The sequence below is a fragment of the Odontomachus brunneus genome, unplaced genomic scaffold (genome assembly GCF_010583005.1).
Source record: "Odontomachus brunneus isolate Ranch 3 - 2012 unplaced genomic scaffold, Obru_v1 Obru_scaffold_013, whole genome shotgun sequence".
Taxonomy (NCBI): Eukaryota; Metazoa; Arthropoda; class Insecta; order Hymenoptera; family Formicidae; genus Odontomachus; species Odontomachus brunneus.
The window spans coordinates 1,985,866-2,037,938 of NW_022639463.1; the positions used below are offsets into that span (position 1 = coordinate 1,985,866).

Sequence of the window (52,073 nt, forward strand, 5' to 3'; positions counted from 1 at the left end):
GGGGGGGGGGGGGGGGGGGGGCTGATAAGGGACGTGGCCAGGACCACACGTGCGCGCGCGCACGCAAGTACGAGAGTGAATGTGCGTGCACACTTACGATCTCCTTCGCGACGAGAGCACGCGTGTATCTGTCTCAAGCATTACGGGGTGTAAATTGCGTCAAGTATACGAAGCTGTAGGAGAAACGAAGAAAGGCAGAAATATAACGTGTATGTCGTGTGGAAAAGATATGTGAGGAATAAAAAGAGATGCTCTGGTCCCGCTGATGCATAGGACACGTTAATCCATCAGAAACCTTCCGAACACACTGAGCCTTTCGGGCAACTCACTCGAGAGGGACGAAAGGGAGTAAAGGTCGGTTGCAAAAGGAAGAAAGAATGATGCGATGATCGGTGGATGCTGGTTCCCAAACTCACTCAGGGAGACGCCCTAACGATTGGAGAAGAGACACCCTGTGCGCCATCTTCGGGATGATAAAAGTAATTCGCAATCCTTGATGCATATACCGATATCCTTCGCACATTCGGAAAACAATGGAGTTAGTTAACAATTTTAGGGATTAATGTTCTACAAACTAGTTAAGTTGGCACGATGTCAATATGACATTAATTAAGTTAATATATAGTCAGAAAATAGTTAAATTTATATTGAGAGTAAATTTGTATACGAGAAATAAATAATAATTCGCCTAAATAATTTATGTACACGTAGTTAGTGATGTGCGCGGGAAAGATGTTATGCAATGATAATTTACAGATAAAAAATTGTTCAGTTGAATTAATTATTATTGTATGCAACTTAAATTTATCATCTTTAACAAATACTTAAACTTTTTAAAGTAAAGGCAGAACTACAGTTCTCTTTATATCTTTATATTACGTATCTAGTGTAAACTTATTTGCTATATAGTGCATTTTCGATAAGTACTGTCAATATAACTATAATTATTCTCCTAGAAATTTATCATATATATTATACAAACAAAATATATATATCAAAATAATAATGCCATGTAAGCATTTAAATAAATTTTAAAGCAAATCAATATACATAGACGTATGTAACTATAATCCTGTGTAGATAGAATACAAATAATGACTGAACAATAATAAATAAAATTTGATAATAATAATTTGTATATATCTTATATTTCATCATAAAATATAACAAAATATATAACCGTCAAGGCCAAGGCGCATATTCGCTTACCTGTCTTATCGACTGAGCTTACCTGAAGAAATTATCTAGCGAGAGATTTGCAAGCTTAGTAGGTACAATTTATCTACAAAAATATGTATGAGATTATAACATTACAAATATTAAGCAATATGCAATTACGCAGAATTATATCTATGAAATATTTTGTTATTTCTTTCAATGCAATACATTCATAATAATGATAATATCAGTGTACACAGAAGTTCTCCCTGTTTCTTTATAAAATTACAGATTTTTATTATAAACGCAGGTTAAATGCAAGTTTAGTCATGTTGCACTGTTCGATGCAAGGTACAATCCTACATACGACAAGTATTTTGTCAACTGAATCGCGTGAGAACAAGCCAATGAACTTGTCCAAACAATTTGGCGTGAGCAAGGGATAAACCACAAAGTATGGAAAGGCAGCGATCCTTCTGACATTTCGCACTGCAAGCACACTTCATATCTACGAAATGCTAATCACGAGGCGGCGCACACGATGCCGAAGAATCGACTGCGAAGCACGTGACAGTCGACCGATCGTCTGACAGACGCGACGTTAGTGACGTAATGACGTGGCGGAAGGTCCGGAACGTGCGGGACAAGCGAGTGAACAGGCGTGTGACAGTCCCACGAACGGGGTGGGCCTCTTAACGACATCAGCTGAGAAGGCACGAGGAAGTGAGAGGGAATGAGAGACAGCCAGGGAGGGGGAAAAAGAGAGGAAGAGAAGTGAAGAGAAGAGAGCGAGGCGAAACGGTCGGACTTGTGACTCGATGCGTTTTACTGCTGCTTTACGGCGGTTTATTGCACCATCAAAACATAAAATGCCCGGCCGGGAAGCGTGCATACGCGTGGGTACACCCCCACTTCACTTTTACCGCCAACTGCCGGTTAAACCGGGCAACATTCCCCCGATTTCTTGCTCCAGAGAACGTTCTCATCCGGCCATCTCGAATTCTCTCTTTCTCTCTCTCTCTCTCTTTCTGTTTTTCTCTCTCTTGCTTCTTCCAAACGCGGTCACCGGCTCCCTCCTATCGCTTCTTTTTCATCTACCCGCTAGGCTCACGCCTTTCTTGATATCACGAATTTTATTCGCCGTGTCGCGGCCAGTCTCGTCTCGAAAAGTTCACTCTCTGCTCTTACAGTCAGACTGCCGACACACGCGTTTCAGTAGCTTTCTTTCGGCGATTACGGCAACTTCGCGAATCGGCATTCCTGTGAATGCTAAATTTAGTAGTCTAAAAACGCGAAAGTTAAAACTCCGCGGTACTCCATGGAGACAAAATATTTCATCACATTGAATGTTAGGATATTGTATAATTATGCGGAAAAGAATAAATTAGTTTACTCCGCAATCCTCTATAGATTGACAGACAAATTGATAAATAAAATTTGATAATAATCAAATATTTGAGTAGCAAGAAAATGGCGCTTATGTAAAATATCACAACATCATCACAAGTTTCCGTCCAGCGAAATAAACTTGCTTGTCATATATATTTTATCTTAGACAAGCTTTAGATTTTCATTTCGATTCACGTGATAAGAGACACTGACATCAAAATGCAATAGCGTACTTTCGGCGGCTGAGAGAGTTGCGTTGTGGAAAATTTATTAGGCTGGGGAGTTCATAAACTGGCCGAGCTTGTGCTGCAAATTTTATTAAACACACCATCTTTAAATGAATTCGATATTATTTTAGAGCTTTATCCTGCGTAATTTGATGTTTATATCTATTTAATATTGTGTATATGTATATTGTATACAATATGTATATTGTATATACATATTGTGTACCAACAATATATTTATTATTGCGATGTGTTACCGTATTACAGTACAATTATAAACAATGAACACTTTCATATCCACAAAAAATTATTTGAACATACAAGACATTTTTTAAATCCGAAAATATATTCAGATACAAACTGAAGCTTTTAATTTATATAGTTTAGTCTTAAATAAAACGGAACCCACCTAAATTACTTTGTTCGCGATAGAGGATTGCGTAGAGATGTAGGTTGAAGCTGAGCTTTTGTGTGAAAATCAATAACCCTTCGGCAATGGTCTGCTTTACTACTTGCAATATATATTATTTGTTATACGAGACTGTTCTCCCCCATAATGTAAAAGGAACAATTTTCGGTTATAACTTTAGAAATCAATTTTAACGAAAACATCCTTTATGTAACTCCCATTTACAAATATCCTCTTTTGTAATGTAATATAAGAAACAATATAGATAAAAAATATAAACGCGCTATTTTGCATTTATAATTAAGGTAAAAGTTAATTGAAAAAGGATATTGGAACATCATTCCTCCCTCGTTTATCTTTGTTCCAACAATTAATGATAGTTGAATAACAAGAATTCGGGACGATATCGTGTAACAGTAGCGTCATCTGACGGGGGGTGCAGAAACTATTATCCTTGCGATACGCACCCTTCTCCGTTACGTTTTCAAGTTCCCTCGTGGAAGCGGTCGATCAAACAGAATCCGATTCTGCAAAAACCTCCCTTGCTCCCGTACCCCATAGTTTTCGTGAAAATCTACGGTATACCCTCAGAGATAAATAGTTCTCTCCAGTGTCGCCAGGGTGGCGTTAGAAAAGAGAGAGCAGCGACATACACACATACACGCGCGCGCGCGCATACACACATACACACACATGATTATAAAAAGACAAATTTGTCTGAAATTACATGTATATCTTTAAAAGCACGTTGTCATCTCGAATGTCTAGCTTTTATCCTAGTCAATATCGCTTGAATACATTCCGAAGATAAAATGCTTTGCATTCCTTGATATTTTAAATCGACTTAGTATCGCGACGAATGAAAATAAATTTGCACATAGTTTTAACGTAGTGAAACATTTATGATCTTAAATCTTAAGTCTTATAAATTTTAATGTATTTGTTGGAAACTAAAAGTCCTACCTACTTATTATATACAATATATATTATATTTACATAATTTGACATTTATTAAGGAGTTATTTCTCGGATAAAAATAGTTGCCCGTTATACGTTTACATATAATATAAATATATTATGTTGATCATAACTGCCAAAATTCCGACAATATTTAATATATCATTTCGTGTTGTTAAAAAATTGCCGTTATATGTCTAGATTCATGTGTGTCGCGTCATAAAATATTATAATATATTAAATTACTGATGGATATTGTCATTTAATTGTTAATATAGTTCCTATTATAGAATAAAATTGTATACTATTTTTCTACAATAATATTGTCCTCACAAATATTAATTAATATTAATCACGATTTAATTGGCTTTTCGCTCTTTGCTAGAGATGAAATTAGAAAAAAGCAGTGAAAAGCATAAAGTTTAAATGTTAACCAATTACAATTAATATACTATGTGTACAGGCTTCTTATTACTTTAATGAAATGTGCCTGTTATTGATCTTTGTTTTCATTTATGAAATATGTTTTTATTATGAAATATGCGATTAATGTGAGGATTTCGATTTGAGGATGTCAGCTTGTGACATCTCTCGCTGCATCACCGAAACATGTGGCGGTAGTTTCCCCCAGACATCCAACGGCGCAAACCGCCCCGCGGTAGCTATCCGCCGACTGACACAATCATAAAACTTTAACTGCTTAATAAAAGCGTTATACGAGCCACTGTCTCGCGCAAAAAATCAACACCAAAAACCGAAGCGCTGTTCATAGCGCATCGAGGCGCTGGCGTGCAAAGTGACCGAGTGATTTCTTTGTTTTGAGCGGAACAACGCGAAACAAAAGAGAGCTATTCGGATGTTGATTTAAATATCGAGCTGACTAACAATGGATACCTAGTAAATTAAAGTATTAAAATACACTTTCATATCGTGTGGATGAATGTTATTTAACAATACTTACTTTAACTAATAACATACTCTATAAAGAGTTTCGATATAAATTAAAGATCCGAAAAAGATATCATTCGACACGACGTTGCTGTATATACATTGCTAATATTCCTAAAAATTTTTTTCTTTCGCTTCTAGCATTCATACTGTTAGAAAGTTTGTCGATATACAGAAAGTAAATATAAATGTGCACACATATTTTTACTATCTGTATAAGAATTAGAAAATATTTCCTTGGTGTTGTTAGGAAAGCAAGAACTTGGATACTAGTTGAGCGGTCTTTCAGCGTAACATAAAGTAAAGTGCATAGTCGTTGCTCCAATCCATAGAAGGGTTGCGTGGTTGGCCTTGGAGGGTCGTTTGCACCGTTCTTGACCGCACCGCACGGAGTGGCCACCTCAGAGCATGGTCCTTTGAGGAAAGCATGAATCTCAGTAGGAGTATTATGCTCATTGCAAACATAGCACAAATGAGCTCGAATTATTCGTGCAGTAATTTCATATCTATTCAGTATCATATAATTATTGAAATAGCAATCACGTCTTTCTAAAAAGTGTATACATCTCAATTAATCTGAAAATTTCTAAACGTTAATTTTGTCTGAATATAAATTTTACTAGCCGAAATTAATTGTACATAAATACCCCCAACGCAGCAAATACCTTTAAGAGATTCTCTGTATGAATGCTACATAGTAACTAGTCGTCTTGTCGCGGTTACATCCTGCCCGGTCCTACGTGTCAGTTCCAACTCGAATACAAACTGCTGTTATTGCGACGTGATAAGAATCCTTACAGAAATCCTAGGTATCACGGTGTCCATAATTGAAAGAATGTGAAAAAGGGACATGGCTGAGGACTGAGGATATCCAACACAAAATGAATGTAGACCCAGATAGCATAGAGAATTCAAAAAGAATTCAGTCGTATGTCACCAATTCTGAGTTTATTTTTAGATGCAAAAATAATTCTTTTCACTGAACTGAACTCTGAAGAATTCTTTTGGCATCTAAAAATGAATTCAAAATTGGTGATATACAACTGAATTATTTTCGAATTCTTTTTGAATTCTCTGTGTTATCTGGGAAGGCACTTGCATGTGACGTAGTACAATACATTTAGGATGTCTGAAATTCCTATAGTTGTAGGATTATTAAAAATGTTCAGTCGAATATATCGTAACTGAATATGATGCGTTTGATCTTTTAGCAATCCTGGAGCTAGGAGATGAGGAAGCATTAACACACCGCCCTGACTATGCACGAAATTATCCAGAGAGAAAACAGATTCTCATTCCCTCAGCGTTTCGGAGGAGACGTGAGATGTAATTAAAATTACGCGAACTATTGTGTCAGCATAATATATTTTGAAGCACGGTATAAAACGGTCTGTCTTCGCGTAAAGAATGCGTTGCGCGCGCGTTTAGCAACGTAGACCATACATTCGGTGGAACTTAACGCGGCAGAGTTATGGTCGGTCGATAAGGTTGAGAACCCCCATTGGATTTACGATGTCGGTCGGCAGATGATCGCTCGCGATTGCACGGCCTTGTGTCGTAAAGCGACGATGACGCAGGCTTACTACGTGCGTGCACGCATATGGAAGCCCCACGGCTTTTCTGACATCGAACAGAGCACGTATAAGAATGTATAGAAATGCATTAATAATTTCGGGAAGATGTGCACGATTATTAATTAAAAAATAACGCTGCCGCCGAAATAATCGATTTATTCAAGCTCTTTGAATTCTTAATTTACGTTTTATATCTCATAACTCGCCATGGTCAGAATCCTGATTTAAAATTTACTCAACTTATTAACGAAATTTCACTCACATACATTGAAATAAATCAAACATCATAAAAAAAGTTACTGATTTATTAATTGGATTTATTAACATCGCATTAATTTAATCAAGGTTACGGATTGAATAGCAATTGCAACACTGCATTTTTCTAATGCTCAAGTTTACTTTTTTAAAGGCGTGTAAGTTGTTAGTATTGTTAGTATAATCGAGCAATATAAATTACGTGAAAATTATGTCAATAGTGCTAATTTACTAGCAAAACTTAAACTTTATCAGCCCAACAATTCCCTTATGTTCATAAACGCGAGATCGTAGTGAAATTTAGCTACGACTATAGTAAAGTCGATAACAAACAACAACACAGGAAAATAAGTTCTCCGCCAAAGTACGTGGGATAGAGTCCCGTACGGATAACGCGGACAGCGTACACAAGCCAGAAGTATTTAGTACGAGCTTATAATATCGTGAAAACGAAAACCGAAGGCAGGCAGCCTTGCAGCATTCGAATGATAATTGCGCCTGGATTTCTTATCTGCCTTCTTTACTTTTCGGCTCCCGACTTAAGTGTACCAAAAAGAGAAAGAGAAATTATTTAATCAGTACGTGGTATACAAATTAAGATAACAGTAAAATTACACAAATATTATCGCTGACTAAATTTGTTACGTACTTCTTTCTTATAACTAGGAAACTAATTTGTCGTTTGGCTTCATTATAGACAGATATTAAAATTAATTCATACTATGATTTTAATTACAGTGCTGAATATTCGATATGTCACGAGACCATTTTTATTAAAAAATGAAATTATTATCATGTTATAATGTAAGGCGAGTTCCACGATTTTATAACTGCCATTGTGATATGTTCATTGACCACTAGGCTATTAGTCATGACGTCTCGCTATAAACGTCGAGTATAACAAAGATAAAAATATTCCACACCTGTTAAGTCACTCATAACACGAGTGTATATCGTGTATATGTCGTGCATTTTGTGCGCGCGCATATATGTGTTGTGTTATATCAGAAGTTACGTGGTACATCCTATTGGATTACAGAAAGTGAGTCTCAATTCTATTATAAGAGAAGGGAGAAAGTGTCGCATCTGTATATCCGGCTGTAATAAAACCCGACACAAAACGAATAAAAAGTTATTTACTTACTGCTACTCTGACTCAAGAGAATTAAAAACGTGTGCGTAATTCAAAGTGTCATATCTTTTGTGCGTGTTTAGATACAAAACAAGCTGCATCTAGGAGAAAAGAGAAAAAGCAGCAGCAGTTTTCAAAACACTAATGTATAGAGACTGGAGTCAAACGACACAGAACAACTGCCATCTCAGTCTAGCGGAGCCTTGAAAAAATCTTCCGACGAAAACCATACCAAACTCCTTAATCTCTGTTCCTCGATAAAGTGGCCGAGAGGCGAAGCGCAGTTTCCTGCGCGAACCGAACAGTGAAAAACAAGAAGTGCGGTCGACGGCGGGCAAGAGCAAGACGCGGAGGGGTGGGAGTCGGAAAAAAGGACGGCGATAAGTAAGAGTGCAGTTTGGAAAAGGATATAGAAGGAAAATATATGATAATACGCTTTAGGGTGGCTGGCTGCCTGTCTCTGCGGGGGTTGGGAGAGAAAGATAGGGGTTCGAGATCGCTCGCTGGGGGTTGGGCGTGGTGCCTAACGCTACCTAACCCCCCTAACCCTCCCACCTCCTGTTCCTCGTTCTTCTATCGCCCTCTCCGGCTCCCTCGCCACTCGATCTCCACCGACCAACCGCTCGCACCCACGGTGGTCGATACCTCGGAGCCGCGTGCCCGACAAGCGTCGCGACGCCGGAATTCCGCGCCTGTCATGGCCGCCGCTGCGTACGTACGTGTGTGCTCGCGCGCCCTCAGCTCATCCCGGGATTCCCAATTTGGATCACTATGACGTCGGTGAGTAGCAATCTCTGCTAATTTTTGTCGCGACGGAACTGCAGTTTCGTTGGATACGCTATTTCCAACACCCCTCACGAACGTACTGCTTGAACCCCGATAGACATTATACGCCCTGCGAAAAAAGGAATTAGCCAGGTCTTATATCGCGACAAGACATACTTGGGGAACGTTAATGCTCCTGTTGGCGTTTGAGGACTATCTCATTTGGAAGCGTCTCTATTAAAGGAGACGTTTCCTATTGCTCCTGCTACGATGAATTTCGTGACCCTTGTCTTTAAATCCGGCGTCGATTCGATAACATCGAGCTCCATTCATCCATTTGGGGAATATCGACGATAACAAATGAGTTAGCATCAGTTAGCATCAGCTACAACGGTTAGGACACATTCACCGATATACGCTTTTGGGTTAATGAAAAAGGACAGTTTCTTATTGGGGAGAGATGCTTGAGCAACGCGCTTCAGCACAAGCGAGACACTATCCTCGTGAAACCGAAGAGCCTAACCGATTTACAAGTGCCATCGAGTCGTCGCTTCAACAGTCCCCGGAAGATCCTGAAGAGGGATAGGTTGAGCAGGGCCTGTCGAAGCATACAGAGAAGTAGAGAAGCAAAGCAGAAGGAGGAGTCAAGTTGTTTATTTGATGGCGCCATAAAAGGCCTCTTTATGTTTATCTCCCATTTAAAACGCTCGCATAAAACCAGTGACTGCACACACAAACCATCAGCCAAACATAAATCATTCCGTGAAACGGACGGATATCACCAAGTTCAAGAACCACCTTGTGTGATTCTGATACTTATGTGAGGATTAATTCGCTATGTCACCAGGCAACGAGGGCAGTTAGCGATTGAACGATATCGGCTTTCGTGCAAAGTATGCAGAGGAATTTTGTAAGCTACAAGAAGCACCGACACTGCGTACAACATAATCGACGGAGAAATCGTCATTGAGAGAGAAATTTGTAAATGCCTCGACGACAGCGCATCACGCCGCGATACTTCCAACGACACTTAAAATTTTATACATATTAATGGCCTTTTTTTTTTTTTTGATCGTTTCGAATATAAAATACGCCGAGTTAATGAAGCGCACGGATGAGAAATATGAGACGGCTGGTTTGCACAAGATGCGAGTTCCAAAAATCTCACGGATATCGAAACTATGCTAACCGGTCTTCCTCGATTCTTCCTCTATCTCTTCACTGCCGAAAAGATCTGTTTCTAATCTCCTCTCGTCTCGGCTAGGTAAAAAGAAGCCGAAAATCACGAGAAATACTGGCAGTCTAAGAATAGGCTATGTCCTTGTAATATCGATACCTCTTTCACTGAGAGAATAAGACCTTCCAGCGACAAGGAATCGTAAACAATCACGATCGCTCGTTGCTTTACGTCTTATTGCGAAATATCAATACAAACAGCACCCAGAATGTGGTGGAAAGTCGCGCGAGAAATCTACGCAACGTGTGACGCGTGCTTTCCACGAGAGAAGTACCGGATTGGAGGACTGAAACGAATATCGATATTGTTGCTGGTTAGCTGGAACAAGTTCCGACGTTTAGTCGCTGAGTATAGCTGCGCGTTTACGCTACCCCAACTGTAGAATGCTACCAATGCATATGATAATTTATGCACGCAGACAATAGTTTAACATTTGTATCATTAAGATTATTAAAATTTTCAACTGTACGTATATGTACGTGTGTTTGTACAAACATACATGTGTGTATATATACCAAAATCATAGTACGTGTTAAGGCTATTTTACGTTGGTCTCTCTATGAGAGAGAAGTTAACAAATTACTCTGCTATACGCGCTATTTGCGCACGCGCACGCGTCTCACTTTATCTCCAATATGCTACAACGAGTTACCGTAGCTTCGATATGCGAATGCAATCTTTTGAAAGTATCATACGTAGTTGCACGTAAATCTATCGCTTCCATATTGTTGTCTAGACTTATATTTTGCATTTGACAAGATCGTTGTTCTCTGTCTATTGATAAGATTAAGTTTGATTAAGTTTACGTAAAGTATTGCAATGCATATTTAGCGTAAATATCGGAAAAATTATTATTCACAAGTGATCATAGTAGTCACTTTCCTAAGATTTATGACTGGTACAAATATTACTGATAGTGTGTTTTATTTCATTTTTAATGACTCTTTATTCACGTTTTGACAAAATAGTGGCCTCCTTTATAATTTATGTACACTTACATAGATAAATATACATGCGCAGTTCTCTCATTGTAATTGACTGAATAGAAAAGCACCTGAGAAAATCTTGGTCTGTTGTGAACAACGTTGTAACATGAAAAATTTGCAGAATTTTCTGCGAGTTCTGCGAACAACGGGTATAACCGGAAAACTTCTAAACAGGTCTCATGCTAAAAAAAAGTCTCGCAACGCTATAAATTGCATCATAGGTCGAACCGAGGTCACATACCATCAAAAAGCCGGGAAGTAAAAAAGGGTTGTTTTGTGCGCTTTTGACGTCAAGGCCAAGACACCACCGTGGCAAATCTGACAATCCTCTCTTCCGCATACGCAATTCAAAGAAAACCTGCGACTTCCATCCTACAAAGGGTTAATCACCATCTATCGTTTGACATTCAAGATTACACGATGCTCTATTCTCACCCAGGTATACCGGCGACGTAAAAAAAGGTTGGTTTTTTTATGGCGAGGGTGCGAAGGGTGCGACGTGCACCTTAGCCGCTAGAATGACAAAATCTCCGCTTAGAACTGAACTAGTGTAGGCGACGGGACCTTGACGCGTTTTAAAGGGGTAATCAGCCCTCCTCTGGCCGAACCTTGACTGTAATGCCTCTCTAGCATGTCTCATCTTGTGCTGTGAGCGTGTATGGGTTGTGCGTGCGTCAATCGGTGTAGCAGTGTTTGCGTAGGTATGTGTGTCGTGTCGCTGCGCTTCTGTCATTCTACCGTTGAAGTTTGTCTACGGAGCATGGATCATCCGGTGCCTCGTGACAGTGTCGTGCTGCGCACATTGTAATCTGTTTGAGCAGTTTGCTGAGATTGTGCGGTGTACATGTATATACAAAATACATGTCGACTGTTGATCGGAAGTATGATGCTCAGTGCTTTGTGTTTTGTTAAGTGCAGTGCTCTGATTTTGTTGAGCGCATTGCTTGATAACCTGTCAAATCTGGCGCAGCAACGACGATATTGCTGCTGTTTTGCGATCAGCATATAAATATCAGGAGATAACACGTGGAAGGTAACTTGATTGTCGCACGTGATCGTTTTTGTATCTTACTCAACGACGTAACCTAAGACAAACCAAGTATCTCGTTACTAGAACGAGTTTGTTTCAGTTAAAATAAAATCAAAATACACATTTGATGGCGAATGATGTTCAATAAATATATAAGAAATGATAAAGGAGGCCACTATTTTGTCAAAACGTGAGTAAATACATGCGCTTGATTTGGTGTTGCTATTGACATGCTACATAACAAGTTTTTTGTAAAAAATACTTAGGCATCGATGTAAACTTCGGCAGTCTTCAACACATTGAAATTAGAAAAAAACTAGAGAGAGAATTTAAATTATGAAGACTTTATGCGACAAGCGTCGCGTAAAGTTTCTTATATCCGACGGCATCAATATATTGAACCTAAAGGTATGCGAATGTCTTAGTGACTAACTTTTACGATCTTAATTGTCGATGTCAATGATAACTAATTAAGGAACTCGACATTAGATTTTAATTAAGAGAAGGTACACCGTGTAAAGAATATCTATGACGATCACAAAACTCGTATAAGAACCGCATCGCATTCCACATTTATCTTGTCACAAACGAAAATTATGTGCAAGCACACTTACTTATAACGTTGTTTTCGATTAATCAACTCAGTTCTTCTAATCGGCTGTTCAGTTTAATAATATAAGGATAATATTCTGAAAAATTACTCATTGATACAAATAAACATACGCTTTATGATGCGCTTAATTTCTCTTGTGCTGATCGAATTTTGCTCTACTTATGCATGAAATAACAAATAAAATCTTAACGTAAAAAGAAAATAATCCGTTATATTGTCGATGGTTATCATGTCAACTTTCTATCATAATCCGGCTCAAAATTTGTTTTTTAATAGTAAACAAAGTGAAAATTGCGCTTTCAACAAAAGTTGTGCGTAACTTTTACCTTCAATTCGTGAAGAACCCAAATGCTTTATTTTCTGGGTAACTTCTATAGATGTTAAAAACTTTGGAGTAATATATATGTATTTTCTCAGCAATGTCTTAAGTTGCAAGTTATGGATTTTTGATAATATTCTTCAATTGCTCGTTAATGGATTCTGAATGTTCACGCGGTTTTCGGGGTTATTATTAACCGAATGGAGGTTTCGAATTAATGTCTTATTTATACGCTTGATTGCTGTTAGTCCGCTTGCCGATAATCTTTTTTTTCGAATACTGAATTAATCGTTTCAATTAATTATTTAAATAAAAGTTTCTTCTAGACTTTAGTAGACGAAAGTAGAGACATACGAAGACGTATATCAACAATAATACATCGAAAAGTAGAATATATGATTTCATTTTGTGTATAAGTGATACTTGCGTGTCACACAACGATTCCAAAAGCTATTCGGCACGGAAAACTACTAGCGACGTCTGATGAGATGCGACATTTATAGCTCACATACCGCTGTTGCGTCAAAAGAGATTTAATATGACTTAATAGTTGTTAAATATCGCCTCATATCTATAACTTTTATCATACACAAGAATGTTATTCAAATTCGAATTACTTCTATCGAACATGTACGAAACTACTGTAAAAGTCTTCTTCACGCTATATTTCTGGCAGATCCTTATGAGAAGTAAGGTAAAAGTACTAATTCTCGGACACGTAACTACTTCTGAACATTCTTATTGTTTTAGTTTTCAAGTATGAATATTTAAACTTTTAACACAGAGTGTATGCGCATACTCTATACTTATATATATATTTTATATTGAAAGTTTAAATATTTATATTTAAAAACTGAAACAATAAGAATCTCCAGCATTAGATACATGTCTGGGCATTGACACTTTTACCTTATTTTTCTTTCGACAAATTTGTTGGAATTGCTATCGATAAGTGATAATATCGTCAACTATTTCGAGTGAATTGTTGGCAAGTTGTGTGTGGTTCGCTATTCGCGCGGTTCAATTATGCAAACGGACGCTCGTGCATAGATATTACCAGCAGATACTTCATTGCATTAGCAAGAGTTTTGTGAACTGTCGGTTGCGTTGTACGCCATTCTACGTACGAGCTGACTCTAAGAACGTCTCGGCATCATTGGCATTCTCACACAGACGCACAAATACACCCGCGAGTCTTGCGTGCAGCCATCTTAGCGCACATTCACATGCGCGCAGCTTCACACATTCACCGTTCAGCATACGGTCCCCACAGTTTTGGTCTGTAGCTCCCCTCGCTACCGGTTAGGAAGGGAAGGCAGCCATTCGTGTAGCTTGAACCCAATCCAAAGGGCCCGATGCTACCGACGTCGATATTATGGCTCTTGGTTCATCGACGCACTTCTCAGCGCGATTTTTCAACACCAAAACTCTTCTACCAGAACGTTCAGATATCGTTGATATGTTGTATCAAACGTTTCCTCGATGACATTATAAGTCACGGCCGCCATCAGAGATTACGCTAGATCTTTTGCAGAAATGATCTAATCTCGAAAATCTTAACGACGAAATCGTTTCAATGAAGAACTTACGCGAGATACAAATCTCAATATCAATTGTGATCTTTATAAGATTCATGTCATGAACTTCCCAAAGGAGAATATTCAATGGGATACTTCGCATCACGCATCATAAGGTATTCTCGAGAGATCTGCTTGATCTTCTGAATTGGAATTAATACTTTTGTTTTATATTGATTTATTTGTAATAACAATATGCCGCTTGTCGTTTTCACGTTGAGTTTATGAAAGAAGCTGCATTCTCTTCAGAGATCTTCTCTTCAATAAACTTGTTCGCGCAAACATAGTACTTAATTGGCAAATTTTGTAGAAGAGATGTTAAAAGAGATCATAAGAAGTTATATACAAGTGCACGAATGTCGAGCATTCTGAGTCCTGCAGTCACATATCGGTTGAACGAAGGAAATTGTTGATACAGAGTTCAAATCCAAGACATACAGGCTGAAGCACTACGAATATCATGGAGGCAGATACTTTTTGGTCAGCGGCAGCAATTTCGCCAAAACCGTTTGGAGTCCTTTTCGGGTAAACGGTAAAGAGGGATCAAAATAGCCAGAGAAGGATAGAACGGGGGAAAGGGGGTGAGCGCAGAGGGTGGAGGGAAGAAGAGATTCGACAATCGTAACATCCGGGATCCGGCAAAATTAGGTGGGCGTGTTTCATCGTAGTTGGAAAAAAGATGCGGCGCGATTTACTCGATTCGTTACTTTGTTGAAAAATATTTTTTTTACATAAGTGTAACCGTTCTATATAAAATGATGTTTATGGGGGAACTTTCACGCACAGTGTTAAGTAATTTATTTATACGTATTAATTATTTTTGGCCCTAATTATATTTTGTGAAGTAAAATTATAGCAATAACATACATATAAGATTATTATCACCAACCATATTAACTGTACTAACTTATAATAGAAGAACTACACTAGGTTATAATATAAATATACTATAACAATAATAATATAAATATACTAACTTAACAATAATATAAACTTAATAATAATATAAATATACTAATTTAACAATAATAATATAAATATATTATAAATAGAAGAACCATATTTTGACTGATAACAGAACTTATAATAAAAGGTAGTTTTCTTACCATAATTTATAGCAATTATTTCTCTCTCTTTTTCTCTCTTTCTCTCTCTCTCTCTCTCTCTCTCTCTCTCTATGTAATTATAATTACAAATATAAAATATTTTTCCCTCAGTGTAAATATACATACAGTAAAGTATAAAATGTGGTTATTACATTTATCTTGATATATGAAAATATATAATTTTAATAGCTTCCGCCTGATACATTTTATACAATTTAAAAACCAGCATCTGCGATTACAATGACTTCAACGTCGGGCCACAATGTACAATGATTATGTGATGTGAAATGTTTATATCGTCGGCGGGTCTCCCTCGTGCTGTTCAGTTCTCTCGGTAAAGCACGGATAAATACAGTGGGAAACATATTATGATAAGAATCTTAAGAGACCGTATGTTTTATTAATGGCTCTCTCGCATGCGATCCGTGGCGAACATAGACGTGTATACCTTTTTTCTCCTCGTGCCTTCATGCAGTTTTAATTATTCCACGGAGTATGCGGATCGCGAGGTCGCGAGTACAAAAATGCAGAACTGAGATATTAAATAAGCGGGAAATTCAGTGAAATGCGTGCATTATTGTGGGAAAGATGAGCGTAGTACGGATGCATATCGACGCAATCGCCACATCTAATCATTTTCCGAGCGCTCATGTAACCATGACCATACGCGTGCCATCACGTATATCATTTGAGTTTCCATCTACTTAACAATAAGTATATGCCGCACTAAAGAAATAAAGAGAACGGCGCTCGTTATTGCTCCCGTTACGCTGACGTTCACATAACATTTGCTTAAACAGTGGATTGTTATGAAGTAATAACACTTCAAACATACAAAAGAGGGCTCGCTTTGACGTTTCAGGGACTATTTCGTTTTATACGCGGACTATTTCGTATATACGCGGACTTAGATTTTGTGCGATTGTATCGGACATGACTCGCTTTTAATCGCCTCATCATCGTTATTAGCGGAACCGCGTCACTTCTGCATTCCCCGCACGTTGCTTTATCACAAACGACACTAGCGCGAAATTATATCATAAAGATTATTGAAATGAGGAATTTGTTGCACGCCAAGCTGTGTGTCTACTGCTACCGAGGGCGATTCATCGAATTGACTCGCGCGATTGCAAGTGGAAAGGCCATAAAGCGTGTCCGACGTCAAAGTATTGGTTAACCGCATTCCCATTCCAGAAACGTGCGCGCCAGCCGAGCGTCGCGACGGCTGCAATCGTAAATAACATTTCAGCAATTAGCACATGCGACAGAGGGGCGTGTTCCGACCGTAAGGGGTGGCTGTGCTCCACGAATCATGCTTCGAATATAGGATTCACGTAATAAGGATTACGCCAGGGTATTACCGAGACCCCCAGCGGAATCTCACGAGCGTAACCTAGCCTGATCTACCCTCTCTGGCGATCTTGGTCGGACTTGACTCAATCATTTAGGAAGGTACGGGCGACAAGAAGCATAAAGGGATTAGCGTGCTCGGCTGAACTTTTCAAAAAAGTCATCTACACGAATGACATGTCTAAAGTTTTCGATAAATCTGCTCTCTTAAGATAAATCAGTAAATATATTTTTTTATTGAAAGGACTATTTTTTATTGAAAGGATATCTCATCGATGATTAGTGAATATTCATTGGGATTTTTCAGCTTAACTTTTCAAAAAAGTCATCTACACGAATGACATGTTTGAAGTTTTCGATAAATCTGCTCTCTTAAGATAAATCAGTAAATATATTTTTTATTGAAAGGATATCGATGATTAGTGAATATTTATTGGGATTTTTCAGTGAAAACAATATCATTTTACTACTCCGCTCTATTTTTCACTAATTTTGACAAGTATAAGTACAAGTCTCACTGCAAAATCTGCAAAATATTACACGAATTTTTTATACGTTATATCAAATCCAACTTTCTACATTCGTGATGATAGAATTAACAGTTTCCATATCCCTTGCATGCAATAACTGTCTATGTTTGCAAAAATAATGCATCAATAATGAAAATAGTCGTTACTATTAAGTAATCCTTTCAGCGAGATTTTATTGATTACATAATGCTAAATTAATAACTGGATTAGTTATAAATACAGTACTTTAGTGAAAAATACGCTGTACTTTAGAGAGTGGATTAATCAGTGAGATAGAAAAGAAGAAATTTTGAAATTACATTACTGAAAAGACATAATTATGAAGTACGTACATTTCTCTCGAGACAAGACGATTAAACGCCCATGGGAATCTTTGTCGGCACATTTATTCCGACTGTTTGCTGCACGATGGCGAAGGCAAACGAGAAGTCGGAGTGGAAAAATTCAAGGTGAAGAACCAGCGGGCGAATTAACTGTAATATACAAGCGGCATTTTCCAGTCTTTATTTACTCTCTTAATAAATATAAATCCTTGGCGATGCAAATATGAATCAAGAGCATGAATCCCGTCGAATAGAACCATCTTCTCAATGCTCCAATATAATGTCAAAAGCAGCAAAGTAGATCTTATTTATATACATGACGTCACATATTGTCATTATCGCGTAATTATGTTAAAATAACGTGTATCTTTTGATTATCTCTTCTTAAAATAACAGCATTTAGTTGTTAAATTACATCATCCAACAAACAGCCTTAATACAGCTATACCGGTATAATATTTAAAGTAGTTCGTAAAGTACCTGGAAACCAAATCGATATAAATATAAAAACCAGTTTCTCCGTGATTTAATTTACTGTAAACAACTTTAGAGGACCTTTTAAAATAACATTAGTATACATTATTGATACTTATCTCATATATTAAATGATATTCTATTCTAATTCAATGAGAAGTGAACAAACGCGTCGATAACAAGCATCATCGCGAGCAATAAACTTCATATCGTCATGTTCGTGTTAAATGCAGACGTCTGAAAATTTCACCTTCAACAACCTAACAAATTTGCTACGAGCTCACCGACGATCCTCGACTTCATATCAATTAACAATGCGGCAAGGTGCATTCATGAATTATTGAACGTACAACTTATCGGGTGCACAACCCCTTAACCTATAAATTCGACGCGTAACGACGCCACGGATTTTGCCCCACAGACGAAGTTGGACGCTGCGCGACAGGAAAGAGGGGCAGACACGACATAAAAGAAGGATCGAAAAGGCGCAACGTGGAATCATGAAAGTTCGCAAACTCGTGCGAACGACCGCTCGAACGCATGAAAAAGAAGTAAAAAGAAAGAAAAGAGAAAGGGAAAGAGGGAATGAGAGAAAGAAAGCGAGAAAGAGCGGGAGGAGAAAACGAGATGTTCTAAGATGGGCCACGAAGTGACGGAGAGAGAGGTGGCATTGGAAAGGTGGGAGCAGCGCAGAGGGTAAGGGAGGAAGGAACATGGCTCTAGAAAAGAGGGAAGGAGGCAAAAGTTTCGCTCGTAAAGCGAATGGAGGCAAAAAAGGAAAATTACATTAAGAAACTCGAGCGTAGTCGGTGTGATGGTACTCGGCTGCTGGTATGCAACATGGTGGGCTCTGAAGAACTGTATCTGTTTTCCTTGCTCTCTCTCTTTCTCTCTCGTTTCTGTTAGAACTCCTTCCCCAAGTTATTACAGCGACAATAAAAGAATAAACAGCAATGTAAGAGACAAGTATGTAATTAACTTAATATTGAACAAATCGTTTAATCACTGTTGCAAATAGCAATTATTCCTAAATTATACCTGCAAACTTTTCTGTTAAAATATTCGTAATACTTTACGTAATATTCGAATAGACATGAGAAATGAATCAATAGACCAAAATTTCGGTGGCCCGTGATGGAAACTAGAATAAACAAACATGTGACATGTCTTATCTTGTTTACGACTTGTCGTAGGTTAGGAGAATATGCAAATGATATGAGGAGAAGCCAATAGAGAAGAAAGAAATTATCTACATGCAAACTCAAGATATGTATTAGATCTGTGTAGGACGTAACAACAAGAAAAACCGACACGATGTGTAATATGTACACACACTACAAGAGCAATTGAAACACATTTGAAATGCCTGTAAGTTGCGGTCGTGGCTGCAATGGTCGAACAAAGAGGAAGTGCCGAAAAGAAGCTTATAACGTTCTTGCGGAGGTTCAAGCGCGAGATTAAACAAAGGAAGGAGAGTTCCGTAGCAGGGGGCAATGAATAGGGGAGGGAAGATGGCGCTAGCTCACCTCGCACGATAGTTAGTTTCGAGTACACGGGAATACACATAGACAGAGTAGAAGAAGAAGAAAGGGAAGGAATGAGAGAGAAAGACAGAAAGGAGAGAACACACACACACAGAGAGAGAGAGAGAGAGAGAGAGAGAGGGAGGATCGTCTGCATATAAAGTGGACGGGAAATGAACCGGGTTACGTTGAGTCGGTAGGTAAAAGCGTGTGTCGGTGCCTCTCTGCGAAGTTTGCCCGCCTTTTTACTTGGCGTACATTTCGTTTACATAGAGTACACGCTCGCGCTCACGCGCAAATGCGGTGTACACTACGTGTCGCGTACGTGTATACGCGCATATACGTATATACGAACGGGTGAGAGTAGGTAGAAGGTCGAAGCCTGGTTAAAAGCGCACAGGGTGCTCGCAATGGCAGGCGATTTTCAACTTTTGCTATCGCGTAGCCGAGAATGGAAAATGGAGAATCCCGTTGGCGAAATATACGCCTGAACTGAGCTCGTTTAGTTTAAAAGTTTTTCGAGGATCCCTCTTCGTAATCCTCTCTCTCTTTCTCTTCCTCTATTTCTCTCTCTCTCTCTCTCTCTCTCTCTTTCTCTCTCTTCCTTTCTCTTTCGTTTACTCTTTCCTCACGTCCCTTTCTCGTTCTCCGTTGTCGTTATTTCTATCAAGATCTCGGATAGCGACGAACGACATTGAACATGTTGCTACGTAGCTCAGTCGACAGATAAACGCCAGGATATACTCAATACGTTTTCCTGAAACAATCCTGAATATTCCTGCATCACTTTGCGCCGGTGGATGTAATAACGCGTCCGCGCGAACATAATTATCTCTTTGTTTCCGAGCGAGTGTTAGATGTTTTAATTTGCAAGTGAAATGCCATACGGATGTGACCGCCGCGGAGTTCAATTAGAGAGATTCGAGACACGGATGTTCCACATTCCTGCAGCGCCTGCCGTGCAGTTTTCCCAATGGAACTTAACAGTTGCACGTCCCGCGCGCAGCTCCGCAAATGGAAAACTTTTGTTCGCAGCTGTGACCAAACGTTCTTACGATCACCTAGGTGTAGATATATCGAGTATCTTTCTTGAAATGAATCTCATAACCGCCGAAATTTTTGATCAAGCTGACTCATAGCTGACCCGAATTTGCGTAATGAATAAAACTGATCGTTCTTCGTGTGCGAAGCAAGTTGCATTTAAATGAAATATTCAGCGTCATTTGAACGACGGGCGATTAATTATATTTGGGCCGCATGTAATTTCAATTGGCCCATATCGACGCCGCCGAATTCTCTGATCCGTAAAAGTCATCGTAAAAAATATAATTCCGTTAACGACAGGCGCAATACACGGGGCTGGTATGTCGAGAGGCAGAACTTCACGATCATCAAAAGTCAGGAAGCCCGATCGTAAATTTCTCTATGACGTTTATAGTCGGACACCTCGTGGCTGAAATTCTCGCTAGATGAGAATCTGAAACGTGCGATGATCGTTAATCTAATCGCTTGCGACGAATACGAATTGCGCCTTTAGCGTGATTTAGATCCTGTCAAGATAGGCTGCATTTGTTTTAATAATTTATGTCACGGAAAAGTGGCGCTACCGATGATTTTGAGTTTTTGGAACTTTGTAACTCGTTCCCAAATTGCAATAGGATTGTTGTGTTAAATAACGTTCAATCTTATCCTTGCAAAGTTATCTGTAAATTTAACCTATTCTGAATTCTGAAGTTAATCTTCTTAGTATAATTTTTTGCTCGCAGAAAAGATATCTTCATTGGAGACATAAAGTCTTCTTATCCTACATTAATCTATGAAATTAGTCATTATAAAGGGGAGAAAGAAGAATATATGTTTATATTTTATATAGTACTGTATTATTACTAAATGTTATCCAGATGCAATATTTGCCAATCATTGCACTATTGTTGCTGAATGTTATCCAAATGCAATATTAGCCAATTGATAGTTTCGATTAGATGTTATCCGAAGCGATATCAAATTCTTCAACAGTAAACTTCGAGGATTTTACACAATTAGCTTTATCTGAAGTTGGATGGTATTTGTGAACGACTATTTTTGGAATGTCATTGGAACTTGTCCATTCATTTAATCCTTTTCACGAGATCTTCACTGACAGAATACCAATAAAGATGCAATACAAACTGCAGAAACGACAATTCGTGGGGGATACAACAAATTGGCCGTAAAAATCCTTATGGCATTGATAATAACGATGGAACTCTTTGTAAGCGAGAACGACAAGTCGTGACAAGATTGAATCTCGTAAAAACTCGTAAAACTTTCGCGACGTAAGCACGATTGTGGAAATCGTGGATCTCTCTCTCTCTTTCTCTTCTCCCTCCTCCTCCTTCTCTTTTTCTTCCCTTCTTTTTCTGTTTTACTCTGTGTTAGTCATCGTTAGTTAAGATAATCTTCTGAATGTAGTCTTTGTATGTCCAACGTTTTGTCATCACTTCAAAGGACCCTCAAATAGTTAAAATTTATTAATGCGTACATATATGTATAGTTCTCGATTTAAGAACTCTTTCAATATGATATACAGCTGATCATAACAGTCTTTATTAAACCTACAATACAACACATACAATACATACGAGCACTTAGCTATACGGATCTCTTTACCATGAGATTGTCACGAATTCATTTAGCGTCTACCCAATCTCACTGGTCATGCATTCCGGGTCGTTTTTAGATTTAACCTACCCAAATATGCAAATTACCGTGGTACGTAGTCGAGCTACTTCGGAGATTCTTGGAGGAGAATGGGCGATTTGGTTCGCTTGTACTGGAAGGAGGAATATAATCCTCGCCTATGGGAGATTGTGGGCGGCCAAAATAAACGAGCAAAAAGGACACCAGGAATCCAGCCAAGCGTGTGCGCGCATACATATATGTAGCGATCCTTTATCGGCACCGATCAATATCCGCGGATATTAATAGAAGAATAAGTTGAAGCGAGAAATGATAGTAATCAATTATTGGCGGTGTCGATAGTATAAAATTGCATTCTCACATACTTTTCTAGTAAAATTATATGATAATACATATAATTTTACATATAATACATATAATACATATAATTTTACATATATTTTACATTACATATAACGATTATTATATAGTTAGCTATTACATCTTTATAGTAATGACATACTTTCTTTATAAACTTTCTTTCTTTCTTTACTAACATTCGTTTAAATTTCATGATTATTATGAAATACATTTATTCATATATAATATATTCATATCATGAATACATTTTCAAATATGCATATATAATGATAAACGAATTTTGATGTTTGTAAATTGAGCTAAAACGTACTAAATTAAAACATACAAACATTCTGCGAATAATTTAATCCTATAACCTATATGTCTACGTTGTACGTGCTATGAAAGTTTTTGGCTCGTGTCCCGACATTAATTCAATTGCATCGAGAATTCGAATCTTAACAAGCAAAATAGAGTCCAAAACAAATTGTCACTTCGTACAGATAAGCCATGTCGTCTCGGAGTTGCTTGCAAATTGAGAACAATTTACTATAAGGACTCGTAGTGCGTCCCGAAAAAAGGCCGACGTCACTTCAGAAAATACGCATTATAGTGCCTAATAATCGCGCGCGGGTTGAAAGCATGATGGCGGCACAAGGCGGGGCTCTCCGCGAATATTTCTGTCCGCGTAGGTAACTTCAGAGTAGGAGAGAAAGAGAGGTAGGAGAGAGAAGAGAGTAGTGAGTGGAGAGAAGGGAAGAGGCAAAGCGGACAGGAGGAGAACGGGAGGCCGACTGTAATCGTTCCTCGATTCAACCAGAAAGGGAATCCGACGTTCCAATTCCAGTCGTTCTCTCCTTCCTACTTTAATTAAAATCAGGAGTTGACGACCGGCCGGCGAGTCCTACCTTTTTAACAAAAACATGAAATGTCGTATCTTAATGTGACAGAATTGTTTTCGTTACCTCTATCGTGCGGGTACAGCGACGACGATTCCAGCTGATTTCGGAAAGTACAAAGATGTATCGCTTCAAGATGTTACTTTCAGTAACATTGCCACTTGTAATCACTTCGGAATGCGCAGTGTCGTGTACAAGTAGATAACGATCAACTCGCGAGTACCAACGTTCCATAAACTTTACGTTCATTTTACTTCTGCCTAATTTAGATTGTATTCGAAGTAACAATTAATGAAGCATTTACCTAAAAGTTCTCGTAATTAAGCAATTAAATGTTTAATGATTTATTGTTGGAAATGTAAAATATTATATACACAAGATTGTCAGAAACGAATAAACAATACATATATAGTGTGTGATTTCTAATAATTCTAAAGTGTTTAAAGATTGGAATAAGACTTACATCGGCAAGTTACATACGAACCCTTAAAAACAGCGATAATTCGCAATGCAATGCTATATGATAGCTAATTATCGGGATAGAAATTAAATAACAGATTAAGAGGTCTGGCGGCAAGTCGAGATATTCAGGATTATTAGTGGTTGATTCGGCACTGCTAAATAAAATCGAGTGGGTAAGGACAGGTCCACTTTTTGTATTCTGCAAAGTAACCTGTTCCTTTCTGGATTATCCGGCATCGCCCTGTAATTAAGTAACGGATAAAAATCGAAATTAACATCGGCTGTCTAATACCGGTTCCATCTGCGATTATATCGCGCCTATTAGTATTTAAAGGACTTTATCCTGGCAACTTCGGCGACTCTGCAATTTGATCTACTTGCGCACAATTCGAGGCAAAATTTTAGCCCTACTTTGGACCTGAACTTTCTAATATCTATATATTCTAAAGGGTCAGTGCACGTATAATACGCATAGAAAGTGAAATCTTATTTAGCTCCACGAAATAGCAGAAAGCGCACAAAATGTGACTTGTAGATTTCAAAGAAGACTTCTTGGCAAAGCTATTAGATTAAATAGGGTCAAAAGACGTTGATATAGGTTTCAGAATATCAAAATAAGTATTAAATATTAAGGTCGATAATAGAATCAAAATTTTGACTCAAAAACTTTTTTGTGTCTCTACACTTTCCCCCGTCTTTGCTTATGTTATCCTGATCTTTCGATTCTCTCGATCACGCGTTATTGCTTACATCAGTCGATTGGACGATCCCCAACTCTACGTCTCCGACGTTTGTCGGCGTCGTTAATTCTTATCTATATCCCTCTTCTAATTTTGGCTTACATAGTAAATCATTCGCTACGTTCGTCGTAAGAAAAAACAAATACCTAGATAATAAAAGCGCACGAACAAAATGAGGTGTATTAGCAGAACTCAAACTTTCTTCTAACCTGATATTGCAAAGTAATCGCGATCATAAACACATGTTCTAGAATATACATTACTATCTGTATATCTGTCGGGTGGGAGGTCAGTCAAAGAGAAAGAGAGAAGAGAGAGAGAGAAAAAGAGAGAGAACAGACTCCTAGAGACTCGGCAGAAATAAAGACGCGAGTATAGGTGTCGGGGGATGGACCATTCGCCGTGACCATCCTATGAAACCGAGTGCAGTCGAGGGTATAGTAGATACGTCCCTACCACTTTCAACAAGGGAGAAGTTTTATTGGGATAGAGGTTATAAGTGGAAGAGAGTGTGAAGAGGAACGTATGTGCTCCTTTAGTCGCGGTATAGGGAAAAATAATACGAAGGTGAGTACGCAGACAGCCAAATAGGTTCAGATATTAAAGGTTGCCATGAAACTAGCTGAAATGGGAAAGCTATATGACATCCGATCACCTGAGCTGATCGCAAATAATCACATTTCTAAGAATTCCAATAGCATCTCTCGTATCATTCGTTCTTTATTGTTTCGCTAATTACCTGCGTCTACCCATCTGTATTAATTTATTCGTGAAATATTTTCAGCTGTAAACATACCTTCCACGTATGTCATCATTTTCTTAAATTCTTTCAGATTAGTTACTCGCGCTCGACATTATTTTACTGTTGAACCGCCCGCGTGACTAGATTTATGTTGGCGCGACTACCCGCTGAGTGACGCGAGTGGTAACATTGGCGTATGTATTCGTCGGACGAATACATTTGTACCAAACTTTGAAAACTCTGAAAGATACTATTCGATAGCCATACTCCTTCGCCAGCCTTCTGAGAGAGCTTCATCCCGACGGCAACAATTTCCTGCATATTCGTTTTCTACTCATCACAACGTTTTAACAATTACTGTATGTCGTGCCAAATTACATAGCTATGAGTTGAGTAAAGGCTGGCTACAAAGATTTATAAACAAATATTCAAGCGTTGCATTATATATCATAATTTCTACATGTCTATGATTCGTGCAAACTGTAAATAACAATCTAATCCAAGATCATCATTCTTAAGCTCGGTATTTATAGTAAAGTTTTAGGTATAAACCGGGGATTATCCAGAATCAAAAATTGAAAAAGAATCTAAGTACTCATCTCTTATTGATTTTTATAAAACTGATTTTACTTTTCGTTTTGAACGAATAATCAGAGATTTGTAAATCTCGAATTGACAGACTATGAATATCGGCCTGAGATTCTGGTATGCAAGTATCTAAGTTTGCGAGCGAATGACGACCCTAGATCGTTTCGCGCGATTCTCAAATATCCTGTCTTAACTCCCCACAAAATATCTCTCCCTCATCGCTCTTCCTTTACTCCCGCTGCTACGAATCCCCCTTTCAAATTCGATGATACTAACGGATTATCTCGGCGAAGTAAGATAATAAGGAAGATAGCAATAATACGTTAAATTAATACGTCCCACAAATGAGCATCATGCTCGTTCAACAATTCCTTTGAAGCGTTGCACACGTGCTTACGAATGCGACCCGGCGGACAGAATAATCGCGCATAGTTTGAAAATGCCTTGCGCTCTGGCCCACGCATGCACTCTAGGAAAACCGGATACGTGTCCGGGGCGTAGCGCAGAAATAAGATATTATAATCCCGCACAGGCAACCGTAAATATCGTTGCGGCGACGCCAGCATTACGAAGCTGTAAAATCATAGAACATGTTACACCGAGGCGGCCTCGCGCACGTCGGTACGTCGCTTGGTACGTCGCCCGACGGATATTTTTATTTTTCTACATATTTTTTGCCACCCGGTGCTTTCTCGTCTTCTCTTTCTCTCCCCTCCCGTCTTGCTCCCACCTTCTCAAAATTCACGCATGAGTGCATCGTCTTCTCTCGAAAAAGTCTCTCCCTCATCGTTTAAATCAGAAAAAAATGTTTGCTACAGGTGGCGTCATACGATCACGGCACACTCGCGTGCACTTATGTGTGTGTGGCGATACACACTACTCTCGGTTTCTTTTGAGTAAGCTTTCTCTTGGTAAGAGAAGTATCGATCATAGTGAGATACAGGACATGTGATTGGATATAATAATATCTTCAACTTCATATAGTGAGGAAGACATATAAACTGTTGTATCTACTGCTACTAGTTCAGAATTCGAAATTTATCAGAATATTTCATTTGATCGCGATTGATCTCGGGCAAGTAACTTTGGATTCACAGTGTATACGTAATATCATAAAAATATCCAATTAGCATAATAGAGGGGATCACCAACGGCGTTATGTACTTTTTACTAACATCAAGCGATGTCAAGTTGTACCGCGAGTCAGCAGTGCCATGCATTTCCCAGCAATAAGTGCAGCCATACTTTCGCCGTAGACGTACGCGTGTACTGCGATATGAGGGAACATTATAATGCGCCCGGTCATCTCTATTCCACATAGCGTATCCTCGATACCTCCTCGCCTTTTTTGCCTCTATTCCGCCGTGAAATGAAAACGCGATGCATCCACACTGGTCGCTCGTCCCTTTCTCTCTTTTTCACGCTCTCCTTCTCTTTCTTTGCTCGCTCACCTTGTACTTCTCCCTCTTTCGACACCCTTCTCCTTCCTTCCGTTCATCCAAAGCTGGATACGTTCGCTGTTCCACCCCACCACCCTCCCACCCCAACTCTCTTTTCCGACGGTTTTTCTTCCCCTCTCCTATCCCAAACGCTTGAACCTCTCCTCGCCTCGCCCTACCAGCTCTTTCTCATCTGCTACACTGCCATCCCTTCCCCTTCTGTTCTTTTACCAACCGGGCCGCACGAGAATACATATTTTACAGGCATTCATGATGGCCGCCGCGCATCTGTACGAACTTGCCTGCCAGGCTACCTCTAGCCTGCCTCAGGCAGGCTCGCCCCTTTCGAGCCGGAGCAATACCGGCTCTGTCCAGCTAACCCTGCATTGTCTTCCTCTCTTCGGTTACGACCCGACGGCGTTCAGATGAGTTATAGGAGTGATTGATTCGTTCGGTTCTTATGTTCCATAGAACTATCAGATCGCTATCCTATTCGATAGCGCTATTGATATTCTGAAAGGGACCAATTGCGTAACAAGGGACATTATTCTCTACAAGATTTGAATCAAGTCAAGAATACCGAGTGTCCTAACTCTCAAAAGAAATGTGATTTGTGATGATACTCTTCCTGTGAATCAACGATATCCCAGTAGAAATTAGGTATTTCTACTGGAATTCTTTTTCTTGAAACTTTAGGAATACGTTCTACCTCATCTTGAGGATGAAAGAAGTCACATAAACATGAGTCCAGGGACTCTTCTTTTTTAATATTCATTATTTATGGTCTACACCTGCGTTTTGTGTTTATACCTGAACGCAAATAAAATAACCTTATAACGCCATGCGGCGCCTTTATTAGCGGCTTCGTCGTTGCCGTATGGAAAAGAGGACAGATCTGTATCCGCGCGAAACATGGCAAAAATTGCACCGTAATTACATAATAATGCCTCTTGCGCAGCCTTACGCGCGGCTGAAAGGAAAGCTACGGATAATAAGTAAACGTGTATGCTTTGTGGGCTAACTGCTCTTTTCCACTGAACGTTCTTTCGACCGGTTTGCTTACGAGCACCGCATGGTGGTCATTATTATAATTATCAAACCCGTTGGTATACATCCCATTGTCCATTATCCTAGCACAGCCTTTATCCCGTCCTGCTCGCGCCTCGGTGTCTTCGAATAACCTCTCGCTCGCTCTTCGACTTTACGACGGTTCACCGAGAGATGCGTGCGAAGTTATTGCCAGCGATTTTAGTGTACCCACGTTGCTTATGACTACATCGACTCCCGTAGGCATAAGTCGGCTCTTCGTTGAAACCTCGACGGAGGATCGAGTTTTCTGCCGGTGGCCTCGCTCTCGTTTCTTTTTTCACGAGATCCGAACGATTAAGTTCGGATTTTCATGGTGGCGTCCTACAACCGCGCTTCTTTATGCGGTATCGCTTAACTAGATACCACGGAATTCCTTTGCATATATTAGGATCTCAGTCGCGAGGTATGCATTGGCGTAGGCATCAGGCAAAAGCACGAACTCGGTAAAATGGTGAAATTAGAAAAGGTTAATATACTCGGAATGATTTTCTTGTTTTAAATAAATCATTATGTTTTAAATGCCTTTATATGATATCCTAAACTTGACAGATTCTCGATTCATAAAACATGATAGAAGACACCGTTCCTAAAATAATTGATCTCGGTCTTAGACAGAGTAAAATAATACAAAATATTTTCGATTGTTTCAGTATATCAAGTTTTGATTGCTCTTACTACTTTTTTTACGTGATAAGATCATTTATGGTGCATATTCGTATTCCATGTTTAATGATTCTTCTTGTTGTTGTCTGCATCATTGAAATAAATAATTTGTTACATTGTAATACTGGGTGATACTGGACGACATGAACGAAATATCATAATATACGATTTCAAATATTTTAAATAGAATTAAGATTTTCAATTACACAAATACGCCACTTAATGAAGATGTCAATGACCTGTTCTACGTCTCCACATATGTAAAATTTGTCTTTTTAATAAATAATGATTGAATCTATCATTAATCAATCTGAAATCAAAAAGATATATAACAAGTAATAAATTAGTGTCTCATGAATGGAAATCCAAGTCTCAAGATTATATATGATTTCTTCTAAAGAATATTAGAGATTCATGAAATTATAATTATTCGTCAAATAATTATTGAATATAAATATCAACTTTAGTTTCTTTGAATGAAGGTTGAATTTTTTCTCACTAATTTGCTTACTACTGATTCAGTATATGTCAAGGTAAACGCATGTATGTGTACGGTATCCAAGATCTGTAAATAAATATTTTGGACTCTGTCGTAGAGATGGCAGCACCTAGCAAGATGTTGTATATGAAATTCAATACTTGGAATTGCTAAAATCCATATAAATTTTCTTAGGACAAAATTTAATAGATTTTGAAGCTAATTTTATAAATAAAATTCAATAGTTGCATAGAAATTTCGAATTTGTATTATATTTTTATATTTTCGATCAACTTAACTTATAACAGAATTATCATTTTCTGCAAATTTTAACAATAAATCTTTAGCTATAAAACGTTAAAGCTAAAAATACATCGTGAGCAAAGTATTAGCAATATATTGATAGAGAGTTTAGTATCAGATCCGCTCAAAACTGTAGCAAATCCGACATTAATTGTATTTTCACATTAACCTTATGTTCAACATGGTCTGACAACAGACTAGTGATAGTAAACCAACAGAGCTTGCATGTTACTAATAAAATTTGTAGCAGACACTTTGTAAACTCTAATTTTACAGATTCTTTTGCTCTAACTTTTGTTCTACATTTTCGATAATTTACTGCTAGCTACAATGCCTGTCACTTGTTATTTCTATATACATATATATCTCTTTATTATTGTACTTCTTACAGGTTAAGCAGTTATAGCAGCAGTGTTGCCGTCGCCTCTCGTCTCTTGTCTCCTATACTATGTGGTGTTCAATACATAATACGTATTTTTCTTTATATTGTATACTAGTATAATAAAACTATTATTATCGTTATTATTATCATTATGTTCTTAAATGGGCCTGCTTAGTGACCTCATTATTATTGTTCTTACTGCTATTCTTGTTGTTTAGTTATAGAAGTACATTTTATTTTTAAAAAACATATTTTCTTTTGTCTTTGTATTTGTATTTATCTTTCCTTTTCGTTACTGTCAAGCTTTATGTCAAGCTAATGTACGATTACGCATTATAACGGTTACATTATATTTTTTAAATTTAATTTGAGAGACATACACATATTTATTATTAATAATAGCTGCTCTCTCTACCACAAAAATCTTGACTTACTGCGCTTTATATGTCTGCAGATTCTGTTCGGCGTAAGCAGTCCATTCTCAGGAATTTACAATACTGGGCAAAATTACTCGTCGAAATAATAATTCTCGCCACCACCATGTTTTATAGGAAACTCATAAGGTCATAACCTTACTTGCACAGTGAACAAAGAGTAGGCCCAAATGGTACCCACGAGGGAACAAGGAAAAAACGCAAAAACACAGAAGATGAGACTAAAGTACAGGAAGAAGATCGCACTACGTTTATCGCCTCTCTGTTTCTTTCTTTTACGAAACAGAACGTTGCCCAATAAAAACGTCACGATTCAGGGGCGAAGAGTTTCTATATGTACACCGCCTGGTGGCGCCAGGCTACACCATGCTTGACCCAGGAGGGTAGCATGAAGCTCACGCTCATACTCACACACGCTCATCGAGTAGTGGGGAGACCATGGAGCAAGACGATATATCGCACACAGAGACGCGGCGAAATCAAATCGACGCTGGCTCACAACGAAGGAAGGGCGACAGCAGCAGAACTAAGCTTCACGAAAAACAGAGAGGACGCTATATGGTGAGATCGAAAGACAGAAAGAGAGAGAATAGGCGAATAGGGGCAGAGAGAGAGAAAGAGAGAGTGAGTGAGGGGAAGGGAAAAAGAGGGGGATGGAGAGAGAAGGAAAGAGACAGCGAGAGAGGGAGAGAGAAAGGGGTAGGGAACTTGCGAGAGAAAGATAGGTATACTCAGTAGGATAGATGAAGAGAACGCGAGAGGTAGACAGAATAGGTGAACAAGAGACAGAGAAAGGTCGACCCTGATAAGAATGAAGAAGATAGAACTATCGAGAGAGGAAACAGTGGAGGAACAAAGACAATAAATATGAGAGGAAGAGAGAAAGAAGAAGAACGAGATATACAGAAAGAGAGAAACAGACAGACCAAACATGGAGGGAGAAAGAGGAGTTCTCGGGTGCAACGAGAAAGACAAAGAGGGGAAATTTAACGGAGAGAGAGAGAGAGAGAGACAGGCTGAGTCAGAAAAGGGAAGAGAGACAGATTGAGAGGGGTTGGTCGACCCTGCGCGTTATCAAGAGCCGCCCCTCCCGGTTGCCCCTATAACCACCCCGACTTTATATACCCCCCATGCATCCAAAGAGTACATGCATTCGTGTGTGCGGTGGTGAAAACCCACACAACGTTGACGTGGCTCGTACCTAGACGCAGCTAGGCGCAGAGCGACGCCGCATGGCGTCGGCGTCGCGGGGTCGGCCCGGCATCGTCGGCCAACCGCCGCCAGAAGAAGCCGTTTCTCCGTGGCTCGTAGCGCGATCTTGGGACTACAGGAGCACGGTTCAACTACCGGCCACGAAGAGACGAAGAGATCGGATTCTCGCGAGTGACGTGCAATATCGGAGCGCCGCGACGTCCACAGTCGTCCGCAAGACGCTCCGCGATCATCTGCAGACTAAAGACGCCTCTCTCTTCAGCTGCACCTTGGCTCTTCTGATCATCTGAGGCACAAGCGGCTCACGTCTAATAGTCTCTTTTTGCTTCTTCCCTTTCTTAATTTTTCTTCCCCGACCATGTACTCTCGCCTATCCTATTCGTCTCTTGCTCTCTTCCTCCTCCGTTTTTGTCTCGTACGGTCCACTCGTCTCCCTTTCTCTTCGATGTATCGAGCGCTCTCTCGTTTGCGCTAAGCCACTACTCGGCGAATCAGCGAACGAAACAAACTGAACACATCCACCGTGAACGTCACTCGCAGCATGTAGACCGGACAGAGCTGTCATTCGTACGTTGGGGACGGGATCGGAGTGCCTTTTGTGATTGACAACCCGGCCTGCATTATCCCCCAAAACCTTTAGTGTGCGGTGCTCTATACATATATCAGAGAGATCCTACGTCAGGTTTCACATATCGGTTGATTTCAGTTGGCTATCACAATAATGGGAAACATTCGCGATGATGATGCCTTAAAGAGTGATCTGGCTGGAGAGACATTAAGGAGGAATGGTGTCCAGCAATAAATCATATCAGGTCAGTATACTTTGCCCAATATTTGTTTCAGTTTAAAAATACTTGTAGATTGTTGTCGCGAAGTTCGCGCGTAAGCATATATACAGCAACTGGGACTGCGAGTGCACAGATATTGATCGATTGTCACACGGGATACTTACATTTCAATGGGAGATTCTTGCGGTGGCCCAAATAGCAGGCAACCAGTCTGACATCACAGCACGTTGGGCTTCGAAGTTTCATGGACTTTCGGTGACCGTGGTTTTATCGTGTAAACGATGAAGTTTTATGGCCGATTAATCACCGTCCTCCCCTCTTCTTTCGCGTGAAATTCTTTTAGAAACGCATTAAATAAATCTCCGATCTATCGTCCCCAAACCGCTGAGGTGAAACCTTTGAGTTACCCACATTCTTTAACAGTCAACTTCCAATATTCGTTACTAACTCATATGTTATTTATGTGTGTCCGCAGGCAAAGCTGAAATATAGGCATGGAAAGCAGAACTCGCACGGACCGCTGATGCTTAGGACGCATTTCAAGGAGTATTTTCAATTGAATTTAACCACCGGGTCTCTCGTGTTCCGTCCTGATTATGAGCCAATGACACATATTAAGGAGTATATCGTCTCAGTCTACACTTAACATTCAGCTAGACCTTACTTTAAATTATCCGTGGTAAGAATAATGTAACTATGGACTATTTTGTGATATCTTCTTACGTAATTTGATCAGATATTAACTGAAGTTTTACCTGAATTATAGAAAAATATTAACGATCGAGGTTGTCAGCAGCATCGTGCCAGCAGTTCCGGACAATGAAACATTAGACTACTAACACGCAATGCAAGACAGCCGTCGATCTCTCATCAACCTTGGGCATCCTTCGCAGAAGCAACCACTGGTGAGACGACGTGTATCCGATGAGGAATGTGAAACCCCCTGTACGTATACTGAATGTATCCTGAGTGTATTCCTGTCCGGTATACCTTCAGTATACGTAACAGGAGGCTACACCGAACAACGTTGGACCTCTTCATCGACGCAATTTCCCAAATATCAATAATCTTCGTGTTGTAGAGTGTAAAATTAAAAGAAAACACAGACAAGGCTATAAATAGGCGTGATTAGAATAATAAAGCAGCATGTTTACCTATAACCAGAGAGAGACGGAGAGAAAAAGAAGGTGTACCTGGAATATAATTACACAGTAACATGATAACACGTTAATATAATGTATGATTATATGTTAAAGACAGATAATCGGTAAAATAAATGTCGACAATATCATACGTAACATATATATGTTAATTTATTAACTACACAAAATTCGTAAATAAAATAAACATATGTATACAATAAAATAACTTTTATTCTCATATATTTAAGGTATAGTAAATAATGCCGATACATTTAAGATATGATAACTAATGTAGTACGTATTCAATGTATGCTTATATTGTCCGTATTAGATTAAATTGTGTGTCTATAATCGAACAGTTGCGATATATGGAACATGGTGTAAGCAAATGTCCAACTATGTCATAGTAATAAATTTTACGTTTTCTAAAATGATTCTGCACTATACGGGTAACGCCAATTTGTTGGCATTAAACAGTTTGCAATCTAGAGTACAGTCTTACAGCGCGTATGTAAAAGTTAATTTTTCTTTCATATAATAACGAGTTAGCATTATTGTTGAACCTACCCAGAAAAAAATAGTTTAGTATAAATACACGTGACTTATACACTGCAGATTCCGATCGTGACTAAGAAATGAACTGCATAACATTTCAAATAAAATAAGAATAAATTTATCATTATTCTTTCTCTTCAATTAACTCTTACTCATAAATTAAAAATATTGGTTTGTGTATACAATAATTAATATATCTTTAGAACTCGTAACGCAATAATAATAGTCTTTTTTCACACTTTAGATGATATATGACAAGTCGGATAAAATGGAAATATAATTACAGTTTATAATAAATACAATTTATAGTAAAAATACATGAGAAACCCCAATGAAGATTTAATTTCTTATATTAGCTGTTTTCTTATACGCATAAAATATATATTTTTAAGTACTTGTAGTATACGTTACAAAGTTTAAAGTAAGTTCTAAAATACATTATTCATAATTTCAAAAGTCATACTAATAAGTAATGCTAATTAATGATAATGATACAATTCATTAATATAAAAAATACATTTAATAATTAAATACGCTGACAGTAAGATTAATTTTTCTTTCAATATTAATGGGAATTAGAAATTCCAACATATCAACATTACAATATTTCAACATAGAAAATTAAAATTTTTAATGGATAAAAAATATGTATTCTTCTAAGAGTTTTGAATTATATTTAATCTATTTAATATATACTGTTCAAGCTTATATATATATGATACCAATGACATAATAAAATTTTAAATAATTAATTTTTAATTATTTTTTTATTTGTCATAATAATAAAAGGCTGTCAAGTACCGAATGGGATATTTTAGATGCAAAGAAAATGAAACATTATTTATTTTTTCTAAAGATACGAAAGAATTAAAAGATGTATAAAATTACTTATATCTTATCATTGTATCGTTGACTATGTATTACAATTAAGCTACGTGGTTGATATAAATTTTATCCTTAAATCCCGATAAAGTTAAACAAAAAATGAGTCAATTCAATAAAAAAATCAAATTTTCTAGTCTTGTTGCGTAAAAATAAATTTGGCGAACTTTCACTTCTAAGATATTTATTGGAAGGGGTTGAAACGAAGAAAGAACAGGTAAAAAAGGGATAAAGGGTCCGACTAGCGACTCTAGTGTCAGCAGGTGACAAAAGGATTGGAGAAAGCGGCTGAAGCGACAATAAAAATAGCAGGGATTAGAAAGCCAAGAAAGGGTTGGCATATTTGACGCTAGGGTCAAAATTTCACTTCTTTACCGGGACAAGCGAAAAGTTACGCAGTCTTTATCAACCAACGAACGAGTACGAATCTAAGATCTTCAAAATGTTCCAAGGTACTATCAGAAATTAACAGAAACAGGTGAGTTAATTATTTTTATAGGGATTTATAGAAAGATTCATATTATATCATACATTTTCTACATCACGTAGTGCTTGTGTCATACGGCTATCTTTCGATTAAAACTCAAAAGTTAATCATTTCACGACTTAAGAGTCAAGTTTTATCCTTTTATATATATATATATGTGTGTGCGTGTGTGTGTGTGTGTATGTGTGTGTGTGTGTGTAGATCCTTTTTACTATAATTTACTTTTTACTATAATCTTTGTATTAGAATGTTTTATAATATCAGTGAGCGTAAACAATAATTATAAAAGATATGAGGAATTTTGTAACACGTATTATATCGCAGATGATTTCTTAAATTTCAATGTACCATGTGAATGCAAAATGTTAAATAGAACCACAAAGATATTTTCCCGTTTAAAAAATAAATTGTGCCACCATCCGCGGATGCGTTTCCGTCATGTAGCGATATCTACAATATTGAACTTACGAAATAAATTTCATGTTACCTCCTGACAGAGATGCAGAGTCACATAGTTGGAAGATGACTCTGAACATGTCCGGCAGACATGAGGAATAATGAAAAAATAAACCTAACTTTGCCGCGGGAGAGAGATCGGCGGCGCGATGGAGAGATGAAACTCGCTGGATGCAGAGGAAGAAGAGCAGAAGGTAAGGATAGAAATGGAATTCTGAATGAGAGAAACGGAGACGAGGAAAGAGTGAGTTCGGAGTGAGAAAAACTAAGAGAAGGATAGAAATATGCGCCACAGAGAATATCGGATAAAGAGAACGTCACCGAAAGGGAAGATGAAATGAGAGACACAGGGAGACAGAATAAGACAGAAATAGAGGGAGCTTTCTCTTCTCTCGGCCAATGAGTCGCCGTCGTTTTGGTGGCCCAACCCTCTGAGCAACATGGCTGCCAAGTGCAAAAGGGAGCTTAAGTAAGGGTTAGGTTAGGATAGGCTCGTCCTTCTGGACCCGTCGCTTTTGTGAGAGAACCGCGCGTAGATGGAGTGGAGTGAGAAACGTCGTCGTTGTCAGCCATCATGGGACGCGGGATAGGAAATGCAACGCTCCGTATCTCCATGGTACTGGCAGCTTTCTTACCCTCTTGCTCGAAATAATGGAAACGTAATCCACGACTTTTGCGTCTAAATAGTCGAGGTAGTTGCCGTTTCGTCGGTATTCGGGACGAATGCTGTCTTAATTGGATCGGAAACCTTTCAATAACCGATAATATGTGAATTGAGCTACGTTGTTCAGTTATCGTGTTACAAATGCATCTAATTGGAAATAACAGAAATACATGCCAGTACCGGAATTCAATAGAATACTTGCTGGCACGATAGTGTTGTGCGTAAAAAACCAAACAAACTTTTCAGATTTTGCTTCGACAGCCGACGTTCACGTGCGTTTAACAATCTTTGAAAAGGAGTTAGCTTTAATTATTTTGTGATATAAAAGTAGAACTATAATAGCCAGTGTTGTCAATATAAACCGAGTATTTTTTATCGGAGTACCAAAATATTTAGTCAACTCCTATTCTACTCAAATTCACAGGTACCATTCAGGTAACCGGCTATTTTTCAGAATAATCGGTGCTCAGGTATCCGGAGACAAAAATTGCGAGTAATAGGCAGGTAATGTCTATCTGCCAATTTATTGATTTTCGTAGCAACTGATTTTGTTTTCCTCTTACTTCTCTAACGTACCTTCAAAACGGCTTTAACATTTTTCTTCTCCAAACGTTTTAGGACGTAGCCAATTATCCATTGAGAGAACTTGTTTTTGATTAAGAAGCCTATTCTATAACTTTTAAAGATAGTGTCATTCCCGTTCCGTTGTCGTAGCACAGGTATAATATATGATAGGAAAGCTATGCAATGAAAAAATAACGAAAACAACATTGTTGTTAAAAATTATCGAATAGACTTCTAATTTCGGAATTGTTATATTCTTTAGAAATCAGACTAGTTTAAAAACTTAACTGACTAACTGATTGAATAACTTTAACACGCAATGTGTAGTGTTAGGCTACTATATTATATATTTTCTATCCAAAAAACAACTCCGTTAGTGTAACTGAGTTTTCTATTACTTGGGTATCAGATGAAAGACTCGGTTGTGGGAACAGAAAGATTCTCGTAAGAGCTTACTACTCAACTAATTGCTTTCAGTTATCTCAATCGAGTTTTAATGCAGCTGAATATTCAGACGAATATTTTCGATCAGTGTAGCGGAAATATAATTTCTCTTTAGCGAGTGTTTCATTTAGTCCCCGTCCAAAATTAAAATTTACCTGAATAAACATTTTTTTGTCGTGTATACATTCGTTTATGGATGTTAACGTAAAGCTACTACAATGATATATTACTACTACTTTGAAACGTCGTTTCCGTTTCTTCGAATAATTAATAAATGATGAATTAATAACGCATACACAACTAAAGAATCCCAATAATCTAGTTGCACCAAATTCAGCTGCAATTCTGCCAGCTTGTTTACACTAATCATAGTACTCAGTATTCAAAAAATACCCGAAAAATTTAGGTAGTATTCGAGTATCCAAATTCTGCCACCTTTGTGTATAAATTTCCATGAAAAGGGACTTCGCCGACATTAGTTTCTTATAAATCGTTTCTTATAAATTGTCAGTATTTTAAAATCGACAATGAGCTTCTCCAACTCTCAAGTTTTTACTGCAGTCGTAAGAAGAAGGCCAACATACGTGGTAATGAAGAGGATAAGAGTAAAAACTTTAATAAAAGAACACATGTTACATAAGAACGTCTTCGTAAATTGTATTAACGGTCCAGTTAAAAACTCTTGTCGCGCGAACCCTCCTTATATAGGTGGAGTCTGCTCGGAGTTTTTCCAAATACGGTTTGCGTGCTATTCGCAAAGCTATCGGCAATTAATCGTTCTTCGATTGGCTGACTCCCATAATGCATCCAAAGTGCGATCGTTGCAACAAAAAATCCATTGAAACTCCTCGCGAACGATCCCTCGAATTATACTGAGTCTTTAGTCTGAGTTCTTCTTAGAAGTTGTGAAGAATAGATCACTTTCAATATCACGAGCTTCTAACTAGCTTCTAACTGTTGCGATATTGATTTATAATACTACATATTGTTACACGTAGTATGAATCGCGATACGTGGAAATGTAAATCGCAAATTAATAGGCCAAGAATCGATCAGTCGCATGCTTATCTCTCGACTCAATCAGAAGACATGATGCGGGTATGCGTTATCGTGCCACTTAAACCGTAAAATGAAAAACGAAGTACGCTTGACAGTTCTCCAAAACGAGATACGCGTCGACATACGACGTACCGAGAGGCCTTAAAAGCGTCTTAAAATGTTTTAAAACGTCGCGTCTCACGCGGTGGAATTGTAAAAGTTCAGAATGGAGAAGCGCGAAGGCTGTAGCATAAGGGTGTTAATTAATTCGATATAAAACGGAGTCGCAATTGCCTCACTCGTCTTACGATATGAAGCCTGAAATTCATAGCAAATGTTAGCCGCGCTTAATTAATTCCCGCCAGTCTCACGGTTGATTCGGGCACACACGTATATTATTAATTCTCACAAATGCATACTTTTATGCACGCACATTCGCGAGTGTACACCTTTATGCGTGCATACATCCAAAAGCTCAAAGTCGTTAATTTCGTCGTACTTTTGTAGAAAACTGAAAATAACTGCACAGAGGTGTTGAATCGTTGCAAATAATATGGCCAGTCTTTTAGTGTGGACATTAACGTTTTTGTTAATGTAATTAATGCAGTTTAGTAATGCAGTTGTAGTCATTTGCAGTTCTGCAAAATAGTACTCGTCAAAGTAATTATCTACAATACTTGAAGGCATCTAAAACAAGAAAATTCACTTCAGTTGAATAAAAAAGATTAGTTGAATAAAAATGGGATTTTCGGAAGACGATGAATTCTCCGTAAGCGTTCTCCATTTCTTGATGATCATGGAAATTTTTCTCCTTCGAAAAGTTAACCAGATATTTGAAAAAGTGATAATCAGTGAAGGATAAGGTTTAATATATGTAAGAGAACTTTGTATTCCAAGTCCTTCAATTTTTGCAGCATATGACTGAGCGTTATCGTGAAGCAATAAAACATCGTGTCGATTGGTTGTCGCGTTGCTGATTATCTTTTACACAACATTAATTTCCTAACTAAGTATCCGTATTATTATTATTACGTAAATTTCTTGCAATGTCTCGATCTGTAGGCCTTAAACATGGCTCGACTGCATTCTTCTATTATTCATTATCAATAATATATTCCGAATATCCGTGCAGTGTATTTTAAGTTATAGCGTCGTTTATATAAGCACGATCTTAGGAAGTGACATCTAATTGTGTGTTTATTCGTTATTATTAGATGCATTACGCTTTTATAATCGATGTTAAAACCGTACAAGAAAATTGTAGGTGTTACTTTGTTAATTATTACTGTCTTTAAACTCTAGCGAAAATTAACTTCAGCTGTACATTAATATATATATAAGTTACATCGCAAATCTCGCCTGATATCGGCGTCTAAAAAGAATTGTAATCAAGCGTGGTCGGGGACACGCTTGCGAAAGAGGCATCTTAACGGGACGTACTTCGAAATTCAGCAGAATCGCCTGGAATGTTCGCAGACTCGCATTACGCGGTTACCGACTTTTGAACGTTAATGTATGCGCGTACATGATCCTATCGGCGTCGCGTCAGATCGGCGCAATGGGGATTTCTTTTTCGTCTGAAAAGCAAAAGAGAATTCGTAGAAAGGACACGGGCAGCGTAAGGGAGACGGAGAGAGGGGAGAGAGGGGGAGGGTAGAGGGAGATAAGGAGAGTGGCGGCTCGTTTTCGAATACGAATGGTCATCGACGGTGTCGGTTACTATAAATTGCGGAGAAAATCGTGTCTACCCGCTGTAAAGGGTGAAGTAAAGTAACGAATTAACGGCGCAGGGTGTGTCGCGAAGTGCAAAGTGCCGCGTTCTTGGTGTGCGTTTTCGAACTGCGTCGTCGCGGTTGCCACCACCGACGAGCCCCGGCCGGTCGACGTAAACGTGAATTTATAATGGCGTTGCACTTCGCAAACTACCTTTTAAGGAAGTTATAAGTTACGTTTGCCGCGAGTAACAAAGTAATGCCGATTGAAAAAATGTCAGAGTTAGCAGCGCGCAAAAAGGGGCAGGTTTCACGAAGATGAGTACGCAAGGGGCATAATTTTCGCTTCTTTCAAGATCCTTCCACATTGACGCGCGATCAAGAGAAGAAAACAGAATAGAATTACGCAAAGAATAAAGAGTGGGTGGGAATTCAGCCATTCGCGATAAAATTGGCTCAGACGCCGATCAAAAAATCAGGCACGCTTTTAGATCGAACAATGAGACATTTCGTATTATTTTTATACGTACCACGATATTGGAGAGAAAAAGGTCAGAAAGAACGACAGATAAATCAAAGTATAATATCTCGCGATATTAAAGTTTGACATGGATTATCTATACCTGTGAATAAACTTCGTTGGCCTTTCTTTTCGAGCAGTGGAAGTAAGCCGCATAATGTTATTTTCCATCGATACATGCTCTGGCACACTGAGTAAAAACAACTCTTTAAAGGCATTGCATAATCTCGCAACGTCTATATTTTACATTCTCTCTCCGGCCACGGTTACGGCGTAAGGTACAGTTAAGAGGATACTTGCAATTAAAGTTGCAATAAAACACGTGCGGTCTCGCTTCAGTAGCTCCTCATCTTCGTTTTAGAAAGCCGGCAGCAGCCGGGGAAAATGGCCGGGATACTTCACCGTTGCGAATTTCTTACGGATGTAACCCATTTCTTTGATACATTGACATTTTTCTTTCGACGTAATTGTCCCTATAAATCTCTCGGTGCGCGGCACGATTTACATGCTCACCGGCACACAAATTGCCCGGTCGTAAAGGCTGCCTTTTCAAATTCGAATTGCGTCCGTGTCGAATAAAACAAGCATAAGATCTCTTTAATAGCCGCCACCTCTCGAATCGTGATGGATATCCCGTCATTATGACCGATGTCTTTACCGCGCCAGCATTTTTGTAATGGCGTTGCTGGAAAATTTACAATTACCTAATGCATATTGTGTATCGGCAACGTGTGCAAGACTTACCGCTGTTCCGTAGCTTCGACGGCTTAGCGTATCGGTAATCTGTAATTAGAAACAGAAAAAACGTCATTGTTATGTACGAGCGTGCCTAATGATCGCTTTTTGCGTCGACTTTTTAGCTCTCAACTCTTTAATAAGGCATTCCTTGCGAGAACGTAAGGGTTAAAGGAATAACTCAGCCTAGAGGGTGAAAGTCTTACGGACTACCGGCTGCGCGCTGCTTGACTCCAGAAAGGGTTGGGAAAGAAAGATACCTTATTGTTTGCGCTGTGAGAAAACGCCGAAAAAAGAATTCCTTCTCGACGACAACTCTTTCGACGTCTGCCGATACTGCCGTCGGCGCATTGCGATTTCACCGGCAATACGTGACAACGCGCTCGCAAAGAACGCAACTTCTAACGTTGAAGGAGATCCGAGACGAAAATGATTTGCCTTTACGTTACGCCGCGTCCAAACGTAACCACATCGAGGCTGAGGATATTTCCGCGGCGGAGGCAATCTCGCGCGAATAATAGAAATTGACGCAGCAACGCGAATTAATTGCTCGTTGCTACTCGGCACCGTAAATATAATAGTATCAGTAACGTCGCGTGTGCAGTGCTTAATAGAAAGTTCAATTAAGAGATTATGTGTCAATGAGAGGCAATTGTGTGAAGGCTGCAGACATTTAAGTGTAATCACCGGCGTCACTTTATCGCCGTAGACAGATGAGAACTGGTGCGTCCATGTGTTATCCTACGGGCGAGGCTCTCTATTGCGGTGTCTCCATCACGAATCCTTTGCGCGAACGATTTATACGTCCGTTGGCATATCCAAGGTAATCTCGGCGCATTCGCGACGATCGTCATGTTTTCGTGAGTCGCGACGTAAATCTCCGAATCGGCATAACGCTGACTCGGCGGATCATTACAAAGCATAAATCCCGCGCGAATAAATGCAAATTGTCTCACCCGAGTAAGTCGTAAATCATGGAAGAACCGGCGCTGGACTCGCGCTATTATTCCGGAATGTTAAAGCATGTTTGTTTCCCCTGAAATATTTAAGTCGCTAATTGCGATATTATAAATGCACGGAATTAATTCGCGCGCCTGCAAATCTCACACGTCCTCGCGTGCGGCCAATTGGCTCGCGTGAGTGTTCGTCCGTTTGACTCGTCGTTTCCCCTTTCTTCTTTTCGTCATTTAATTTTCACGGTGAAACGTCGACGGATAAGAGTGGACGTTTCTCATACGCTAATAGTTTGCTAATAAAGCGCGGCAGTCAGCGTGATTATAAACGTCGCCGATGTTGCCATAACTTAACGCAACGTTAACCTACAACGCGGCATTTTCCCTTTCCTCTCATATTTCTCCATAAAACCTTCCTTGCTACACGCGCTAATAATTCTTTTTTCTCTTTGTATGAATCTTTTTTATGAGCCTGCGATGATTGAGCTACCTCAATATTCAAATAAAGCACACCTACCGACCGTGGCAGAAACTTCATTTCCTTTTCAGCTTTATAAATACGGCGCGAGCAGATACTTCCCACACCATCGAAATCCGCAGTAAAAGACTTCGACCGCTATAAAATCACGATATATAATCACTGAGAATATTAATTGCCTCAATATGCTGCGCAGTGACGTCGTCTATGCTCGGCGCGGGGCTCAAAATTACTCGAAAATCCTATCATTTCTATACAGAGTGCTTCTTTTAACACATAGGTATAATTTTAGAAGCGAGCGCAAAGAAACCATGAGAGTAACTTATGCAAACGGTCGTTTTCGTCTGTGTGAACGCGCGGGTAAAAGCATCGTTAACAATCATGTGAAGTTTCTAATTATTAGGTTCTTGTTTTCCCCTTCCTGAACTTTGTTCGCGACATTTTAATAAAATATATTAAGCACGAGGGGAGTCAGGGATAATGCACGTTAGGTGTCTTCATCTTCATACAACATAGTGGCCGACGTAATGGCAGTAACGTGTAACTTCTGCAATAAAGCATAGTAAACGACAATTTCCAAGACCTAGATAACCTACGACATGAGGCCCCCGCGAATTTATTGCCGCTTCTCGAGCATTGTTTACGTCTCGGCGGGGGACATAAATCCTCATTCTAAAGCACCACAAACCGTCTGCACCTACGGTTTGCGCATCCCCATTTCCACGTGCTTCAATTTTCTCAGACGGTCGCACACGTCTCTGTGTGTCCCTGATCAAATGCATATCAACAAAAAAAGAAAGAAGAAATAATGTGAAATACAAAACAAATAAATAAAGCTTCCGTTGCACCTGTCGCGATGTAAATTGTCCTGCAATTGTTATGCATTCTTTTGATAACTTAGTGGTTAGGCAGTCGATGTTTATAAGGCCACCAACTGCACAATAAAGTCTCGTTTTTACGGACACTTCTACTTCGAAGATTACGAGCTACGACGAAGCTAAATCTGAAGCATTTCTTCGCACGCAACTTTCAAAGCTACACTAATTAATGGCACAGTCATCGAGTAGGTAAATAAAAATTCCCCGCTCACATTCTTAATTTGCGTCTATACGAGCATTGTATTATCTTTCTGAAGCATCGCACACAAGCATACACAAGTAATATGCAATAAATAGGACTCCAACCGAATAAATTATCATAATCGACAATCGATACGCCCTATCGTTTGCTTGTACAGACAGCTCTCAATCTTTTATAAAGAACCTTCGTGAACATAACTATTTTAGGACGGTGGATTTTCGTTCCACCGGCGTTTACACGCTACACGCACGACGGACAAATATTGTGTACACGAGAAATATGAGTCGACGTCAATAAATGCCGTTCCCTCCTACAAAATGCTTTCTACCTTTGTAACGGAACATTGATAGGTTCTACACAAATTAACTGAAACTGAACGAAATTCTAATGATCCGAGTTGACTGGAATCCGTAGTTAATGGACGTTTTCCACATTTGTACACACATTTTTATCGCTGACCTACCAAATATATTGCGTAGTTTAGTGCTGACGTGCGCGTGATGTGATTGCGCCTATAAATAGAGAGGCTTCTGTATGGTTAACGTTATCTTTCTACCTTCGCTAAAAGGATGCCAATGAAATCTTAGAGGAGAAATTATGAAAAGTACTCAATATATAGCGGAGATAGGATATTCTGAAATATCTCATGAATATAGCAATGCAAAAACATCTTATAGATATACTCGTGAAATATCGCAATATTTCGTAAATATTCCAGGAGAATTCCGAACGCTATATCGTAATCGTCTCAATAAGAAAGTAATAGTATTGCTCTCCCATGCTGACAAAGCGCACTGGAGAATCTATTACGCAGAAAAGAGAAAAAGATTGAACTGAAATGTAAGGTAACAGAGAAGGATATCTCTGTAATTGTTAATGGTTAGAGGAGAAATACAATTAGCCACTTTTGAATAAAGCCAACGTTTCTCAAATGTTAAACATAGCTATGTTAACAATTATAAACAAAAAGGAATATAGTAAGACTGTAGAACTGTAAAGCAAAAAAGTAACTAATACTTCGATAAAAATATTTTTAGTTATTTCGCAGTTGTCCTAAAGGTTGTACGTGACGTTTACAATATTGTTGAAATGTGTAATAATTAAAAAATACGGAATCTTCGTGATATTATACAAGATTAGTTTCATATCAACTAAGAAGAATTCTCATACATTGCGAATATTTAAATAATAATATGGTATATTGAGCGTAAAATTAAATAGGAATGTACCGGAAATTAAAGAGGAAAAAACTGAACTGTCGTCTGAAATTCCCAAAAGTCAAATGTAAGAATATCTCTGGACGAAAGTAGGTCGGTCGAATTGCCACCGCATCAGCACAAATCCAATCGCTCGGTTTTATATTATTGCTTCTCTGCCGAATAAAGCGAAGATAGCAAGCATTCAGCAACGGGAAATAGATCTTACAAAGATCCTGACCGATAATATAACATAAGGAAAGACTGGATTTACCATCGCGCATCGATTGTATCGTAAGAGTGTTTGCTGAAACGAGTCTCATATAAATCGGCGGAGCCATGAGACTGTGAGAAACCGTGTCGCATCGGTTTAATCACGAGGGGATGGAAGAACGCGACGATCGGCCATATTTAAACAGAACCAACCCGATCAGGTCGCCGCCGAGGTATACTCGACTCAGCCATCGCGATTTAGCGGCAGCCGACCGTAGGGACACAAAGGAAGAGGGGTTCGAGGAGATCCAACGGGGGCAACAACGTGGAGGAAGAAGGGAGGGGGTTGAAAGCTACCCCCCTGATTCTCCAACGGTTCCCAGAATAATCCGGCGTATAAATTGGATTGTTGGTGGGACGTGGAAACTGAACACAGCGAATAGGGAAGAGAAGACGAGAGGAGCTACACGTTGCAATCGTGAAGCGGGAAACACATAAATGCGCGAATACTCGCGCACGTATACTTTGTAATACGTGTCCGACAAATACATCGTACCTGCTGCGTACACACAACACACACACACATACACATATACGCGCATAAACACGAGGGCGCGCATACGCACGTGTATAAATACGTATACAGAGATCTGTTCAAGCGCGTCGTGATTTCGGCTGCAAATTCAACGTTGCAATAGCGCCACGTGGAGTTACGTGAATTTGCGTGGATTTTCAGATAGATGAGGATACGCGGAGGACGCGCCACCCTCGTATGTGAGTTTGCACAAGTTCGTGGTACATAGGGACTCGTCGGTGAGCAAACAAAGTCGTACGGGACTATCGTGGTTTTGGTTGCAGGCCCAATGACGTCGCGGCAGAAGAGAAAATACGGGGACGCCGAAATCAGCGCACAGGGTGGAAATAACAACGGGACGAAAATTTCAGTACGTGTATTTCTTCCGCGAATTATTTCGACTGGCGAACAAATGGACTCGTTTATTAAGAAAAACCGCATCGTCTACATTTCATTGAAGTCGAGTAAGTGATTTTCCACCCCGTTTTTAGTGTATCGTAAAATGGTAACACAGTGGTATTCTTTTGTGACTATAAATAGGGAGAGAGAGCACAGATATTCTAAAAACATTAGATGATTTATGAAACAAACCATTATCTTAGGTCAATGGTAATGTGCAACGACATAAATCTAAGCTACCACACATAAGCCTATAACTCTTATTTATCGTCCTGTACAGAGTCGTAGCTACTATGTAATAATTTGTTCCCTTCTGGGTATCCTTTTTTCATACAGAATGATATCTAGAATGCGTAATTTAATATGAATGTAAAAGAAAACTCACAGATTATCTATTATGGACAAATCAAGCCAGAAAATTTGACACACTGTCCAGAGAAAAACGCAAGTGAAGATATTTAAACACGTCGGGTATAAATTGGCGCTGCAACAACAGGGAACATTTAAAACAGCGGGGCTTCTCGCACAGAGTCAGCTAATTAATCTTTCCAGATGATCTTTTGCTAACGAGATCAGGCACAATGTGCAAGCTCGCGAGCCGTAACCGGTCTCACATGGAAACATAATACGTGAGATACATAATACGTGAGATACATAATACGTGAGAATCACTAGATAAACATTGCAACAAATTAGTTCAGCGAGCTATTTGCAGGACAACAATTTCTTTTATGTAGTAAATGCACTCGGTCAAGTCAGATTAAGTTAGATTACGTCAAGTTAATATTAGTTCACTCCCCTTCTCAAACAACATCTTAAGGGAACCACGCCCTATCAAGTAAACATTTACAGACATGATTGTACATATCGTCCAGCTAATCACTGATTTCCGGTACAATGCATCATCAACTAGTTTAATATTCAACAACACATATCTAATCAAATCACTTAATCTAAATCACTTGCCAAATTTATTAACCGGCAACTAAGCGTGTTTAATTTCAATGAAGAACAATTGGTGAACTGTAATTAGATACATATCATTATGTCACAATGTAGGAACTACCAACTAGATTATTCATCGTTATGTAACTCAAAAATCGATATTTTGAGATACGTCACGTTGAGAAAATGGCAGCGATGGTGGCGCATGCGTATTTCTGTGTGATGTCGGGTTCTCTTATAATAAATTCAACGTGCCAGAGAAGGTATGTGTGTATATGTGTGGGCGCGGGCATCTAACCCAAATAGATAGTTCCTTCAGAATAGCAATACGTTGTTTTGTCCGCTCGATAATTACATACGCCCTCGTTCCTTTGGACTATAGTGGCGAGGAACGTAATATATGTGAAATATTTTCTCCCTCTTGTCCTCACGAGTATACGGAAACAAAGGCATCTTATTTTTGGAACTTCAGCTGCTTACATATAGATAGAAAAATCGATATTCGCAGGCTCACATTTACATATCCCTCTCTCTTGTCAGGATTTATGTATTATATACTAAGTTATCGATGTTTTTGATCACATATTTAATTTCAGTTCACTTTACTTACGGAATGACAAGTGTTAGCTCGATATAATTAAGAGTTAAATGGTTTAATACTATTTTAATAATTTGTATCTTTTTTAAGAACTCAAAATAGTTTAATAATAAAATCATATTTAATACATAATTAAGCGACATGTATTTTCACTAGATGCTTTCGTCAACTGTAATGCCTCGGCCTTTTAATTACAGGAAATATTCAAGCTATATATTCTAGGAAATCATAACATTTTCAGCATGTGCCAAGTTTTATAGCGCTAAGAGAAGATGTGAAGTTACTAAATTGAGATGATAATAGTTTAAAACTGAAATACAGAAGCCTTAACCACGTGTGAGCAACATTAACCGCTTAGCTGACAAGAATTTGAATTGGAGTGTGGCCAAAATATGACTATAAATTGCATAAATATAGCACATCCAAATTTGTTTAAGATATAATGACTCCGTAAATAGTACCGACATGTTGACAGTGATAATATACTTAAAGCAGATGAATTTCTCGTTTCACTCTTCACGAAGTTTATCCGAAACATATGTACATATAAAAATAATTAATGTTTGACGTTAAAACTTGCATCTACAGGAAGATATAATTACAAAATATGAAAGTAACTACCTTCTCCTGGAGAATCAGAAGCAAAATGAATTGTATGAATTGTATAAGAAATCATTAAGCGAATCTTTAATTAATTTGAAGTTCAGTGTATCGTGTAATTAAACGAGATCTGATCTTAATCGTCCTGTTGGCTATTCGCTTCAGTAATTTACCACAATAAAATTAAGTTGCAACCGCATCTCTTAACTTATGTATTGTTCAAGTATTGAGCGACTAACACATTCTAGTTTCTCGAACTAAACTTTCACGTTGACGTAATCACAAAAATGTCACACCTTTGGAATGTAGACCGTACATACGAGTAGCAACCACGTTCATACGAGTACATATCTTTTGCCGGCCCGGATACCATATGTATGATACTTGTTGTTTATTCACGAGAAGATGTTGTCTCCTTCTTCGCCGTCTTTTTTTATTTACTCGTCGATACCACCTCATCTCTCGCACCGCCCGGAGACCGCCCTCTCATTTTCCTTCGCTTTTATAAAATATAAGCAATTTCATACTTTCTGCCCGACTCCCGAGCGACCTGCCGGGTATATTTTTACGACGCGGCACTCCGGATTTTGCCAACTTTCCAGCGTCGCCGCGTCTTGCCATTTTACTGATAGTTCTTTGTAAAAGAAACGTGTAATCCCCGGCTGCTCGAAAAAACAGGCATCCTTTTATACCGGTAACTTTATCAAGCTCTACTCTTTTCAAGTTAACATCGGAAGAGATTCCGTACACTCTGAGAACAAAATCTTTGGTATTTTCCACTATAATTGCACATTGAAATAATTATAGTCAGAAAAATACTTTACCATTATTAATAATAATCTTATATTACTACTATTACTTCTTTGTTAGAACAACAAAAAGTATAGTTGACGCCAAGAATAACTATTTAATTAAGTAAATTAAATTTTTGTGAGATTAATCATGTTATTTTCAGAATAAGAGATCAAACTCATCGGTAATTAACGGTTAATGTAGGTACGTTCTCTCGCTATAAATGTAATAATATAATATAATATAACATACATTATATTATATTTTATAATATAATATAATAAGCAATTATATTATATTTTATAATATAATATAAAATACATTATATTATATTTTATAATATAATATAATATACATTATATTATATTTTTATGAAATGATTTTGTCTAAAAATACATTACATCCTAACATTAAATCATAAATCAGGAAATCTTTGCTTTTTATTTCGTCATTTAATGTCCTTCTCAAAGTTGTCAAAATTACAGAAATTGCACAGAAAATAAGCTCTTTTATGTATAAATTATCTATATATATATTACGTATCGCGAGCTTCGACACATGTACCGCGTTACATGCTATAAAGTTCTCTTTCACCAAGGGCGCGTCCGCTCTGCAGTCTTCAGTTCGTTCACATATCGAAGATAAACACGAAAAAAAGAAAGGTACTCTTAATACTCGATTCGTAGTCCAGCTCATTTCAATGCCGTCTCCGACAAGTCTCCGCCATACACGCCTAATTCGCGCTGCCAGTCACGAATAGCCTCGTTCATTCTAATTTTCTCCAAGCGCCCCTGATTGGAGTCTACGACGAGCAATTTAATCCCACTTCTCGTACACCCTCCACTTACGAATCCATTCCATTGCAATATGCATCTTGCACCTGCATCCACGCCCACGCTATTAGTAACAGACAACTCAAGAAGTCTGTCCGTGCAAAGTGCTCTCGTCGGTAATGGAATATAATAACGATAAAAGGTGAAATATCCGAACAATGTACTCTTTTCGCAACAATTTTCGTTCATGCATTGCATATTCGATACGTACACGTGTCTGCTTTTGATAACCGGAGTTTACCATTTGTGCATATTATCGTCGTCTAGTCGTTTAACGGTTATCAATGATTTTTCAGACGAAAAGAGTCGTAACATAATTGTTTATACGACATGCATCGGCTATAGTTAGGAGAAAAGTACTTTTTAACCGCAAATTGTTAAATTGGTTTCCTGCTGTTCGCGTAAACGTAGAACAGTTACTAAACCGATTTTAAATAGTCGTGTAAACGTAATCATCAGTAAGTTGCTACTATGTTGTTCTAAAACATTCTAATACTTATATGACAATAGATCAATGCAAACAAGATTGCAGCGTACGAGCATGTAACATGAAGTAAAAAAATTTTTTATTCGCATTACTACACATCGTACTATTTGAATAAAAAATCATGCATGAATCAAACAGACTAGACAAACTAATCACTTTTTTCTCGCTTAGGTCAATCCCATTGAATCCCAATTTCAACAATACTCGCGTTATTAGCGTGGAGCAACGTGTAGCACCTGCGCGAAAGAAGTTTGAAATAACGGGAGCTCCCTTTTTGCAGGAAACACAAAAGAGCTGGGCGTAAAGGCAGACAGGGAATCATGGTTCCGTTCTCTCGCTGAACTATGAGCGAGACCGGGAGATTATCTCACCAGACGGCGAAATGGTAAAAGTTGGAGCGCTGTGCGTGCCAGGATAAGAATGTACGAGGGTGGAGAAAGTCACAGAGAGGTTTCCAAGACCTTTCCTCCAGCCCTGCAGACGCAGCTGTGTGAAAACTGCAATGACACGCCCTCCTCTCTCCCTCTCTTATTCTCGCCTCTCTCTCTTTCTTTCTTTCTCTCTCTCTCTCTCTCTCTCTCTCTCTCTCTCTCTCTCTCTCTCTCTC

The 52,073-nt window shown here is 38.6% G+C and overlaps 1 long non-coding RNA gene across 1 annotated transcript; it reads left to right on the forward strand.

Moving 5' to 3' along the window:
• Positions 1 to 11,789: 11,789 nt before the first annotated feature.
• On the forward strand, positions 11,790 to 30,799 carry LOC116840945. The gene is made up of 4 exons (XR_004377453.1): positions 11,790 to 12,070; positions 12,168 to 12,257; positions 12,334 to 12,475; positions 30,695 to 30,799. It is a non-coding gene; the product is annotated as an uncharacterized LOC116840945 (long non-coding RNA).
• Positions 30,800 to 52,073: the final 21,274 nt, after the last annotated feature.